This window comes from Scyliorhinus torazame, chromosome 4, assembly GCF_047496885.1.
Source record: "Scyliorhinus torazame isolate Kashiwa2021f chromosome 4, sScyTor2.1, whole genome shotgun sequence".
NCBI classification, from domain to species: domain Eukaryota; kingdom Metazoa; phylum Chordata; class Chondrichthyes; order Carcharhiniformes; family Scyliorhinidae; genus Scyliorhinus; species Scyliorhinus torazame.
The window spans coordinates 38,982,747-39,054,835 of record NC_092710.1 but is presented as its reverse complement, the minus strand read 5'-3'; the positions used below and the strand labels follow the sequence as shown (position 1 = coordinate 39,054,835).

General features: G+C 42.7%; 1 protein-coding gene across 1 annotated transcript; it reads left to right on the top strand.

Moving 5' to 3' along the window:
* The first annotated feature begins 15,225 nt into the window (after positions 1-15,225).
* On the top strand, positions 15,226-53,309 carry LOC140411310 (probable G-protein coupled receptor 139). The gene is made up of 2 exons (XM_072500432.1): positions 15,226-15,292; positions 52,408-53,309. The coding sequence occupies exons 1-2, from the start codon at positions 15,226-15,228 to the stop codon at positions 53,307-53,309; spliced, it is 969 nt and encodes a 322-aa protein (XP_072356533.1).
* Positions 53,310-72,089: the final 18,780 nt, after the last annotated feature.

The window sequence follows — 72,089 nt, the reverse complement described above, 5'->3', positions numbered from 1 at the left end:
GTAGATTGTGTATTTGCTACGGAGTGGGTGGGTCAGGAGGTGAGTTTCTGGTTGTAGGATTCCTAGTCTTTGACCTGCCCTGGTTTCCACAGTATGAATTTGTCTAGCACAGTTCAGTTTTTGACGAATGGCAACCCCATCAGAATGTTCATTGTGGATGATACACCGATGGTAATGCCATTGAATGTCAAGTGCCGGTGGCGGCACCCTCTCTTGTAGGAGATGGTCATTGCCTGGCGCTTGTGTGGTGCGAATTTAACTGGCCACTTGACAGCCCAAGCCTGGATATTATCCAGCTCTTTCTGAATTAGCACATCAATTCCTTCATACCTGAGGAGTCACGAATGGTGGTGAACTTTGTGTGGTCATCTGAAAATATGCCCGCTTCTCACCTAATTATGGAAGAGTGGTCATTGATGAAGCAACCGAAGATGTTTGGGACTAGGACAAGCCCCTGAGGAACAGGTACAGTGATGTCGTGAAGTTGCGATGATTGACTTCCTACCACCATAATCATCTTGCTTTGAGTCAAGTTTGATACCAAGCAGCGGAGACCCTCCCCCCCCCTCACCACTCCCGATTTTCATTGCCTGTAGTTTGCTACGGTGGGGAATATACTCTTGCCCACCACCTTGTCCAATTCTCCTTTGAAATGGTCTAAAGAGCGATGATGTGGTTGTTTGTTGTTGTATTTCATCACGAGCAGTTTCTTGAAACACGCCTCTGAACTCTATGGATCGTTCCCAGGCGATGAACATCACCGAAGCAACAACAACATAGAACATAGAACATAGAACGATACAGCGCAGTACAGGCCCTTCGGCCCACGATGTTGCACCGAAACAAAAGCCATCTAACCTACACTATACCATTATCATCCATATGCTTATCCAATAAACTTTTAAATGCCCTCAATGTTGGCGAGCTCACTACTGTAGCAGGTAGGGCATTCCACGGCCTCACTACTCTTTGCGTAAAGAACCTACCTCTGACCTCTGTCCTATATCTATTACCCCTCAGTTTAAAGCTATGTCCCCTCGTGCCAGCCATTTCCACCCGCGGGAGAAGGCTCTCACTGTCCACCCTATCTAACCCCCTGATCATTTTGTATGCCTCTATTAAGTCTCCTCTTAACCTTCTTCTCTCCAACGAAAACAACCTCAAGTCCATCAGCCTTTCCTCATAAGATTTTCCCTCCATACCAGGCAACATCCTGGTAAATCTCCTCTGCACCCGCTCCAAAGCCTCCACGTCCTTCCTATAATGCGGTGACCAGAACTGTACGCAATACTCCAAATGTGGCCTTACCAGAGTTCTGTACAGCTGCAACATGACCTCCTGACTCCGGAACTCAATCCCTCTACCAATAAAGGCCAACACTCCATAGGCCTTCTTCACAACCGTATCAACCTGGTTGGCAACTTTCAGGGATCTATGTACATGGACACCTAGATCCCTCTGCTCGTCCACACTTCCAATAACTTTACCATTAGCCAAATATTCCGCATTCCTGTTATTCCTTCCAAAGTGAATCACCTCACACTTCTCTACATTAAACTCAATTTGCCACCTCTCAGCCCAGCTCTGCAGCTTATCTATATCCTTCTGTAACCTGCTACATCCTTCCACACTATCGACAACACCACCGACTTTAATATCGTCTGCAAATTTACTCACCCACCCTTCTGCGCCTTCCTCTAGGTCATTGATAAAAATGACAAACAGCAACGGCCCCAGAACAGATCCTTGTGGTACTCCACTTGTAACTGAACTCCATTCTGAACATTTCCCATCAACCACCACCCTCTGTCTTCTTTCAGCTAGCCAATTTCTGATCCACATCTCTAAATCACCCTCAATCCCCAGCCTCCGTATTTTCTGCAATAGCCTACCGTGGGGAACCTTATCAAACGCTTTGCTGAAATCCATATACACCACATCAACTGCTCTACCCTCGTCTACCTGTTCGGTCACCTTCTCAAAGAACTCGATAAGGTTTGCGAGGCATGACCTACCCTTCACAAAGCCATGCTGACTATCCCTGATCATATTATTCCTATCTAGATGATTATAAATCTTGTCTCTTATAATCCCCTCCAAGACTTTACCCACTACAGACGTGAGGCTCACCGGCCTATAGTTGCCGGGGTTGTCTCTGCTCCCCTTTTTGAACAAAGGGACCACATTCGCTATCCTCCAGTCCTCTGGCACTATTTCTGTATCCAATGGTGACATAAAAATCAAAGCCAAACGTCCAGCAATCTCTTCCCTGGCCTCCCAGAGAATCCTAGGATAAATCCCATCAGGACCCGGGACATATCTATTTTCAGCCTGTCCAGAATTGCCAACACCTCTTCCCTCCGTACCTCAATGCCATCTATCCTATTAGCCTAGGTCTCAGCATTCTCCTCCACAACATTATCTTTTTCCTGAGTGAATACTGACGAAAAATATTCATTTAGTATCTCGCCTATCTCTTCAGACTCCACACACAACTTCCCATCCCTGTCCTTGACTGGTCCTACTCTTTCCCTAGTCATTCGCTTATTCCTGACATACCTATAGAAAGCTTTTGGGTTTTCCTTCATCCTACCTGCCAAATACTTCTCATGTCCCCTCCTTGCTCGTCTTAGCTCTCTCTTTAACAGCGACGGGAGGGTGGTCAGCCCGATGTAGGACCAGCTTGATCGGTCGAAAGTTATTGGCCATCCAGAGCAAAAGGATCGCTCCTGGCCAAGTGTTGCGGACTCCCACATTCCAAGGTTCAGGTCCTGTTGCTGAGGGATGGACAAAATCTTGGGGTAGCATAGGTGCAATGGGAACATGTCGCTGCCGAAGAGCTTTCAGCAAAAGTGCACTGAGGGCGTATTTTTGTGGGGGCCGGGTGTTGTTGTACAACACCCCTCGGACTCTATGATTAACGTTAATACACACAGTGATTATTACATGCAGCACAATCGTATTATGCTACCTCAGAATGTTATATGGCTATGCAGACAACTTCAATACCATTACGCCATTTGTGATAACCATTTTGAAATTTCTGTATTTTATTACTGTATTGAAACACCTGAAAGGGCAGCACTACATCTGTAGATAACTAAATATTATTGCCCCTTGTGCGATAGACATTTGGAAATTTTCTAACGTTTCTTCCAGATATTTTGCAAATAAGTACAGTGTTCCGAAAAATGTGGTTCAAATAAACTTACTATGAGAACAACATTAATGTGATAATATTTTCTATATAATTTAAACTTCACAGAATAAGAAATCACTCAATAAAATAGGCGAAAATTCTCGAATTAGTCCAGTGTGATTTGGTTCTTGTCCTGATTAATTTGCTTTGTTTTCCAGATACTTCAGTGTACCTGGCTTTATTTTACGCATTCCATCGCCTTCTTTTCCCCTCTTTTCCCCTTCCGTTCTCACTCTGTCTCTGGCACTCTCTGTATCTCTATCTGACTAACATTTACGTACAATGTCCGATTCCGGGGGTGTCAGCTTCACTGGACAGGAATAGATGGGGGAGGGGGCCTGGCTTAGCCGATGTTAACTAGGTTGACCACAAACATGGAGTTTGTGTAATGTCAGTAAGGAGTGAGATATAGCACTTGGGGCTAAAGGCATCAAGGGATATGGCGCAAGGCAGGATCAGAGTGTTGAATTTCATAATTAGCCATCATCATAATGAATGGCAGGCCAGGTTCGAAGAGTTCAATCCCTCCTCTTGCTTCTAATTTATATGTGCACAGCAGCGAAAGACATTGACACAACGAAAAGCTTGCACAATCTGGAAAAAAATTCTGTAAACGCTATATCTCTGATTATTATTCAAATCCGTTTTTTTTTCTTTCTTTCACCATGTGTGTGTCTATCCTGGGATCTGGGCGAGGCCCGGCTGAGCTCAGTTGTCTAATCAGCTGGTTCATGATGTAGAGCGAAGCCAGCTTAGATTTAATTCCCGTACCGACTGAATTGATCTCAACCCTGCCATACGCCTGAGATGTGGTGACCCTCAGGTCAAATCACCGCCAGTTTTCTCTCCCACTCCAAGGCCGTAAGATGGTTAGGTACTTCTGGGCCTTTGGCGATTTTGCCTTTTCTCCATGTCTGGAAAGCTGAGGATACAGCGCCCAGTGGGTTTCCAGGCGATTACCTGGGCCCAGCGAGCAGATACGTCGTGGCATCCGCGGGCGAGTGGGGCTTGGCATACTTAGTCGCGGCCAGGAATATGAGAGCTGTGACCAGAAGCGAGGCCCACCGGTATTCTAATATGCAATCAATGGAACTTCTCTGAGATAGAATATATGTGGGAAAGAGAGCTTGAGGCGGGACATAGTGTGTGAGGCAGTGGGAGTTTGTGTGGGAGTGAGCATGTGGAGAAGAGATTAAGATATACTGGAGCAGAGAGTGGGGGTATAGAGTGGCCGGGGGTATAAAGTGGGGGGAGTAGAGATTTTATGAAGGTGTAGATACTGTAGGGAGATTGGGAGAGTTGCGTCTTGAAGAGCCTGAGGGCCGAGAATGAAAGAACGGGCAGCGGGAGAATGAGAGAGCTTGATACGAAGGAGGGAGATTCAGATGGTGGAGGACCAGATCTGCACACAATACTCCATTTTTGGCCTCACTAATGTTCTATGTACCTCCAACATGACTACCTTGTTTATGTCATCTATGCCACGATTCATAAATTCAAGTGATCCATATGCCTTTTTCACCACTCTATCAACCTGGCCTCCTGCCTTCAGAGATCTATTTACACACACGCCAAGGTCTATTTGTTCCTCAGGACGCCCTAGTATGGTGCCGTTCATTAAATAATTCCTTGTCAAATTGCTCGTTCCGAAGTGTAATTCTTCAAATTCTTCAGGATTAAATTTCATCTGCCAGTTTTCTTCCAATTTGACCATCCCGTCTATGTCTTTGTGCAGCCCAAGGCACTCAGTCTCACTGTGAACTACCCGGTCTATCTTTGTGTCATCCGCAAACTTGCTGATGTATCCCCCATGGCTTCTCCCAGAATGTTCTTTTCTCAGATCCTCTAAATGATGTTCCCCTTGTTTGTCACTGGAGGCGTTCTTCGGCAAGAATCATAGAATGCCTACAGTGCAGTGGGAGACTATTCGGTCCATCGAGTCTGCACCGACCCTCCGAAAGAGCACCTATCAGGACACGCTTCCCCACACTATCCCCGTAGCCCACGTAACCTTTCTACTGCAAGGGGCAATATATCATGGCCAATCCACTTCACCTGTACATATTTGGACTGTGGGAGCAAATCAGAGCACCCGGAGGAAACCCAACCAGGCACTGGGAGAATGTACAAACTCCACACAGTCGCCCTGAGCTGGAATTGAACCCTGGTCTCTGGCCGGGTGAGGCAGCAGTGCTGACCACTATAACACGCTGCCGCCTTTAGTACCGTCGACGTGACGGAGTTGGTTTCTTCCAGAACATTTTCCTGCAGCCACTGCCTCCAATTACCAAAGAGCACTTCACCAGGATAAAACAAATCTGGCGTAAAGCCGGAAAAATGAGAGTCAGAGCGGGACATGAAGGCAGAAAACACCATATCAACTCCATTCAGTCGCTACTAATCCCTGCAGTGGATGGAGGAGCATAGCCCTCGAGGTGATTGTATTTCTTTCATTTACGGGTTGTGGGCGTCGCTGCTTAGGCCCTCATTGAACTCTTACCCCTAGTTCCCCTTCAGGAATTGGTGGCGCATTGCCTTCTTGAGATGCTGCAGTCCTTGAGGTACAGGTATACGCCGGTGCTGTTAGTAATGGACTTCCAAGATGTTGCCGCAGCGACAGTGAGGGAACAGCGGTGTATTTCCAAGTCAGGGTGCTGAGTGACTTAGAGGGGAACCTCTCGGTGAGGGGGTTCCCTGGTATCTGCTGCTCTTTGGTAGTGGGTGTGGGTTTAGAACGTATTATCTTAGGAACCTCTGTGAGTTACAGCAGTGCATCTTGTAGATGGTATATGTGCTTCGGTGGTGAAGGGTTTCAATGTTTGTGGAAAGGGGAGAAGTCAAGCGGACTGCATTGTCGTTGTTGGTGTCTAGCTGCTTGAGTTTCATTGGAGTTGTACTCATCTAGGCAACTGGAGGGTATTCCATTATACTCCTGACTTGGACCTTGTAGATGTACATGCTTTGGGGGATCGGGGGGTGAGTTACTGGTCGTACGATTCCTAGTATTTGTCCTGCCCTGGTAGCCACAGTTTTAATTTGGCGAGTCCAGTTCAGTTCATGATCATTGGTAACCCCTCAGAATGTTGATTGTGAGGGATTCAGCGATTGTAATGCCATCGAATGGCAAGTGGCGGGGGCGATATTCTCTCTTGTATCAGATAATCATTCTCTGGCGCTTGTCTGGTGGGAATGTAACTGGCCACTTGTCAGCCAATGCCTGGATATTTTCCAGTTCTTGCTGCTTTAGGACATCAACTGGTTCATTATCTAAGGAGTCATGAATGGTGCTGAACTTTGTGCAGCCATCTGCTCATATCCCCGCTTCTGACCTCTTAATGGTAGAGAGGTCATTGATGAAGCAGCTGGAGATGATTGGGTCTAGGACACGCCCCTGCGGACCTGCGGCAGTGATGTCCTGGAATTGAGATGATTGACCTCCCACCACCATAACGATCTTCCTTTGTGCCAAGTATGATACCAAGCGGAGACTTTTCACCCTGATTCCCACTGACTCCAGTTTGCTCTGGTGAGGAACATACCCTTGTCCACCACCTTGTCGAATTTTCCTTTGCAATGGTCTCAAGAGCGATGCTGAGGTTTCTTTTTCATATTTCATTGAGCAGCTTATTGACGCAGTTCTCTGTTCTCCATGGACTGTTCCCAGACGATGAACATCACGGAGGCAACAAGATCTGTGGCGGGAGGATGACCAGCCCGGTGTAGGACGCCGTTTGATCGGTCCGAAAGTGATTCGCCATCCAGAGCAAAAGGATTGCTCCTGACCGAGTGCTGCGGACTCCAATATTCCAAGGTTCAGGAATAGGTACTGAGCAATGCGCAAATGCTTGGGGTAGAGAGGTGCAATGGGAAGATGTCGCTACCTATGAGCTTTCAGCAAATGTAAACTTTGGGTGGGGTTTTTTTTTTTTGGGGGGGGGGGGGGACTGGTTTATAGCTCCTCGTCGGACTCTATGACTCAGGTTGAATGCATACGGTGATAATCACTTGCATCATAATCGTAATGAGTACCTCAGGATTTTATATGACTGGAAAGACAACATCAAGACCATTGCACCATTTGTTATAACCATTTTGAAATTTCTATTTTATGAATGCGTTTGAGCACCTGAGAGGGCAGCACTACATCTGGCTAAATATCATTGCAGTTTGTGCGATGGACATTTGGAAATGTTGTTACGTTTCTTTCAGATATTTTGCAAATGAAGTATAGTTTGCCGAAAAAAGTGACTTATAATCAACTTAATAAAAGAACAACATTTTTGTGAGAATATTTTGTATATAATTTAAACTTCGTATAATAGTACATCAGTCAATAAAATAGATGAAAATGCTCGAATTAATCTAGTGTAAATTGTCTCTTGTTCATTTTCTTTGGGGTGTGGTTTAGCTCACTGGGCTAAATCGCTGGCTTTTAAAGCAGACCAAGGCAGGCCAGCAGCACGGTTCAATTCCAGTACCAGCCTCCCCGAACAGGCGCCGGAATGTGGCGACTAGAGGCTTTTCACAGAAACTTCATTGAAGCCTAGTCGTGAAAATAAGCGATTTTCATTTCATTTTGCTTTGTTTTCCAGACACTTTAGTCTGTCTGGCTTTATTTTCCGCATTCCACCGCCTTCCTTTCCCCTCTTTTTCCCGTCCTTTCTCACTCTGCCTCTAGTACTCTCTCTGCTTCTCTCTCTGACGAACATTTAAGTACAATGTCCGATTCCGTGGTCTCAGCTTTACTGGATAAGGATAGATGGGGAGGGGCCCTGATTTTCCCCGATCTGAATCTGATTTACCACAAATATGGAGGTTGTTTAATGCCAATTACGAGTTAGATATAGCACTTGAGGCGAAAGGGGTCAAGGGATTTGGCGCAAGGCAGGATCAGAGTGTTGAAATTGATAATCAGCCTGGATCATAAAAATGGCAGGGCAGGCTCGAAGAGCCAATGGCCTCCTCCTGCTTCTAATTTATATGTGCACAGTAGCGAAAGACATTGAAATAACAAAAAGCTTGCACAATCTAGAACAAAATTGTGTAACCACTATATCTCTGATTATTACTCAGATTCGTTCTTTGTCTTTCTTTCACCATGTGTGTGCCTATTCTGGGATCTGGGCGAGGCCCGGCTTAGCTCAGTTAGAACAAAGAACAAAGCAAGGTACAGCAGAGGAACAGGCACTTCGGCCCGCCAACCCTGCAGCGAACATGCTGCCCATCTAAACTACAATCTTCTGCACTTCCAGGGTCCGTATCCCTCTATTCCCATCCTATTCATGTATTTGTCTAGATGCCCCCTAAACGTCACTATCGTCGCGGCTTCCACCACTTCCTCCGGCAGCGAGTTCCAGGCACCCACTACCCTCTGTGTAAAAAACTTACCTCGTACAACTCCTCCAAACCTTGTCCCTCGCACCTTAAACATATGCCCCCTAGTAATTGACCCCTAAACCCTGGGAAACAGTCTCTCACTATCAAATCTTACTCTGATCCTAATAACTTTGTAGACCTCGATCAGGTCTCCTCTCAAACTCCTTCGTTCTAGTGAAAACAAACCAGGTTTATTTAATCTCTCCTCATGGCTAATGCCATCCACACCAGGCAACATCCCGGTAAATCTCTTCTTCACCCTCTCGAAAGCCTCCACATTCTTCTGGTAGTGTGGCGACCAGAACTGAACATGATACTCCAAGTGTAGCCTAACTAAGGTTCTATAAAGCTGCAACATGACTTGCCAATTTTTATACTCAATGCCCCGGCCAATGAAGCCAAGTATGCTTTTGTCTGGTCAGCTGGTCCATGATGCAGAGCGACGCCTGCTTGGATTTAATTCCCATACCTACTGATTTGTTCTCAACCTTGCCACTCGCCAGAGGTGTGGTGATCCTCAGGTCAGATCACCACCTAACTGCTCTCCCACTCCTAGGTCGCAAAACGCTGAGGGACTTCTGGGACTTTTGTGAATTTGCCTTTTTCCGGGTCTGGGAAGCTGAGGGCACAGCGCACAGTGAGTTTCCAGGGAATTCCCCGGGCCCAGCAAGCAGATACGTCGTGCCATGCGCCGGCGAGCGGAGCTTGGCATTCTGAGTCGGGGCCAGGAACTCCAGAGATCTGACCAGGAGCGACGCCCACTGGCTTTCTAATGTGTAAACCAATGGAGCCTCTCTGCGATAGAATATATGTAGGAAGGAGAACTTGAGGGGGGGAGATAGTGTGTGAGGCAGTGGAAGTTTGTGTGAGAGTGAGCATGTGGAGAAAAGAATAAGAGATGCTGGGGTAGAGAGTGGGGAGATGGAGTGGCCGGGGGTATAAAGTGGGGAGAGTAGAGAGTTCATGAATGTGTAGATACTGTGGGGAGATTGGGAGAGTTGCGTCTTGACGAGTTTGAGGACCGAGAATGAAAGAACGGGCAGCGGGAGAATGAGAGAGCTTGATACGAAGGAGGAAGATTCAGAGGGTGGAGGACCAGATCTGCACACAGTACTCCATTTTTGGCCTCACCAATGTTCTATATAACTCTGACATGACGTCCTTGCTTACGAAATCAATGCCACGATTCATAAATTCAAGTGTTCCATATGCCTTTTCCACCTCTCTGCAAACCTGGGGCCTGTCTTCAGAGATCTGGTTACCCACACGCCAAGGTCACTTTGTCCCTTAGGACTCCCTAGTGTGGTGTCATTAAATAATTCCGTGTCAAATTATTGGTTCCGAAGTGCAATTCTTCACATTTTTTACGATTAAATTTCATCTGCCAGTTTTCATCCCATCTGACCATCCCGTCTGTGTCTTCGTGCAACCGAAGGCATTCAGTCTCACTGTGAACCATCCGGTCAATCTGTGTATCATCCGCAAACTTGCTGATGTATCCCCCTTGGCTTGGCCCAGAATGCTCTTTTGTCACTTCCTCTGGATGGTGTTCCCCTTGTCTGTCACTAGAGGCGTTCTTCGGCAAGAATCATAGCATGCCTACAGTGCAGACGAGGCAATTCGGCCCATCGAATCTGTACCGACCCTCGAAAGAGCACCTATCACGACACACTTCCCCACACTATCCCCGTAGCCCGCCTAACCTTTTTACTGCAAGGGGCAATATATCACGGCGGCAATATATCACGGCCAAGCCACTTAACCTGTGGGAGCACACCAGAGTACCCGGAGGAAACCCAGCCAGTCACTGGGAGAGTGTACGCACTCCACGCAGTCGTGCAAAGCTGGAATTAAACCCTGGTCTCTGGGGTGTTGAGGCAGCAGTGCTGACGACTGTACCACCCTGCCGCCTACAGTACAGTTGACGCGAGTGAGTTGTTTTCTACCAGAACCCTTTTCTGCAGCCTCTGCCTTCAAGTATCAAAGAGAACTGGGCCAGGAGAAAAGAAACCTGGGGTAAAGCCGAGAGGATGAGAGTCAGAGCGGGACGTGAATGCAGAAAACAGCATATCAACTCCATCCATTCATTACTAATCTCTGCAGAGTGGACGGACAATCATCCCATTCACATAACTCTCGAGGTGATTGATTTTTTTTTAAATTACGGGTTGTGGGCGTCGCTGTTTCGGCCATCATTGAACTCTTACCCCTAGTTCCCCATCAGAAGGTGGCGTTGAGTTGCCTCCATAAACCGCTGCAGTCCTGAGGTATTGGTTCACCCACTGTGCTGTTAGGAATAGACTTCCAGGGTGTTTCCCCAGCGACAGTGAGGGAAAGGCGATATTTTTCCAAGTGAGGGTGGTGAGTACCTTGGAGGGTTACCTCTCAGTGATGGGCACCCCAGCTATCTGTTGCTGTTTGGGACTTCTCGTGGGTTTACAACATATTGTCTAAGGAACCTTGGTGAGTTACTGCAGTGCATCTTGTAGATGGTAGATGTACTTCGGTGGCAGAGTGTTGCATTGTTTGTGGAAAGGGGAGCAGCCAGGTGAACTGCTTTGTCCTAGATGGTGTCGTGCTGCTTGAGCTTTCTGGAGTTGCATTCATCTAGGCAACTGGAGCGTATTCCATTTCACACCTGACTTGAGCCTTGCAGATTATGTACAAGCTATGGGGGACCGGGGGGGGCGCTCGGTGATGGGGTTCCCAGGTATCTTCTGCTCTTTGGTAGTGGGCGTGGGTTTAGAATGTGTTATCTTCTGAATCTTTGTGAGTTACAGCAGTGCATCTCGTAGATGGTATATGTACATCGGTGGTGGATGGTTTCAATGTTTGTGGAAAAGGGAGCAGTCAAGCGGACTGCATTGTCGTTGTTGGTGTCTAGCTGCTTGAGTTTCGTTGGAGTTATACTCATCTAGGCAACTGGAGGGTATTCCATTACTCTCCTGTCTTGGGCCTTGGAGAAAGTGTACATGCGTTGGGGGGTCAGGAAGTGAGTTACTGGGCGTAGGATTCCTAGTCTTCGACCTGCCCTGGTAGCCACAGTTTTAATTTGGCTAGTCTAGTTCAGTTTATGATCATTGGTAACCCCTCAGGATGTTGATTGTGAGGGATTCAGCGATTGCAATGCCATCGAATGTCAAGTGGCATTCTCCACTCCACTCTCTTGTAGCAGAGTGTCATCGCCTGGCGATTGTATGGTGGGAATGTAACTGGCCACATGTCAGCACTTGCCTGGATATTTTCCAGTTCGTGCTGCTTTAGGACATCAAATGCTTCATTATCTAAGGGGTCACGAATGGTGCAACACCTTGTGCAGTCATCTGCATATATCCCCGCTTCTGATATTTTAATTGTAGAGAGGTCATTGATGAAGCAGCTGAAGATGATTTGGTCTAGGACACGCCATGCTGAACTGCTACAGTGATGTCCTGGAGTTGAGATGATTGACCTCCCACCACCATAACGATCTTCCTTTGTGCCAAATTTAATACCAACCGGCCGAGACTTTTCCCCCTGATTCCCATTGACTCCAGTTTGCTGTGGTGGGGACAATCCCTTGTCCACCAGAGTGTCGAATTTGCCTTTGCAATGGTCTCAAGAGCGATGATGAGTTTTTTTTTCATATTTCACCACGAGCAGATTCTTGACGCAGGACTCTGTGCTCCATGGACTGTTACCAGGCGATGAACATCATAGAGGCACAACATTTGCGGCGGGAGGATGGCCAGCCCGGTGCAGGAGGCCATTTGATCGGTCCGAAAGTGATTGGCCATCCAGAGCCAAAGGTTTGCTCCTGACCGAGTGCTGCGGACTCCCATATTCCAAAGTTCAGGAATAGGTGCTCAGGGATGCACAAATGCTTGGGGTAGAGAGGTTCATTGGGAAGATGTCGCTGCCTAAGAGCTTTCAGCAAATCTGAACTTTGGTGGGGTTTTTTGTTGGGGGGGGGGGGGGGCGGGATGTTTTATAGCACCTCCTCGCGGCTATGATTCACATTGAATGCATACAGTGATAATTATATGCATCACAATCGTCTTGAGGTACCTGACAATTTTATGTGACTAAATAGACAACAGCAATACCATTGCACCATTTGTTGTAACCATTTTGAAATTTCTATTTTACTACTGTATTTGAACACCTGAGAGGGCAGCACTACATCTGTCGATAACTAAATATCATTGTCGTTTCTGCGATGGACATTTGGAAATATTGTAACGTTCCTTTCAGATATTGTGCAAATGAAGTACAGTTTGCCGAAAAAAGTGGCTCATAATAAACTTAATAAAAGAACATTAATATGATAAAATGTTGTATATAATTTAAACTTCACATAATAAGACATCACTCAATAAAATGCTCGAATTAATCTAGTGTGAATTGTTTCTTGGTCCCTTTCATTTGCTTTGTTTTCCAGACACTTTCGTCTGTCTGGATTTATTTTTCGCATTCTATCGCCTTCCTTTCCCTTCTTTTTCCCGTCCTTTCTCACTTTGCCTCTACCACTCTCTCTGCTTCTCTCTCTGAATAACATTTAAATACAATGTCCGATTCCGCAGGTCTCAGCTTTACTGGATAAGGATAGATGGGGAGGGGCCCTGACTTACCCCCGATGCGAATCAGGTTTACCACAAATATGGTGGTTGTTTAATGCCAATTACGAGTTAGATATAGCACTTGGGGCTAAAGGGATCAAGGGATTTGGCGCAAGGCAGGATCAGAGTGTTGAACTTGATAATCAGCCTGGATCATAATGAACGGCAGGGCAGGCTCGAAGAGCCAATGGCCTCCTCCTGCTTCTAATTTATACGTGCACAGCAGCGAAAGACATTGAAATAAAGAAAAGCTTGCACAACCTAGAACAAAATTGTGTAATCGCTATATCTCTGATTATTACTCAGATTCGTTCTTTGTCTTTCTTTCACCAGGTGTGTGCCTATTCTGGGATCTGGGCGAGGCCCGGCTTAGCTCAGTTAGAACAAAGAACAAAGCAAAGTACAGCACAGGAACAGGCACTTCGGCCCGCCAACCCTGCAGCGACCAAGTTGCCCATCTAAACTAAAATCTTCTCCACTTCCGGGATCCATATCCATATTTTCTGCCAAGATGCCCCTTAAACGTCAGTATCGTCCCGGCTTCCACCACCTCCTCCGGCAGTGGGTTCCAGGCACCCACTACCCTCTGTGTAAAAATCGTACCTTGTGCATCTCCTCCAAACCTGCCCCTCGCAGCTTAAACCTATGCCCCCTAGTAATTGATCCCTCTACCCTGGGAAACAGTCTCTGACAATGAATTATTTCTATGCTCCTAATGCCTTTGTAGGCCTCTATCAGGTCGTCCCTCAACCTCCAGTGAAAACAAACCAAGTTTATTTGGCCACTCCTCATAGCTAATGCCCTCCACACCAGGCAACATCCTGGTAAATCTCTTCTTCACCCTCACGAAAGCCTCCGCATCCTTCTGGTAGTGTGGGGACCAGAATTGAACACTATGCCCCAAGTGTGGCCTAACTAAGGTTCTATACAGCTGCAACATGACTTGCCAATTTTTATACTCAATGCCCCGGCCAATGAAGCCGAGTCTGCTGTAGTCTAGTCAGCTGGTTCATGATGCAGATCGACGCCAGCTTGGATTTTATTACCGTACTTACTGAAATGTTCTCAACGTTGCCACTTGCCTGAGGTGTGGCGATCCTTAGGTCAGATCACCACCTAACTGCTCTCCCACTCCAAGGTCGTAAGACGTTTAGGGACCTCTGTGACTTTGGTGATTGTGCTTTTTATCCGGGTCTGGGAAGTTGAGGGCACAGCGCACTGTAGGTTTCTAGGTGATTCTCCGGGCCCAGCGAGCAGATACGTCGTGCCATGCGCCGGCGAGTTACAGGAGTAGAGAGTGGGGATATGGAGTGGCCAGGGGTATGAAGTGGGGGAAGTAGACAGTTTATGAAGGTGTAGATCCTGCACGGAGATTGGGTGCGTTGTGCCTAACCTTTTTAATGCAAAGTTCAATATATCATGGCCAATCCACTTAACCTGTACATATTTGGGCTGTGGGGGCAAACCAGAGCACCCGGAGGAAAACACAGACACAGACATAAAAAGAGAAAGAGAAACCCAGTGAGAGGGTGAGAGAGTGTAAAGAGCGAGAGACACATAAAGAGGGAGATTGGAACTAACACACAGAGAAAGAGTGAGGGACAGCGATAGAAACAGAGCGAGAGAGAGAGACAGAGAGAGAGGGACACACCCGCACACACACACAAACACAGGGACTTGGAGTGACAGAGAGAGGCAGAGAGAGGCAGATACACATGCATTTAGAGAGGGACACTGACACAAACACAAAGAAACAGAGACGACCCAAGCAGACGCATACACACACATACGATATGCATGTTATCTTTCTGGCATTCTGGGCGAAAAAACTTTAATTGTATGTCCCCTAATTGATGTGATCAGAATTGCCCAATTGAATCGCAGGGCGAAATATATTCAGCCCCAACAGGGAACTGACTGCACCCATAATGAGCTGTCAGTTCAAATTCCCCGAGGTGCCCTCGGAGGGAATAAATATACATGGATTTTTAATACAGTTTAATACAGAGAGGCGCTGTACTGCTTGGAGGGACAGCCAAACTCACAGCGAAAATGCTTCAAGCATTTAACAGTGTGAAGGAAAAATATTATTTGATCCTGGCGATCATTGGTGTACCCGGTAAGTGAACATAAACATTGAGCGTGCGTAAAGCTGTGTGTGAGCTTGTCTGTGATTACACTCTGCTGGGCACAATGTGACGAATGGCAGAGTTACACTGATACCTGATCAGTGCCAGCATTTCTGCAGCGATTATTTCTGCAGTAATTATTTATAAGCCAGACCGAATCTCGTTCGGCGCACGCCGCACACACACCACCTCCAGCGTAAGACCCACACCTCCCCAACTCCGACCAGAGCTGCACCTACACGTCCGAACGTCGTCGTCGTACCTCCACACCCCAGTCAGACATGATTCCTTCACTTCCCGGTATGACGCTCACTACCCTGTCCGAGCATTCTTTCGTCCTCCGCATTGATCACCCCTCCACACCCCAACACTCCAAGCCGGTCAGAAAGTGCGTCCCACTGCGCTCAACATGTCACCCCACTCTCGGCAGACTCCAGCTGTTTTGCCGAGGTGACACAGGAGTTCCAGTCGCGATCTGAGTAACGTTTATAAGAATATAGATTGTAAACTTCTGTATGACATTTATGGAGTTCCAGAGTCTGTGTGACGTCAATAGATTTACATAATCCGTGTGACATTGATGGATTTAAAGAGTCTGTGTGGCATTGATGGATTTAAAGAGTCTGTGTGACATTGATGGGTTTAAACAGTCAGTGTAACATTGATGGATTAAAAGAGTCTGTGTGACATTGATGGATTTAAAGAGTCTGTGTAACATTGATGGATTTAAAGAGTCTGTGTGACATTGATGGGTTTAAAGAGTCTGTGTAACATTGATGGATTAAAAGAGTCTTTGTGACATTGATGGATTTAAATAGTCTGTGTGGCATTGATGGATTTAAAGAGTCTGTGTGACATTGATGGATTTAAAGAGTCTGTGTAACATTGGTGGATTTAAAGAGTCTGTGTGACATTGATGGATTTAAAGAGTCTGTGTAACATTGATGGATTTAATGAGTCTGTGTGACATTGATGGATTTAAAGAGTGTGTGTGACATTGATGTGTTTAAAGAGTCTGTGTGACATTGATGGATTTGAAGAGTCTGTGTCACATTGATGGATTATAGAGTCTGTGTGACATTGATTGTTTTAAAGAGTCTGCGTGACATTGATAGGTTTAAAGAGTCTGTGTAACATTGATGGATTTAAAGAGTCTGTGTAACATTGATGGATTTAAAGAGTCTGTGTGACTTTGATTGTTTTAAAGAGTCGGTGTAACATTGATGGATTTAAAGAGTCTATGTGACATTGATGGATTTAAAGAGTCTGTGTGACATTGAGGGTTTGAAGAGTCTGTGTAACATTAATGGATTAAAAGAGTCTGTGTGACATTGATGTGTTTAAAGAGTCTGTGTAACATTGATGGATTTAAAGTGTCTGTGTGACATTGATGGATTTAAAGAGTCTGTGTGACATTGATGGATTTAAAGAGTCTGTGTGACATTGATGGATTTAAAAAGTCTGTGTGACATTGATTGTTTTAAAGAGTCTGTGTGACATTGATAGGTTTAAAGAATCTGTGTGACATTGATGGATTTAAAGAGTCTGTGTGTCATTGAATGTTTTAAAGAGTCGGTGTGACATTGATGGATTGAAAGAGTCTGTGTACCATTGATGGATTTAAAGTGTCTGTGTGACATTGATGGATTTAAAGAGTGTGTGGGACATTGATGGGTTTAAAGAGTCTGTGTGACATTGATGTGTTTAAAGAGTCAGTGTGACATTGATGGATTTAAAGAGTGTGTGGGACATTGATGGGTTTAAAGAGTCTGTGTGACATTGATAGGTTTAAAGAATCTGTGTGACATTGATGGATTTAAAGAGTCTGTGTGTCATTGAATGTTTTAAAGAGTCTGTGTGACATTGATGGATTGAAAGAGTCTGTGTACCATTGATGGATTTAAAGAGTCTTTGTGACATTGATGGATTTAAAGAGTCTGTGTGACATTGGTGGGTTTAAAGAGTCTGTGTGCCATTGATGGATTGAAATAGTCTGTGTACCATTGATGGATTTAAAGAGTCTTTGTGACATTGATGTGTTTAAAGAGTCTGTGTAACATTGATGGATTAAAAGAGTCTGTGTGACATTGATGGATTTAAAGAGTCAGTGTGACATTGATGGATTGAAAGAGTCTGTGTACCATTGATGGATTTAAAGAGTCTTTGTGACATTGATGTGTTTAAAGAGTCTGTGTAACATTGATGGATTAAAAGAGTCTGTGTGACATTGATGGATTTAAAGAGTCTGTGTGACATTGATGGATTAAAAGAGTCTTTGTGACATTGATGGATTTAAATAGTCTGTGTGGCATTGGTGGATTTAAAGAGTCTGTGTGACATTGATGGATTAAAAGAGTCTTTGTGACATTGATGGATTAAATGAGTCTGTGTGACATTGATGGATTTAAAGAGTCTGTGTGACATTGATTGTTTTAAAGCGTCTGTGTGACATTGATGTGTTTAAAGAGTCTGTGTGACATTGATGGATTTGAAGAGTCTGTGTAACATTAATGGATTAAAAGAGTCTGTGTGACATTGATGTGTTTAAAGAGTCTGTGTAACATTGATGGATTTAAAGTGTCTGTGTGACATAGATGGATTTAAAGAGTCTGTGTGACATTGATGGATTTAAAGAGTCTGTGTGACATTGATGGATTTAAAAAGTCGGTGTGACATTGATTGTTTTAAAGAGTCTGTGTGACATTGATAGGTTTAAATAATCTGTGTGACATTGATGGATTTAAAGAGTCTGTGTGTCATTGAATGTTTTAAAGAGTCTGTGTGACATTGATGGATTGAAAGTGTCTGTGTGACATTGATGGATTTAAAGAGTGTGTGGGACATTGATGGGTTTAAAGAGTCTGTGTGACATTGATGTGTTTAAAGAGTCAGTGTGACATTGATGGATTTAAAGAGTCTTTGTGACATTGATGGATTTAAAGAGTCTGTGTGACATTGATGGATTTAAAGAGTCTGTGTGACATTGGTGGGTTTAAAGAGTATGTGTAACATTGATGGATTAAAAGAGTCTGTGTGACATTGATGGATTTAAAGAGTCTGTGTGGCATTGATGGTTTTAAAGAGTCTGTGTGACATTGATGGATTTAAAGAGTCTGTGTGACATTGATGGATTTAAAGAGTCTGTGGGACATTGAGGGGTTTAAAGAGTCTGTGTGACATTGATGTGTTTAAAGAGTCTGTGTGACATTGATGGATTTAAAGAGACTGTGTGACATTGATGGATTTTAAGAGTCTGTGTGACATTGATGGGTTTAAAGAGTCTGTGTAACATTGATGGATTAAAAGAGTCTGTGTGACATTGATGGAATTAAATAGTCTGTGTGGCATTGATGGATTTAAAGAGTCTGTGTGGCATTGATGGATTAAAAGAGTCTGTGTGACATTGATTGTTTTAAAGAGTCTGTGTAACATTGATGGATTTAAAGAGTCAGTGTGACATTGATTGATTTAAAGAGTCTGTGTGATATTGATGGGTTGAAAGAGTCTTTGTGACATTGATGGGTTTAAAGAGTCTGTGTGACATTGATGGATTTAAAGAGATGTGCGACATTGATGGATTTAAAGCGTGTGTGTGACATTGATGGATTTAAAGAGTCTGTGTAACATTGATTGATTTAAACAGTCTGTGTGACATTGATGGGTTTAAAGAGTCTGTGTCACATTGATTGATTTAAAGAGTCTGTGTGACATTGATGGAGTTAAAGAGTCTGTGTGACATTGATAGGTTTAAAGAGTCTGTGTGACATTGATGGATTTAAAGAGTCTGTGCGTCATTGATGGATTTAAAGCGTCTGTGTGACATTGATGGGTTTAAAGAGTCTGTGTGACATTGATTGATTTAAAGAGTCTGTGTGACATTGATGGAGTTAAAGAGTCTGTGTGACATTGATGGGTTTAAAGAGTCTGTGTGACATTGATGGGTTTAAAGAGTCTGTGTCACAATGATTGATTTAAAGAGTCTGTGCGACATTGATGGGTTTAAAGAGTCTGTGTCACATTGGTGGATTTAAAGCGTCTGTGTGACATTGATGGATTTAAAGAGTCTGTGTGACATTGATTGTTTTAATGAGTCTGTGTGTCATTGATGGAATTCAAAATTGTGTGACATTGATGGGTTTAAAGAGTCTGTGTGACATTGATGGATTTAAAGTGTCTGTGTGACATTGATGGTTTTAAAGAGTCTGTGTGACATTGATGGGTTTAAAGAGTCTGTGTGACATAGATGTGTTTAAAGATTCTGTGTGACATTGATGGATTTAAACTGTCTGTGTGACATTGATGGATTTAAAGAGTCTGTGTGACATTGATGGATTTAAAGAGTCTGTGTGACACTGATGGATTTAAAGAGTCTGTGTGGCACTGATGGGTTTAAAGAGTCTGTGTGACTTGATGTGTTTAAAGAGTCTGTGTGACATTGATGGATTTAAAGAGTCTGTGTGACATTGATGGATTTAAAGAGTCTGTGTGACATTGATGGATTTAAAGAGGCAATGTGATATTGGTGGATTTAAAGAGTCTGTGTGGCATTGATTGTTTTAATGTGTCTGTGTGGCATTGATGGATTTAAAGAGGCTGTGTGACATTGATGGATTTAAAGAGTCTGTGTGATATTTTCCGTTTTAAAGAGTCTGTGTGACATTGATGGATTTAAAGAGTCTGTGTAACATTGATGGATTTAAAGAGTCTGTGTGGCATTGATGGATTTAAAGAGTCTGTGTAACATTGATGGATTTAAAGAGTCTGTGTAACATTGGTGGATTTAAAGAGTCTGTGTGACATTGATGGATTTAAAGAGTCTGTGTAACATTGATGGATTTAATGAGTCTGTGTGACATTGATGGATTTAAAGAGTCTGTGTGACATTGATGGATTTGAAGAGTCTGTGTCACATTGATGGATTATAGAGTCTGTGTCACATTGATTGTTTTAAAGAGTCTGCGTGACATTGATGGATTTAAAGAGTCTGTGTAACATTGATGGATTTAAAGAGTCTGTGTGACTTTGATTGTTTTAAAGAGTCGGTGTAACATTGATGGATTTAAAGAGTCTATGTGACATTGATGGATTTAAAGAGTCTGTGTGACATTGAGGGTTTGAAGAGTCTGTGTAACATTGATGGATTTAAAGAGTCTGTGTGACATTGATGTGTTTAAAGCGTCTGTGTGACATTGATGGATTTAAAGAGTCTGTGTGACACTGATGGATTTAAAGAGTCTGTGTGGCATTGATGGATTTAAAGAGTCTGTGTAACATTGATGGATTTAAAGAGTCTGTGTAACATTGGTGGATTTAAAGAGTCTGTGTGACATTGATGGATTTAAAGAGTCTGTGTAACATTGATGGATTTAATGAGTCTGTGTGACATTGATGGATTTAAAGAGTCTGTGTGACATTGATGGATTTGAAGAGTCTGTGTCACATTGATGGATTATAGAGTCTGTGTGACATTGATTGTTTTAAAGAGTCTGCGTGACATTCATAGGTTTAAAGAGTCTGTGTGACATTGATGGATTTAAAGAGTCTGTGTAACATTGATGGATTTAAAGAGTCTGTGTGACTTTGATTGTTTTAAAGAGTCGGTGTAACATTGATGGATTAAAAGAGTCTATGTGACATTGATGGATTTAAAGAGTCTGTGTGACATTGAGGGTTTGAAGAGTCTGTGTAACATTAATGGATTAAAAAAGTCTGTGTGACATTGATTGTTTTAAAGAGTCTGTGTGACATTGATAGGTTTAAAGAATCTGTGTGACATTGATGGATTTAAAGAGTCTGTGTGTCATTGAATGTTTTAAACAGTCTGTGTGACATTGATGGATTGAAAGAGTCTGTGTACCATTGATGGATTTAAAGTGTCTGTGTGACATTGATGGATTTAAAGAGTGTGTGGGACATTGATGGGTTTAAAAAGTGTGTGACATTGATGTGTTTAAAGAGTCAGTGTGACATTGATGGATTTAAAGAGTCTTTGTGACATTGATGGATTTAAAGAGTCTGTGTGACATTGGTGGGTTTAAAGAGTATGTGTAACATTGATGGATTAAAAGAGTCTGTGTGACATTGATGGATTTAAAGAGTCTCTGTGGCATTGATGGTTTTAAAGAGTCTGTGTAACATTGATGGATTTAAAGAGTCTGTGTGACATTGATGGATTAAAAGAGTCTTTGTGACATTGATGGATTTAAATAGTCTGTGTGGCATTGGTGGATTTAAAGAGTCTGTGTGACATTGATGGATTAAAAGAGTCTTTGTGACATTGATGGATTTAATGAGTCTGTGTGACATTGATGGATTTAAAGAGTCTGTGTAACATTGATGGATTTAAAGAGTCTGTGTAACATTGATGGATTTAAAGAGTCTGTGTGACAATGATTGTTTTAAAGAGTCGGTGTAACATTGATGGATTTAAAGAGTCTATGTGACATTGATGGATTTAAAGAGTCTGTGTGACATTGAGGGTTTGAAGAGTCTGTGTGACATTGATGGATTTAAAGAGTCTGTGTGACATTGAGGGTTTGAAGAGTCTGTGTAACATTAATGGATTAAAAGAGTCTGTGTGACATTGATGTGTTTAAAGAGTCTGTGTAACATTGATGTATTTAAAGTGTCTGTGTGACATAGATGGATTTAAAGAGTCTGTGTGACATTGATGGATTTAAAGAGTCTGTGTGACATTGATGGATTTAAAAAGTCTGTGTGACATTGATTGTTTTAAAGAGTCTGTGTGACATTGATAGGTTTAAAGAATCTGTGTGACATTGATGGATTTAAAGAGTCTGTGTGTCATTGAATGTTTTAAAGAGTCTGTGTGACATTGATGGATTGAAAGAGTCTGTGTACCATTGATGGATTTAAAGTGTCTGTGTGACATTGATGGATTTAAAGAGTGTGTGGGACATTGATGGGTTTAAAGAGTCTGTGTGACATTGATGTGTTTAAAGAGTCAGTGTGACATTGATGGATTTAAAGAGTCTTTGTGACATTGATGGATTTAAAGAGTCTGTGTGACATTGGTGGGTTTAAAGAGTATGTGTAACATTGATGGATTAAAAGAGTCTGTGTGACATTGATGGATTTAAAGAGTCTCTGTGGCATTGATGGTTTTAAAGAGTCTGTGTAACATTGATGGATTTAAAGAGTCTGTGTGACATTGATGGATTAAAAGAGTCTTTGTGACATTGATGGATTTAAAGAGTCTGTGTGACATTGATTGTTTTAAAGAGTCGGTGTAACATTGATGGATTTAAAGAGTCTATGTGACATTGATGGATTTAAAGAGTCTGTGTGGCATTGGTGGATTTAAAGAGTCTGTGTGACATTGATGGATTAAAAGAGTCTTTGTGACATTGATGGATTTAATGAGTCTGTGTGATATTGATGGATTTAAAGAGTCTGTGTAACATTGATGGATTTAAAGAGTCTGTGTAACATTGATGGATTTAAAGAGTCTGTGTGACATTGATTGTTTTAAAGAGTCGGTGTAACATTGATGGATTTAAAGAGTCTATGTGACATTGATGGATTTAAAGAGTCTGTGTGACATTGAGGGTTTGAAGAGTCTGTGTAACATTAATGGATTAAAAGAGTCTGTGTGACATTGATGTGTTTAAAGAGTCGGTGTAACATTGATGGATTTAAAGTGTCTGTGTGACATAGATGGATTTAAAGAGTCTGTGTGACATTGATGGATTTAAAGAGTCTGTGTGACATTGATGGATTTAAAGAGTCTGTGTGACATTGATGGATTTAAAAAGTCTGTGTGACATTGATTGTTTTAAAGAGTCTGTGTGACATTGATAGGTTTAAATAATCTGTGTGACATTGATGGATTTAAAGAGTCTGTGTGTCATTGAATGTTTTAAAGAGTCTGTGTGACATTGATGGATTGAAAGTGTCTGTGTGACATTGATGGATTTAAAGAGTGTGTGGGACATTGATGGGTTTAAAGAGTCTGTGTGACATTGATGTGTTTAAAGAGTCAGTGTGACATTGATGGATTTAAAGAGTCTTTGTGACATTGATGGATTTAAAGAGTCTGTGTGACATTGGTGGGTTTAAAGAGTATGTGTAACATTGATGGATTAAAAGAGTCTGTGTGACATTGATGGATTTAAAGTGTCTGTGTGGCATTGATGGTTTTAAAGAGTCTGTGTGACATTGATGGATTTAAAGAGTCTGTGTAACATAGATGGATTTAAAGAGTCTGTGTGACATTGATGGATTTAAAGAGTCTGTGGGACATTGAGGGGTTTAAAGAGTCTGTGTGACATTGATGTGTTTAAAGAGTCTGTGTGACATTGATGGATTTAAAGAGACTGTGTGACATTGATGGATTTTAAGAGTCTGTGTGACATTGATGGGTTTAAAGAGTCTGTGTAACATTGATGGATTAAAAGAGTCTGTGAGACATTGATGGAATTAAATTGTCTGTGTGGCATTGATGGATTTAAAGAGTCTGTGTGGCATTGATGGATTAAAAGAGTCTGTGTGACATTGATTGTTTTAAAGAGTCTGTGTGACATTGATGAGTTGAAAGAGTCTTTGTGACATTGATGGGTTTAAAGAGTCTGTGTGACATTGATGGATTGAAAGAGATGTGCGACATTGATGGATTTAAAGCGTCTGTGTGACATTGATGGATTTAATGAGTCTGTGTAACATTGATTGATTTAAAGAGTCTGTGTGACATTGATGGAGTTAAAAAGTCTGTGTGACATTGATGGGTTTAAAGAGTCTGTGTGACATTGATAGGTTTAAATAATCTGTGTGACATTGATGGATTTAAAGAGTCTGTGTGTCATTGAATGTTTTAAAGAGTCTGTGTGACATTGATGGATTTAAAGAGTCTGTGTGTCATTGAATGTTTTAAAGAGTCTGTGTGACATTGATGGATTTAAAGAGTCTGTGTGACATTGATGGATTTAAAGAGTCAGTGTAACATTGATGGATTTAAAGAGTCTGTGTGACATTGATGGATTTAAAGAGTCTGTGTAACATTGATTGATTTAAAGAGTCTGTGTGACATTGATGGAGTTAAAGAGTCTGTGTGACATTGATGGGTTTAAAGAGTCTGTGTGACATTGATGGGTTTAAAGAGTCTGTGTGACATTGATGGGTTTAAAGAGTCTGTGTGACATTGATGGAGTTAAAGAGTCTGTGTGACATTGATGGGTTTAAAGAGTCTGTGTGACATTGATGGATTTAAAGAGTCTGTGCGACATTGATGGATTTAAAGCGTCTGTGTGACATTGATGGGTTTAAAGAGTCTGTGTGACATTGATTGATTTAAAGAGTCTGTGTGACATTGATGGAGTTAAAGAGTCTGTGTGACATTGATGGGTTTAAAGAGTCTGTGTGACATTGATGGGTTTAAAGAGTCTGTGTCACATTGATTGATTGAAAGAGTCTGTGCGACATTGATGGGTTTAAAGAGTCTGTGTGACATTGATGGGTTTAAAGAGTCTGTGTGACATTGATGGGTTTAAAGAGTCTGTGTCACATTGGTGGATTTAAAGCGTCTGTGTGACATTGATGGATTTAAAGAGTCTGTGTGACATTGATTGTTTTAATGAGTCTGTGTGTCATTGATGGAATTCAAAAGTGTGTGACATTGATGGGTTTAAAGAGTCTGTGTGACATTGATGGATTTAAAGTGTCTGTGTGACATTGATGGTTTTAAAGAGTCTGTGTGACATTGATGGGTTTAAAGAGTCTGTGTGACATAGATGTGTTTAAAGATTCTGTGTGACATTGATGGATTTAAACTGTCTGTGTGACATTGATGGATTTAAAGAGTCTGTGTGACATTGATGGATTTAAAGAGTCTGTGTGACACTGATGGATTTAAAGAGTCTGTGTGGCACTGATGGGTTTAAAGAGTCTGTGTAACATTGATGGATTAAAAGAGTCTGTGTGACATTGATGGAATTAAATAGTCTGTGTGACATTGATTGTTTTAAAGAGTCTGTGTAACATTGATGGATTTAAAGAGTCAGTGTGACATTGATTGATTTAAAGAGTCTGTGTGACATTGATGGGTTGAAAGAGTCTTTGTGACATTGATGGGTTTAAAGAGTCTGTGTGACATTGATGGATTTAAAGAGATGTGCGACATTGATGGATTTAAAGCGTCTGTGTGACATTGATGGATTTAAAGAGTCTGTGTAACATTGATTGATTTAAAGAGTCTGTGTGACATTGATGGAGTTAAAGAGTCTGTGTGACATTGATGGGTTTAAAGAGTCTGTGTGACATTGATAGGTTTAAATAATCTGTGTGACATTGATGGATTTAAAGAGTCTGTGTGTCATTGAATGTTTTAAAGAGTCTGTGTGACATTGATGGATTTAAAGAGTCTGTGTGTCATTGAATGTTTTAAAGAGTCTGTGTGACATTGATGGATTTAAAGAGTCTGTGTGACATTGATGGATTTAAAGAGTCAGTGTAACATTGATGGATTTAAAGAGTCTGTGTGACATTGATGGATTTAAAGAGTCTGTGTAACATTGATTGATTTAAAGAGTCTGTGTGACATTGATGGATTTAAAGAGTCTGTGTGACACTGATGGATTTAAAGAGTCTGTGTGGCACTGATGGGTTTAAAGAGTCTGTGTGACTTGATGTGTTTAAAGAGTCTGTGTGACATTGATGGATTTAAAGAGTCTGTGTGACATTGATGGATTTAAAGAGTCTGTGTGACATTGATGGATTTAAAGAGGCAATGTGATATTGGTGGATTTAAAGAGTCTGTGTGGCATTGATTGTTTTAATGTGTCTGTGTGGCATTGATGGATTTAAAGAGGCTGTGTGACATTGATGGATTTAAAGAGTCTGTGTGATATTTTCCGTTTTAAAGAGTCTGTGTGACCTTGATGGATTTAAAGAGTCTGTGTGACATTGATGTGTTTAAAGCGTCTGTGTGACATTGATGGATTTAAAGAGTCTGTGTGACACTGATGGATTTAAAGAGTCTGTGTGGCATTGATGGATTTAAAGAGTCTGTGTAACATTGATGGATTTAAAGAGTCTGTGTAACATTGATGGATTTAATGAGTCTGTGTGACATTGATGGATTTAAAGAGTCTGTGTGACATTGATGGATTTGAAGAGTCTGTGTCACATTGATGGATTATAGAGTCTGTGTGACATTGATTGTTTTAAAGAGTCTGCGTGACATTGATGGATTTAAAGAGTCTGTGTAACATTGATGGATTTAAAGAGTCTGTGTGACTTTGATTGTTTTAAAGAGTCGGTGTAACATTGATGGATTTAAAGAGTCTATGTGACATTGATGGATTTAAAGAGTCTGTGTGACATTGAGGGTTTGAAGAGTCTGTGTAACATTGATGGATTTAAAGAGTCTGTGTGACATTGATGTGTTTAAAGCGTCTGTGTGACATTGATGGATTTAAAGAGTCTGTGTGACACTGATGGATTTAAAGAGTCTGTGTGGCATTGATGGATTTAAAGAGTCTGTGTAACATTGATGGATTTAATGAGTCTGTGTGACATTGATGGATTTAAAGAGTCTATGTGACATTGATGGATTTGAAGAGTCTGTGTCACATTGATGGATTATAGAGTCTGTGTGACATTGATTGTTTTAAAGAGTCTGCGTGACATTGATAGGTTTAAAGAGTCTGTGTAACATTGATGTGCTTAAAGCGTCTGTGTCACATTGATGGATTATAGAGTCTGTGTGACATTGATTGTTTTAAAGAGTCTGCGTGACATTGATAGGTTTAAAGAGTCTGTGTAACATTGATGTGTTTAAAGCGTCTGTGTGACATTGATTGTTTTAAAGAGTCTGCGTGACATTGATAGGTTTAAAGAGTCTGTGTGACATTGATGTGTTTAAAGCGTCTGTGTGACATTGATGGATTTAAAGAGTCTGTGTGACATTGATGGATTTAAAGAGTCTGTGTAACATTGATGGATTTAAAGAGTCTGTGTGACTTTGATTGTTTTAAAGAGTCGGTGTAACATTGATGGATTTAAAGAGTCTATGTGACATTGATGGATTTAAAGAGTCTGTGTGACATTGAGGGTTTGAAGAGTCTGTGTAACATTAATGGATTAAAAGAGTCTGTGTGACATTGATGTGTTTAAAGTGTCTGTGTAACATTGATGTATTTAAAGTGTCTGTGTGACATAGATGGATTTAAAGAGTCTGTGTGACATTGATGGATTTAAAGAGTCTGTGTGACATTGATGGATTTAAAAAGTCTGTGTGACATTGATTGTTTTAAAGAGTCTGTGTGACATTGATAGGTTTAAAGAATCTGTGTGACATTGATGGATTTAAAGAGTCTGTGTGTCATTGAATGTTTTAAAGAGTCTGTGTGACATTGATGGATTGAAAGAGTCTGTGTACCATTGATGGATTTAAAGTGTCTGTGTGACATTGATGGATTTAAAGAGTGTGTGGGACATTGATGGGTTTAAAGAGTCTGTGTGACATTGATGTGTTTAAAGAGTCAGTGTGACATTGATGGATTTAAAGAGTCTTTGTGACATTGATGGATTTAAAGAGTCTGTGTGACATTGGTGGGTTTAAAGAGTATGTGTAACATTGATGGATTAAAAGAGTCTGTGTGACATTGATGGATTTAAAGAGTCTGTGTGGCATTGATGGTTTTAAAGAGTCTGTGTGACATTGATGGATTTAAAGAGTCTGTGTAACATTGATGAATTTAAAGAGTCTGTGTGACATTGATGGATTAAAAGAGTCTTTGTGACATTGATGGATTTAAATAGTCTGTGTGGCATTGGTGGATTTAAAGAGTCTGTGTGACATTGATGGATTAAAAGAGTCTTTGTGACATTGATGGATTTAATGAGTCTGTGTGACATTGATGGATTTAAAGAGTCTGTGTAACATTGATGGATTTAAAGAGTCTGTGTAACATTGATGGATTTAAAGAGTCTGTGTGACATTGATTGTTTTAAAGAGTCGGTGTAACATTGATGGATTTAAAGAGTCTATGTGACATTGATGGATTTAAAGAGTCTGTGTGACATTGAGGGTTTGAAGAGTCTGTGTAACATTAATGGATTAAAAGAGTCTGTGTGACATTGATGTGTTTAAAGAGTCTGTGTAACATTGATGGATTTAAAGTGTCTGTGTGACATAGATGGATTTAAAGAGTCTGTGTGACATTGATGGATTTAAAGAGTCTGTGTGACATTGATGGATTTAAAAAGTCTGTGTGACATTGATTGTTTTAAAGAGTCTGTGTGACATTGATAGGTTTAAATAATCTGTGTGACATTGATGGATTTAAAGAGTCTGTGTGTCATTGAATGTTTTAAAAAGTCTGTGTGACATTGATGGATTTAAAGAGTCTGTGTGACATAGATGGATTTAAAGAGTCTGTGTGACATTGATGGATTTAAAGAGTCTGTGTGACATTGATGGATTTAAAAAGTCTGTGTGACATTGATTGTTTTAAAGAGTCTGTGTGACATTGATAGGTTTAAATAATCTGTGTGACATTGATGGATTTAAAGAGTCTGTGTGTCATTGAATGTTTTAAAGAGCCTGTGTGACATTGATGGATTTAAAGAGTCTGTGTGACATAGATGGATTTAAAGAGTCTGTGTGACATTGATGGATTTAAAAAGTCTGTGTGACATTGATTGTTTTAAAGAGTCTGTGTGACATTGATAGGTTTAAATAATCTGTGTGACATTGATGGATTTAAAGAGTCTGTGTGTCATTGAATGTTTTAAAGAGTCTGTGTGACATTGATGGATTTAAAGAGTCTGTGTGACATAGATGGATTTAAAGAGTCTGTGTGACATTGATGGATTTAAAGAGTCTGTGTGACATTGATGGATTTAAAAAGTCTGTGTGACATTGATTGTTTTAAAGAGTCTGTGTGACATTGATAGGTTTAAATAATCTGTGTGACATTGATGGATTTAAAGAGTCTGTGTGTCATTGAATGTTTTAAAGAGTCTGTGTGACATTGATGGATTTAAAGAGTCTGTGTGACATTGATGGATTTAAAAAGTCTGTGTGACATTGATTGTTTTAAAGAGTCTGTGTGACATTGATAGGTTTAAATAATCTGTGTGACATTGATGGATTTAAAGAGTCTGTGTGTCATTGAATGTTTTAAAGAGTCTGTGTGACATTGATGGATTGAAAGTGTCTGTGTGACATTGATGGATTTAAAGAGTGTGTGGGACTTTGATGGGTTTAAAGAGTCTGTGTGACATTGATGTGTTTAAAGAGTCAGTGTGACATTGATGGATTTAAAGAGTCTTTGTGACATTGATGGATTTAAAGAGTCTGTGTGACATTGGTGGGTTTAAAGAGTATGTGTAACATTGATGGATTAAAAGAGTCTGTGTGACATTGATGGATTTAAAGAGTCTGTGTGGCATTGATGGTTTTAAAGAGTCTGTGTGACATTGATGGATTTAAAGAGTCTGTGTAACATTGATGGATTTAAAGAGTCTGTGTGACATTGATGGATTTAAAGAGTCTGTGGGACATTGAGGGGTTTAAAGAGTCTGTGTGACATTGATGTGTTTAAAGAGTCTGTGTGACATTGATGGATTTAAAGAGACTGTGTGACATTGATGGATTTTAAGAGTCTGTGTGACATTGATGGGTTTAAAGAGTCTGTGTAACATTGATGGATTAAAAGAGTCTGTGTGAGATTGATGGAATTAAATAGTCTGTGTGGCATTGATGGATTTAAAGAGTCTGTGTGGCATTGATGGATTAAAAGAGTCTGTGTGACATTGATTGTTTTAAAGAGTCTGTGTAACATTGATGGATTTAAAGAGTCAGTGTGACATTGATGGATTTAAAGAGTCTGTGTGACATTGATGGGTTGAAAGAGTCTTTGTGACATTGATGGGTTTAAAGAGTCTGTGTGACATTGATGGATTTAAAGCGTCTGTGTGACATTGATGGATTTAAAGAGTCAGTGTGACATTGATTGATTTAAAGAGTCTGTGTGACACTGATGGATTTAAAGAGTCTGTGTGACATTGATGGGTTTAAAGAGTCTGTGTGACATTGATGGGTTTAAAGAGTCTGTGTGACATTGATGGAGTTAAAGAGTCTGTGTGACATTGATGGGTTTAAAGAGTCTGTGTGACATTGATGGGTTTAAAGAGTCTGTGTCACATTGATTGATTTAAAGAGTCTGTGTGACATTGATGGATTTAAAGCGTCTGTGTGACATTGATGGATTTAAAGAGTCTGTGTGACATTGATGGGTTTAAAGAGTCTGTGTGACATTGATGGATTTAAAGCGTCTGTGTGACATTGATTGTTTTAATGAGTCTGTGTGTCATTGATGGATTTAAAGAGTCTGTGTGACATTGATTGTTTTAATGAGTCTGTGTGTCATTGATGGAATTCAAAAGTGTGTGACATTGATGGGTTTAAAGAGTCTGTGTGACATTGATGGATTTAAAGTGTCTGTGTGACATTGATGGATTTAAAGAGTCTGTGTGACATTGATGGTTTTAAAGAGTCTGTGTGACATTGATGGGTTTAAAGAGTCTGTGTGACATAGATGTGTTTAAAGATTCTGTGTGACATTGATGGATTTAAACTGTCTGTGTGACACTGATGGATTTAAAGAGTCTGTGTGATATTGATGGATTTAAAGAGTCTGTGTGGCACTGATGGGTTTAAAGAGTCTGTGTGACTTGATGTGTTTAAAGAGTCTGTGTGACATTGATGGATTTAAAGAGGCTGTGTGACATAGATGTGTTTAAAGATTCTGTGTGACATTGATGGATTTAAACTGTCTGTGTGACATTGATGGATTTAAAGAGTCTGTGTGACATTGATGGATTTAAAGAGGCTGTGTGACAAAGATGTGTTTAAAGATTCTGTGTGACATTGATGGATTTAAACTGTCTGTGTGACACTGATGGATTTAAAGAGTCTGTGTGACATTGATGGATTTAAAGAGTCTGTGTGGCACTGATGGGTTTAAAGAGTCTGTGTGACATAGATGTGTTTAAAGAGTCTGTGTGACATTGATGTGTTTAAAGAGTCTGTGTGACATAGATGTGTTTAAAGATTCTGTGTGACATTGATGGATTTAAACTGTCTGTGTGACATTGATGGATTTAAAGAGTCTGTGTGACATTGATGTGTTTAAAGAGTCTGTGTGGCACTGATGGGTTTAAAGAGTCTGTGTGACTTGATGTGTTTAAAGAGTCTGTGTGACATTGATGGATTTAAAGAGTCTGTGTGACATTGATGTGTTTAAAGAGTCTGTGTGACATAGATGTGTTTAAAGATTCTGTGTGACATTGATGGATTTAAACTGTCTGTGTGACATTGATGGATTTAAAGAGTCTGTGTGGCATTGATTGTTTTAATGTGTCTGTGTGGCATTGATGGGTTTAAAGAGTCTGTGTGGCACTGATGGGTTTAAAGAGTCTGTGTGGCATTGATGGATTTAAAGAGACTGTGTGACATTGACGGATTTAAAGAGTCTGTGTGACATTGATGGATTTAAAGAGTCTGTGTGACATTGATGTGTTTAAAGAGTCTGTGTGACATTGATGGATTTAAAGAGTCTGTGTGACATTGATGTGTTTAAAGCGTCTGTGTGACATTGATGGATTTAAAGAGTCTGTGTGACACTGATGGATTTAAAGAGTCTGTGTGGCATTGATGGATTTAAAGAGACTGTGTGACATTGATGTGTTTAAAGAGTCTGTGTGACATTGATGGATTTAAAGAGTCTGTGTGACATTGATGTGTTTAAAGCGTCTGTGTGACATTGATGGATTTAAAGAGTCTGTGTGACACTGATGGATTTAAAGAGTCTGTGTGGCATTGATGGATTTAAAGAGACTGGGTAACATTGACGGATTTAAATAATCTGTGTGACATTGATGGATTTAAAGAGTCTGTGTGATATTTTCCGTTTTAAAGAGTCTGTGTGACATTGATGGATTTAAAGAGTCTGTGTGACATTGATGTGTTTAAAGAGTCTGTGTGACATTGATGGATTTAAAGAGTCTGTGTGACATTGATGGATTTAAAAAGTCTGTGTGACATTGATTGTTTTAAAGAGTCTGTGTGACATTGATAGGTTTAAAGAATCTGTGTGACATTGATGGATTTAAAGAGTCTGTGTGTCATTGATTGTTTTAAAGAGTCTGTGTGACATTGATGGATTGAAAGAGTCTGTGTACCATTGATGGATTTAAAGTGTCTGTGTGACATTGATGGATTTAAAGAGTGTGTGGGACATTGATGGGTTTAAAGAGTCTGTGTGACATTGATGTGTTTAAAGAGTCAGTGTGACATTGATGGATTTAAAGAGTCTTTGTGACATTGATGGATTTAAAGAGTCTGTGTGACATTGGTGGGTTTAAAGAGTATGTGTAACATTGATGGATTAAAAGAGTCTGTGTGACATTGATGGATTTAAAGAGTCTGTGTGGCATTGATGGTTTTAAAGAGTCTGTGTGACATTGATGGATTTAAAGAGTCTGTGTAACATTGATGAATTTAAAGAGTCTGTGTGACATTGATGGATTAAAAGAGTCTTTGTGACATTGATGGATTTAAATAGTCTGTGTGGCATTGGTGGATTTAAAGAGTCTGTGTGACATTGATGGATTAAAAGAGTCTTTGTGACATTGATGGATTTAATGAGTCTGTGTGACATTGATGGATTTAAAGAGTCTGTGTAACATTGATGGATTTAAAGAGTCTGTGTAACATTGATGGATTTAAAGAGTCTGTGTGACATTGATTGTTTTAAAGAGTCGGTGTAACATTGATGGATTTAAAGAGTCTATGTGACATTGATGGATTTAAAGAGTCTGTGTGACATTGAGGGTTTGAAGAGTCTGTGTAACATTAATGGATTAAAAGAGTCTGTGTGACATTGATGTGTTTAAAGAGTCTGTGTAACATTGATGGATTTAAAGTGTCTGTGTGACATAGATGGATTTAAAGAGTCTGTGTGACATTGATGGATTTAAAGAGTCTGTGTGACATTGATGGATTTAAAAAGTCTGTGTGACATTGATTGTTTTAAAGAGTCTGTGTGACATTGATAGGTTTAAATAATCTGTGTGACATTGATGGATTTAAAGAGTCTGTGTGTCATTGAATGTTTTAAAAAGTCTGTGTGACATTGATGGATTTAAAGAGTCTGTGTGACATAGATGGATTTAAAGAGTCTGTGTGACATTGATGGATTTAAAGAGTCTGTGTGACATTGATGGATTTAAAAAGTCTGTGTGACATTGATTGTTTTAAAGAGTCTGTGTGACATTGATAGGTTTAAATAATCTGTGTGACATTGATGGATTTAAAGAGTCTGTGTGTCATTGAATGTTTTAAAGAGCCTGTGTGACATTGATGGATTTAAAGAGTCTGTGTGACATAGATGGATTTAAAGAGTCTGTGTGACATTGATGGATTTAAAAAGTCTGTGTGACATTGATTGTTTTAAAGAGTCTGTGTGACATTGATAGGTTTAAATAATCTGTGTGACATTGATGGATTTAAAGAGTCTGTGTGTCATTGAATGTTTTAAAGAGTCTGTGTGACATTGATGGATTTAAAGAGTCTGTGTGACATAGATGGATTTAAAGAGTCTGTGTGACATTGATGGATTTAAAGAGTCTGTGTGACATTGATGGATTTAAAAAGTCTGTGTGACATTGATTGTTTTAAAGAGTCTGTGTGACATTGATAGGTTTAAATAATCTGTGTGACATTGATGGATTTAAAGAGTCTGTGTGTCATTGAATGTTTTAAAGAGTCTGTGTGACATTGATGGATTTAAAGAGTCTGTGTGACATTGATGGATTTAAAAAGTCTGTGTGACATTGATTGTTTTAAAGAGTCTGTGTGACATTGATAGGTTTAAATAATCTGTGTGACATTGATGGATTTAAAGAGTCTGTGTGTCATTGAATGTTTTAAAGAGTCTGTGTGACATTGATGGATTGAAAGTGTCTGTGTGACATTGATGGATTTAAAGAGTGTGTGGGACTTTGATGGGTTTAAAGAGTCTGTGTGACATTGATGTGTTTAAAGAGTCAGTGTGACATTGATGGATTTAAAGAGTCTTTGTGACATTGATGGATTTAAAGAGTCTGTGTGACATTGGTAGGTTTAAAGAGTATGTGTAACATTGATGGATTAAAAGAGTCTGTGTGACATTGATGGATTTAAAGAGTCTGTGTGGCATTGATGGTTTTAAAGAGTCTGTGTGACATTGATGGATTTAAAGAGTCTGTGTAACATTGATGGATTTAAAGAGTCTGTGTGACATTGATGGATTTAAAGAGTCTGTGGGACATTGAGGGGTTTAAAGAGTCTGTGTGACATTGATGTGTTTAAAGAGTCTGTGTGACATTGATGGATTTAAAGAGACTGTGTGACATTGATGGATTTTAAGAGTCTGTGTGACATTGATGGGTTTAAAGAGTCTGTGTAACATTGATGGATTAAAAGAGTCTGTGTGAGATTGATGGAATTAAATAGTCTGTGTGGCATTGATGGATTTAAAGAGTCTGTGTGGCATTGATGGATTAAAAGAGTCTGTGTGACATTGATTGTTTTAAAGAGTCTGTGTAACATTGATGGATTTAAAGAGTCAGTGTGACATTGATGGATTTAAAGAGTCTGTGTTACATTGATGGGTTGAAAGAGTCTTTGTGACATTGATGGGTTTAAAGAGTCTGTGTGACATTGATGGATTTAAAGCGTCTGTGTGACATTGATGGATTTAAAGAGTCAGTGTGACATTGATTGATTTAAAGAGTCTGTGTGACACTGATGGATTTAAAGAGTCTGTGTGACATTGATGGGTTTAAAGAGTCTGTGTGACATTGATGGGTTTAAAGAGTCTGTGTGACATTGATGGAGTTAAAGAGTCTGTGTGACATTGATGGGTTTAAAGAGTCTGTGTGACATTGATGGGTTTAAAGAGTCTGTGTCACATTGATTGATTTAAAGAGTCTGTGTGACATTGATGGATTTAAAGCGTCTGTGTGACATTGATGGATTTAAAGAGTCTGTGTGACATTGATGGGTTTAAAGAGTCTGTGTGACATTGATGGATTTAAAGCGTCTGTGTGACATTGATTGTTTTAATGAGTCTGTGTGTCATTGATGGATTTAAAGAGTCTGTGTGACATTGATTGTTTTAATGAGTCTGTGTGTCATTGATGGAATTCAAAAGTGTGTGACATTGATGGGTTTAAAGAGTCTGTGTGACATTGATGGATTTAAAGTGTCTGTGTGACATTGATGGATTTAAAGAGTCTGTGTGACATTGATGGTTTTAAAGAGTCTGTGTGACATTGATGGGTTTAAAGAGTCTGTGTGACATAGATGTGTTTAAAGATTCTGTGTGACATTGATGGATTTAAACTGTCTGTGTGACACTGATGGATTTAAAGAGTCTGTGTGATATTGATGGATTTAAAGAGTCTGTGTGGCACTGATGGGTTTAAAGAGTCTGTGTGACTTGATGTGTTTAAAGAGTCTGTGTGACATTGATGGATTTAAAGAGGCTGTGTGACATAGATGTGTTTAAAGATTCTGTGTGACATTGATGGATTTAAACTGTCTGTGTGACATTGATGGATTTAAAGAGTCTGTGTGACATTGATGGATTTAAAGAGGCTGTGTGACAAAGATGTGTTTAAAGATTCTGTGTGACATTGATGGATTTAAACTGTCTGTGTGACACTGATGGATTTAAAGAGTCTGTGTGACATTGATGGATTTAAAGAGTCTGTGTGGCACTGATGGGTTTAAAGAGTCTGTGTGACATAGATGTGTTTAAAGAGTCTGTGTGACATTGATGTGTTTAAAGAGTCTGTGTGACATAGATGTGTTTAAAGATTCTGTGTGACATTGATGGATTTAAACTGTCTGTGTGACATTGATGGATTTAAAGAGTCTGTGTGACATTGATGGATTTAAAGAGTCTGTGTGGCACTGATGGGTTTAAAGAGTCTGTGTGACTTGATGTGTTTAAAGAGTCTGTGTGACATTGATGGATTTAAAGAGTCTGTGTGACATTGATGTGTTTAAAGAGTCTGTGTGACATAGATGTGTTTAAAGATTCTGTGTGACATTGATGGATTTAAACTGTCTGTGTGACATTGATGGATTTAAAGAGTCTGTGTGGCATTGATTGTTTTAATGTGTCTGTGTGGCATTGATGGGTTTAAAGAGTCTGTGTGGCACTGATGGGTTTAAAGAGTCTGTGTGGCATTGATGGATTTAAAGAGACTGTGTGACATTGACGGATTTAAAGAGTCTGTGTGACATTGATGGATTTAAAGAGTCTGTGTGACATTGATGTGTTTAAAGAGTCTGTGTGACATTGATGGATTTAAAGAGTCTGTGTGACATTGATGTGTTTAAAGCGTCTGTGTGACATTGATGGATTTAAAGAGTCTGTGTGACACTGATGGATTTAAAGAGTCTGTGTGGCATTGATGGATTTAAAGAGACTGTGTGACATTGATGTGTTTAAAGAGTCTGTGTGACATTGATGGATTTAAAGAGTCTGTGTGACATTGATGTGTTTAAAGCGTCTGTGTGACATTGATGGATTTAAAGAGTCTGTGTGACACTGATGGATTTAAAGAGTCTGTGTGGCATTGATGGATTTAAAGAGACTGGGTAACATTGGCGGATTTAAATAATCTGTGTGACATTGATGGATTTAAAGAGTCTGTGTGATATTTTCCGTTTTAAAGAGTCTGTGTGACATTGATGGATTTAAAGAGTCTGTGTGACATTGATGTGTTTAAAGCGTCTGTGTGACATTGATGGGTTTAAAGAGTCTGTGTGACATTAATGGATTTAAAGAGTCAGTTTGACATTGATTGTTTTAAAGAGTCTGTGTGTCATTGATGGAATTCAAAAGTGTGTGACATTGATGGGTTTAAAGAGTCTGTGTGATATTGATGGATTTAAAGAGTCTGTGTGACATTGATGGATTTAAAGAGTCTCTGTGACATTGATGGATTGAAAGAGCCTGTTTGACATTGATGGATTTAAAGAGTCTGTGTGAGATTGATGGATTTAAAGAGTCTGTGTGACATTGATGGAGTTAAAGAGTCTGTGTGATATTGATGGAGTTAAAGAGTCTGTGTGACATTCATGGATTTAAAGAGTCTGTGTGACATTGATGGATTTAAAGAGTCTGTGTGACATTGATGGATTTAAAGAGTCTCTGTGACATTGATGGATTGAAAGAGCCTGTTTGACATTGATGGATTTAAAGAGTCTGTGTGAGATTGATGGATTTAAAGAGTCTGTGTGACATTGATGAATTTAAAGAGTCTGTGTGACATTGATGGATTTAAAGAGTCTGTGTGACATTGATAGGTTTAAAGAGTCTGTGTGACATTGATGGATTTAAAGAGTCGGTGTGACATTGATAGGTTTAAAGAGTCTGTGGGATATTGATGGATTTAAAGAGTCTGTGTAACATTGATTGTTTTAAAGAGTCTGTGTGACATTGATGGATTTAAAGAGTCTGTGTAACATTGATGGATTTAAAGAGTCTGTGTGACATTGATTGTTTTAAAGAGTCTGTGTGACATTGATGGATTTAAAGAGTCTGTGTAACATTGATGGATTTAAAGAGTCTGTGTGACATTGATTGTTTTAAAGAGTCTGTGTGACATTGATAGGTTTAAAGAATCTGTGTGACATTGATGGATTTAAAGAGTCTGTGTGACATTGATAGGTTTAAAGAGTCTGTGGGATATTGATGGATTTAAAGAGTCTGTGTAACATTGATTGTTTTAAAGAGTCTGTGTGTCATTGATGGTGTTAATTAGTCTTTGTGACATTGATGGATTTAAAGAGACTGTGTGACATTGATGGATTTAAAGAGTCTGTGTGACATTGATGGATTTAAAGAGTCTGTGTGACATTGATGGAGTTAATTAGTCTTTGTGACATTGATGGATTTAAAGAGACTGTGTGACATTGATGGATTTAAAGAGTCTGTGTGACACTGATGGATTTATAGAGTCTGTGTGACATTGATGGAGTTAATTAGTCTGTGTGACATTGATGGATTTATAGAGTCTGTGTGACATTGATGGATTTAAAGAGACTGTGTGACATAGATGGATTTAAAGAGTCTGTGTGACATTGATGGATTTAAAGAGTCTGTGTGACATTGATGGATTTAAAAAGTCTGTGTGACATTGATTGTTTTAAAGAGTCTGTGTGACATTGATAGGTTTAAATAATCTCTGTGACATTGATGGATTTAAAGAGTCTGTGTGTCATTGAATGTTTTAAAGAGTCTGTGTGACATTGATGGATTTAAAGAGTCTGTGTGACATTGATGGATTTAAAAAGTCTGTGTGACATTGATTGTTTTAAAGAGTCTGTGTGACATTGATAGGTTTAAATAATCTGTGTGACATTGATGGATTTAAAGAGTCTGTGTGTCATTGAATGTTTTAAAGAGTCTGTGTGACATTGATGGATTGAAAGTGTCTGTGTGACATTGATGGATTTAAAGAGTGTGTGGGACATTGATGGGTTTAAAGAGTCTGTGTGACATTGATGTGTTTAAAGAGTCAGTGTGACATTGATGGATTTAAAGAGTCTTTGTGACATTGATGGATTTAAAGAGTCTGTGTGACATTGGTGGGTTTAAAGAGTATGTGTAACATTGATGGATTAAAAGAGTCTGTGTGACATTGATGGATTTAAAGAGTCTGTGTGGCATTGATGGTTTTAAAGAGTCTGTGTGACATTGATGGATTTAAAGAGTCTGTGTAACATTGATGGATTTAAAGAGTCTGTGTGACATTGATGGATTTAAAGAGTCTGTGGGACATTGAGGGGTTTAAAGAGTCTGTGTGACATTGATGTGTTTAAAGAGTCTGTGTGACATTGATGGATTTAAAGAGACTGTGTGACATTGATGGATTTTAAGAGTCTGTGTGACATTGATGGGTTTAAAGAGTCTGTGTAACATTGATGGATTAAAAGAGTCTGTGTGAGATTGATGGAATTAAATAGTCTGTGTGGCATTGATGGATTTAAAGAGTCTGTGTGGCATTGATGGATTAAAAGAGTCTGTGTGACATTGATTGTTTTAAAGAGTCTGTGTAACATTGATGGATTTAAAGAGTCAGTGTGACATTGATGGATTTAAAGAGTCTGTGTGACATTGATGGGTTGAAAGAGTCTTTGTGACATTGATGGGTTTAAAGAGTCTGTGTGACATTGATGGATTTAAAGCGTCTGTGTGACATTGATGGATTTAAAGAGTCAGTGTGACATTGATTGATTTAAAGAGTCTGTGTGACACTGATGGATTTAAAGAGTCTGTGTGACATTGATGGGTTTAAAGAGTCTGTGTGACATTGATGGGTTTAAAGAGTCTGTGTGACATTGATGGAGTTAAAGAGTCTGTGTGACATTGATGGGTTTAAAGAGTCTGTGTGACATTGATGGGTTTAAAGAGTCTGTGTCACATTGATTGATTTAAAGAGTCTGTGTGACATTGATGGATTTAAAGCGTCTGTGTGACATTGATGGATTTAAAGAGTCTGTGTGACATTGATGGGTTTAAAGAGTCTGTGTGACATTGATGGATTTAAAGCGTCTGTGTGACATTGATTGTTTTAATGAGTCTGTGTGTCATTGATGGATTTAAAGAGTCTGTGTGACATTGATTGTTTTAATGAGTCTGTGTGTCATTGATGGAATTCAAAAGTGTGTGACATTGATGGGTTTAAAGAGTCTGTGTGACATTGATGGATTTAAAGTGTCTGTGTGACATTGATGGATTTAAAGAGTCTGTGTGACATTGATGGTTTTAAAGAGTCTGTGTGACATTGATGGGTTTAAAGAGTCTGTGTGACATAGATGTGTTTAAAGATTCTGTGTGACATTGATGGATTTAAACTGTCTGTGTGACACTGATGGATTTAAAGAGTCTGTGTGATATTGATGGATTTAAAGAGTCTGTGTGGCACTGATGGGTTTAAAGAGTCTGTGTGACTTGATGTGTTTAAAGAGTCTGTGTGACATTGATGGATTTAAAGAGGCTGTGTGACATAGATGTGTTTAACGATTCTGTGTGACATTGATGGATTTAAACTGTCTGTGTGACATTGATGGATTTAAAGAGTCTGTGTGACATTGATGGATTTAAAGAGGCTGTGTGACAAAGATGTGTTTAAAGATTCTGTGTGACATTGATGGATTTAAACTGTCTGTGTGACACTGATGGATTTAAAGAGTCTGTGTGACATTGATGGATTTAAAGAGTCTGTGTGGCACTGATGGGTTTAAAGAGTCTGTGTGACATAGATGTGTTTAAAGAGTCTGTGTGACATTGATGTGTTTAAAGAGTCTGTGTGACATAGATGTGTTTAAAGATTCTGTGTGACATTGATGGATTTAAACTGTCTGTGTGACATTGATGGATTTAAAGAGTCTGTGTGACATTGATGGATTTAAAGAGTCTGTGTGGCACTGATGGGTTTAAAGAGTCTGTGTGACTTGATGTGTTTAAAGAGTCTGTGTGACATTGATGGATTTAAAGAGTCTGTGTGACATTGATGTGTTTAAAGAGTCTGTGTGACATAGATGTGTTTAAAGATTCTGTGTGACATTGATGGATTTAAACTGTCTGTGTGACATTGATGGATTTAAAGAGTCTGTGTGGCATTGATTGTTTTAATGTGTCTGTGTGGCATTGATGGGTTTAAAGAGTCTGTGTGGCACTGATGGGTTTAAAGAGTCTGTGTGGCATTGATGGATTTAAAGAGACTGTGTGACATTGACGGATTTAAAGAGTCTGTGTGACATTGATGGATTTAAAGAGTCTGTGTGACATTGATGTGTTTAAAGAGTCTGTGTGACATTGATGGATTTAAAGAGTCTGTGTGACATTGATGTGTTTAAAGCGTCTGTGTGACATTGATGGATTTAAAGAGTCTGTGTGACACTGATGGATTTAAAGAGTCTGTGTGGCATTGATGGATTTAAAGAGACTGTGTGACATTGATGTGTTTAAAGAGTCTGTGTGACATTGATGGATTTAAAGAGTCTGTGTGACATTGATGTGTTTAAAGCGTCTGTGTGACATTGATGGATTTAAAGAGTCTGTGTGACACTGATGGATTTAAAGAGTCTGTGTGGCATTGATGGATTTAAAGAGACTGGGTAACATTGACGGATTTAAATAATCTGTGTGACATTGATGGATTTAAAGAGTCTGTGTGATATTTTCCGTTTTAAAGAGTCTGTGTGACATTGATGGATTTAAAGAGTCTGTGTGACATTGATGTGTTTAAAGCGTCTGTGTGACATTGATGGGTTTAAAGAGTCTGTGTGACATTAATGGATTTAAAGAGTCAGTTTGACATTGATTGTTTTAAAGAGTCTGTGTGTCATTGATGGAATTCAAAAGTGTGTGACATTGATGGGTTTAAAGAGTCTGTGTGATATTGATGGATTTAAAGAGTCTGTGTGACATTGATGGATTTAAAGAGTCTCTGTGACATTGATGGATTGAAAGAGCCTGTTTGACATTGATGGATTTAAAGAGTCTGTGTGAGATTGATGGATTTAAAGAGTCTGTGTGACATTGATGGAGTTAAAGAGTCTGTGTGATATTGATGGAGTTAAAGAGTCTGTGTGACATTCATGGATTTAAAGAGTCTGTGTGACATTGATGGATTTAAAGAGTCTGTGTGACATTGATGGATTTAAAGAGTCTCTGTGACATTGATGGATTGAAAGAGCCTGTTTGACATTGATGGATTTAAAGAGTCTGTGTGAGATTGATGGATTTAAAGAGTCTGTGTGACATTGATGAATTTAAAGAGTCTGTGTGACATTGATGGATTTAAAGAGTCTGTGTGACATTGATAGGTTTAAAGAGTCTGTGTGACATTGATGGATTTAAAGAGTCGGTGTGACATTGATAGGTTTAAAGAGTCTGTGGGATATTGATGGATTTAAAGAGTCTGTGTAACATTGATTGTTTTAAAGAGTCTGTGTGACATTGATGGATTTAAAGAGTCTGTGTAACATTGATGGATTTAAAGAGTCTGTGTGACATTGATTGTTTTAAAGAGTCTGTGTGACATTGATGGATTTAAAGAGTCTGTGTAACATTGATGGATTTAAAGAGTCTGTGTGACATTGATTGTTTTAAAGAGTCTGTGTGACATTGATAGGTTTAAAGAATCTGTGTGACATTGATGGATTTAAAGAGTCTGTGTGACATTGATAGGTTTAAAGAGTCTGTGGGATATTGATGGATTTAAAGAGTCTGTGTAACATTGATTGTTTTAAAGAGTCTGTGTGTCATTGATGGAGTTAATTAGTCTTTGTGACATTGATGGATTTAAAGAGACTGTGTGACATTGATGGATTTAAAGAGTCTGTGTGACATTGATGGATTTAAAGAGTCTGTGTGACATTGATGGAGTTAATTAGTCTTTGTGACATTGATGGATTTAAAGAGACTGTGTGACATTGATGGATTTAAAGAGTCTGTGTGACACTGATGGATTGATAGAGTCTGTGTGACATTGATGGAGTTAATTAGTCTGTGTGACATTGATGGATTTATAGAGTCTGTGTGACATTGATGGATTTAAAGAGACTGTGTGACATTGATGGATTTAAAGAGTCTGTGTGACATTGATGGATTTAAAGAGTCTGTGTGACATTGATGGATTTAAAGAGTCTGCGTGACATTGATGGATTTAAAGAGTATATGTGGCATTGATAGGTTTAAAGAGTCTGTGTGACATTGATGGATTTAAAGAGTCTGTGTGACATTGATGGATTTAAAGTGTCTGTGTAACTTTGATGGATTTAAAGAGTCTGTGTGACATTGATGGATTTAAAGGGTTTGTGTGACATTCATGAATTTAGAGATGTGTGACAAAACAGTGTGAGAATTGCATCGAGTTTAAAGTCTATACGAACTATTCGTGCAAACAAATAGTCTTGAAGTGAATAAAGTCGGTCTTGTTTATTTTGGGTGAAGTGTTACTTGTGTGCCTTCAAGGACGATAGGGGGCAAGTCCCGTACTGCTAGTGCCCGATCCTCGCAGACTACCATCCAGTGCATTGTGGGATCCGACTGCGTGCAATGGAGTCAGATCAGGTTTGGAAACTCATATCTGACCACCGTTAACTGCCACGGCGCCACAACACAATCATGTTCGCCAACGTTTGCAGCTTCAAGAGCAGTTATACTCCAAACTATCATTACCTTCCAGCCAATTGTTCATCTCTGCATTAGAAAGATCACCGTGCTTGAGTGAATGGCACGGGCCTACCGCAGAATGATGGGGCTCCCTGGTAGCGTTATAAAATGGATCTCCATGCAGACTGACAATGGAAGCAGAATTCTACACAACATGTGAAGCAATCCGGCAACCAATGTAACAACTTGAAGTTTTGTAGTTCTGCGACATCTAGAACTGAGTTTATGGGAACATTATTTCTCGGTAAAAGTCTGAAAGGATCATCTCCCATTTGAAGATACATCTACATCTGCCATGTCTGGGAGCACCAATATGTGTTAGGCAGACTTCGTGGCTGTAGTACATTGCCAACTTGATCAGATCTTAGACCTCAGCCTGGTGACTTGCAAAGGCAATGCAGAATGGGGAAAATTAGCACAACAAACATGACCCAAATCAACCAGGAGAAAGGTAGATGATTTTAATATCCCACCTTGCTTGATGTGTGATCAGTCACTTTAAATGAGTTCGTTTACGACGGAGCTTATTTTTGTTCCAGGACTGACAACGTCATAATGAAAGCCAATATCGCCTATGTACGTGCATGGGAATGGAAACTTAAATGACCATGAAAACAAGGTAAACTATACACTACCCGTATTGAGGTCTGAGAATTTATGAGTTCCCGTAACTGGACTCGGGACTCATGCCATGTTTTGACAAAGGCAGTTATCGCGCCACAAGTAGACAATAATCTGTTGGACATTCTCGGCAACAGCAAAGCCTCAATTAACCACAGCTGAATTCCAGCTCCTTGTTCTCTTTCTGGTGAAGTGTGTGTAGAACTGCAGGGTGGGGTGGGGGGGGGGGGAGGGGTTGGAAAATCCAGCTGACGATCAATTCGAAGTTGTGCCCAGCTCGTCCACTGGGAAAGTCTTATTCGAGGAGAGTATAGATGTTACTAATTTAACTGGCCTCTCACTTGGCTCCCTCATACACCCCTGATGTTGAATGATGCCAGTCTGGTTTTTCAAATCAAGAGCCTGTTGATGAATAATCCATGCTTGAATTGTTTAAGCACAGACGTTGAACCCGCTGGCCCTCTTGCTGTAGAGATTGATTTTGGGATATCTGTGCCCCTCCTCCGTGCCAGTTGCAGAAGGTGCCTACGTAGAAGGCAACTAGTGCGACAGCTTGTTTGCTGATTGAAACCCCCACCCTCTCCTCCAACATACCTCATGAAACCAGATCAAAGTGATACAATCTAAGGATAAGAATGCGCCTTTCGGAGCTGAGATGAAGATACATTTCTTCACTAAGTGGCATGTAAATCTTTAGAAATCAAATCCTCTCTGATCTGTGAATGCACAGTGGCTCAATATTACGAAGTAGAAAGAATCCATAGATTGTTGGAAACATGCAAGTGTGAGGCGTAGAAATAGGGTTGGCAAGGGCATTTGCCGTAGAAACCCTGGCTTGAACATATATTGGTTGGTTTGATGGTTGGATAAATATTTGTTTAATTTGCTTCGCCACGCAACATATTTGTGTCCAGTGCTGAGCTCCATCCCTTAATATGTGTGTCAGATAGGATGTACATTACAAAGAACAAGGGACAAGGAACAATACAGCACAAGTACAAGCCCTTCGGCCCTCCAAGCCTGTAGCAGTCCAGCTACCACTCTTGGCTCAAACCCTGAGAACTTCCTAGTGCCGTATCTCGATGTACACATCATATCCATGTATTTCTCGAGATGCCTTTTGAACACGGTTAATTTATCTGCCTCCACAACCTCCCGCGGCAACGCGTTCCAGGCACTCGTCACCCTCTGTGTAAAAAACCTGCCCCGTTCATCTTCGCTACACATTGCCCCACGGGCCTGAAACCCTGTTCCCTGGGTACTGACACTCCACCCTGGGAAATAAAGGCTTTCCATCCTCTCTATTCATGCCCCGCAATATCTTATAGTCCCCTATCCGTTAGCCATCATCCTCTGTCGTTCTAATGAAAACAGTCCGTGTCTATTCAGCCTGTCAGAACAGTCAACATCCTCCAAGCCAGGCAACATTATGGTAAACCTCCCCTGCACCCTCTCCAAAGCCTCCAAATCCTTCTGCTCGTGTGGCGGCCAGAATTGTGCGCAAGACTCCAAGCGCAGCCTTACCAAGTTCTATACAACAATAGCATGACTTGCTGGTTTTTATCATCGCTGTCCCTTCCAATGTAGGTAAGCATTCCGTATGCTTTCTTGATTGTCTTGCCCACTTGTGTTGCCACTTTCTACGATCTGTGGACATGCACACCCAGATCTCTATGACTGTCTATATTCCGAAGAGTTTTGCCATTTACGGTATATTTACAGTAGATTTCCCTTCTATGTTAGACCTACCAAATTGCATTACCTCACATTTGTCTGGATTAAACTTCAGTTGCCATTTCTCTACCCAAATCTCCATCCTATCTGTTCCGCTGTATCCTCTGACTGTTTACCACTCCACCAACCTTGGTGTCATCCGTGAACCTATTCACCAGACCAGCTACATTTTCCTCCTAATCGTTTATACATTCTACAAACAACGAGAGGCCACGGATTCCTGTGGAACACCAGTAGTCGCAACTTTCCAGTCAGAAAAAAACACTCTTCTGCTGCTGCCGTTTGCCTTCCGTGACTCAGTCAGTTCTGTATCCATCTTGCACCCCACTTCTGATCCCGTGTCATTTCCGGTTTTCTACCAGTCTGCCATGAGGCACCTTGTTAATGGCTTTACTGAAGTCCATGTAAACAGCCCTCCCCTCATCAATCATCTTTGTCTCATCCTCAAAAATCTCGATCACGTAGGTGAGGCTTGACCTACACTTTACAAAACCATGCTGTCTACCGCAAATTAGCCATGTGTTTCCAAATGGGTTTAAATCCTGTCCCTGACAATTCTCTCCAGCAATTTACCCACTACCAATGTGAGGCTCACCAGGTTGTAGTTTCCTCGATTATCCCCGCTACCTTTCTTAAACAGCGGTACCACATTAGCTAGTCTCCATTTCTCTGTGATTCTAACTGTAACCAGTGAGGATACAAATATATTATTTAAAGCTTCAGACATTTCCTCTCTTGCTTCCATCAGTATTTTGGGGTAAATGCAATCTGGTCCGAAGAATTATATACCTTAATATATTTTAAAAGACCCAATAACCCTTCTTACCGATGTCAACATGGTCCAGACTGTCCACACACCCTACCAAAAATCATGTTCCACGAAGTATTTTTCTTATGTGAACACTGATGCAGTATTCACTTAGTACCTTGCCCACTTCTACTGACTCAATACATAGATTCCCCCACTGTGCTTTAGCGGTCCAATCCATAACCTCGTGCTTTATACATATGAATAAAAAGCATCGGCATTCACCTTAATCCGATTTGCCAAACAATTTTCATGACTTCTCCTAACCCACCTAATTTCCCGCTGTTGTATCTTCCTACTTTCTTTATACTCCTCAAGGGTTTCGTCTGTCCCAATTCTTCTTGGCCATTCAAAAGCCTGCTTTTTCCTTTTGGCGAGGTTCACAATATCCCTCGCTATCCACGGCTCCCTAAAGTTTCCATATTTACCCTTCGTTTACTCAGGTTCGCCACTTCCCTGAAAGCTAATCAACTTTCGCTTGAAAGACTCCCTCTAAAAGCAGCACCCAATCGAAATTGTTTAATTCCTGTCTAACGTTATTGTAATCTGCCTTCCCCAGTTTAGCACCTTAAAGTGAGGGTTACCAGCATCCCTGTCCAAAGGTACGCTAAAACTTACGGAATTGTCGTCACTACACCTAAAAGGAATCCCCTATTGTAACCTCAACCGACTGTCCAGGCTCACTCCCCAATACCAGACCCAGTCATGCCCTTTCCCGAGATGGACTCTCTGCATTTGTCCATCGAGAAGCCTTCCTGGATACACCTTGCAATCTCTGTCCCATACAAGTTCCTAGCATTAAGTGAATCCTAGTCAATAGAATCAGAGAGTCATAGATGTTTACAGCATGGAAACAGGCCCTTTGGCCCAGATTGTCCATGCTGACCAGTTTCTCAACTACTCCCACTTGCCCGCATTTGGCCCATATACCTCTATACACAACCTGCCCATGCAACTGTCTAACCTTTTTTATCCAAGGAACAAAATTGTCCCCACCTCTGCCACTGCCTCTGGAAGCTCATTCTAGATGCTCACCACCCTCTGTGTGAAGAATTTCCCCCTCTGGTCTCTTTTGTAGCTCTCCCCTCTCACTTTAGCTCTTTGTCCTCTAGTTCTAGACTCCTATACCCTTCGGAAAAGATGTTGCCTATCGACTTTATCTATGCCCCTCATTATTTTATACGCCTCTAAACGATCACCCCTAATCCTGCTACGATCCAGGGAAAAAGTCGCAGCCAGTCCAGTCTCTCCTTATAGCTCAGACTATTAAGTCCTGGTAGCATCCTCGTAAATCTCTTCTGCACTCTTTCTAGTTTAACAATATCCTTCCTTTAATGGAGTGACCAGAACTGAACACGGTATTCCATGTGTTGTCTGGCTAATAACTTCTACAACTTCAACAAGACGTCCCAACTCCTGTACTCAATATTCTGACCAAGAAAGGTAGCACGCTGAATGCCTTCTTCAGCACTCTGTCCACCTGCGACTCCACCTTTAAGGAACTATGAACCTGTACCGCTAAATATCTTTGTTCTTTAACTCTCACAAACTCCCTGCCATTAACTGAGTAGGTCCTGCCCTGATTTCATCTGCCAAAATGTATCACCTCACATTTATCCAAATTAAACTCCATCTGCCATTCGTCAGCCCACTGGCGCAAATGATCAAGATCCTGTTGCAATCTTATATGACCTTCTTCACTATCCACTATACCACCAATATTGGTGTCATCTGCAAATTTATTAGCCATGCCTCCTGCATTCTCATCCAAATCATTAATATATATAACAAATAACAGTGGACCCAGCACCGATCCCTAAGGAACACTGCTGGTGACAGGCCTCCGGTTTGAAAAACAACCCTCCACAACCACCCTTTGGCCTCGGTCGCCAAGCTAATTTTGTATCCAATTGGCTACATCACCCTAGATTCCGTGAGATTTAACGTGTTGCAACAACCTACCATGAGGTACCTTGTCACATGCCTTGCTAACGTCCATGTAGCCAACGTCGACTGCACTGCCTTCTTCTACCTTCTTGGTTATCCCTTCAAAAAGTCTATCAAATTGGAGTGACAAGGCTTTCCCCTTACAAAGCCATGCTGACTTTCCCTATTCAGTCCTTGTCTGTCTAAATGCCTGTAGATCCTGTGATTCAGAATCCCTTCTAACAATTTGCCCACTGCAGAAGCAAGGCTATCTGGTCAGTAGAACATGGAACATAGAACGTTGAATGTACAGAAGGAGGCCATTCAGCCTATCGAGACTGCACCGGCCCTTGAAAAGAGCAGCTCACCTAAGCCCACACCTCCACCCTATCCCTGTAACACAGTATACCCACCTATCATGTTTGGACACTGAGGGCAATTTCGGATAGCCAATCCACCTCACCTGCACATCTTTGGACTGTGGGATGAAACCAGAGCACCCGGAGGAAACCCCCGCAGACACGGGGAGAAAGTGCAAACTCCACACAGACAGTGTCCCAAGCCGGGCATCAAACCTAGGACGCTGGAGCTGGGAAGCAACTGAGTTAACCACTGTACTACCGTGACCCCTAGTTCCCAGGTTTATACCTACAGACCTTTTTAAACACGGGAACAACATCTGTTGCCCTCCAATCTTCAGCCACATGATGAAATGTATCCCATCGCTGTCAATGATTCAAAGATCTCAGCTAGGGGGCGGCAATTTTCTCCCTAGCCTCCCGCAACGTCCTGGGATACATTTCATCAGGTCCCGGTGATTGATCTAACTTGATGCGTTTTAATACCTCCAGTGCCTCCTCCTCCGTAACATGTACACTCCTCAATATTCCCCATTTCCCTTAACATTCGTGCCTTTCTCAACAGTAAATACTGACGAAAAATATCCATTTAGGACCTCTCCCATCCTTTATGGGTCTGCACATAGACGACCTTGTTTATCCTTCAGAGTCTCTACCTTCTCGCTAGTCACCTTTTTACCCTTTATGTATCCTGTAAAAGCTCTTTGGATTTTCCTTTGCCTTATCTGCCAAGACAATCGTATCCCCTTTTTGCACTCCTGATTTCTCTCTTAACTCTACTCCGACAAGCCCTATACTTTTCGAGGGATCCATTTGATACCAGCTGCCTATTCATGTCGTATGCCTCCTTCTTCCTTTTGACCATGGCCTCAATACCCCGAGTTATCCAAGCTTCCCTCCTTCTACGAACCTTACCCTTCACTACACGAGGAGTGTGCGCACCTTGAGCCCTAGTTAATACCTTTTTGAAAGATTCCCACTTACCGGCCGTCCCCTTGGCTGCAAATAGGCATCCCCAATTAACCTTTGAATGTACCCGCCTAATACCCTCGAAATTGGCCTTGCTCCAATTTAAAATTATAACTTTGGGGCCAGAACTATCATTCTCCTTAGCTGTCTTAAAACAAATGGAATTATGGTCACTGGTCCCAAAGTGATCCCTCACGAACACTTCCGTCACCTGCCCTTCCTAATTCCCCAAGAGGAGGTCAGGTTTCGCCCACTGCCTGGTCGGTCAATTGACATATTGAACGAGGACTGCTTCCTGAATGCACTCCGCAGATCCAGAATCCAATATAGGGGTAACTAAAATCCCCGACCACAACAATCCTGTTACCTTTGCACCAATCTAAGATATTGCAGCAGTAATTTCCATTTTCATAATGATAATTTTAGAATAATCTTAATTATTACCCATATGCATACATTAACACTGCAAATGCAGTTACTGTGAATATTACCTGGTCGCCACACACCAGCGCCTGAGGGTGAATTCAGAATATCCAATTCACCTCACCGCATGACGTGTGGGAAGAAACCAGAGCACCCGGAGGAAACCCACACAAACACGGGGAGAACGTGCCGATTCCGCAGACAGTGACCCAAGCTGGGAATCGAATCTGGGACTCTAACGCTCTGAACCAATAGTGCTAACCACTGTGCTACCATGTCGCGCTGCTTTGTGGGTTTAATTCATTAACGGCGACTGGGATCATGTCCAGACGTGCCGGGCAATAACTGGTCTTTGCCCATGATCAACGAATCATACTGAAGTGAATGATTTGTCTTTACTTCCCAGTTTGATTCTGTTACTTCGCTCTTGTCTGTAGTGTTCTCCTGGTCACTTTACCGTTTGATCGATTTGTTGCCATTTGTTTATACAATCTGAAAAGAAAACTTTGCAACAACAAAACTGTGTCTCTGCCTCTCGAAACGGAGAACCTTTTCTGCTTCGCTCTGTAGCATCCTTATGTCCTCCTCACAAGTTGCTTTCCTCTATGTGTTTGTGTCATCAGAACATTTTGCGACCGCACCTTTGTCCAAGACAATGGTACCATTTATATATATTGCAAAATGGTTGAGATCCCTGTGGCACAAACCTCTTTCCATCCTTCCAACAAAACATGACACATTTATGCCTGTTCAATGGTCCAGTTAGTTAGCAATTTATCTGTCCATGACTTTCTAAAAACAAAATTAGAATGCACAATTTTCTTTTCCAATTTAGCGTGGTTAATGCACTTACTCTGCACATTATTGGATTGAGGGTATGAGACCCAAGCAGACACGGGGAGAATGTGCAAACTCCACAGCGACAGTGGTCCACATCCGGGAGAGCATCCGGGCCCTCCGCGCCATGAGACAGCAGTGCTAACACATATATACATGATAATAGGTTACCCTCTCCATCGTGAATTTTAATTTTTCACGATATACTTCGACGTGGCACTTTATGGAACCCTTTTAGGCAGTCTAAGTCCTGTATATAAACCGAATCAACTTCAGTGACAGGTATTCTGATTGAATAAACCCAAGCACCTTATTTAAACATCATTCCCCTTCCTCAAAACCATATTGGCTCTGCATCATTGCTTTTATTCCTTCGAATTTTCCTACTATACGATTTCAGTACAGTTTCTAAAATGCCAAAGCTAAGCTAACTGGCCTACTTTTTAAATCGTTCTATTGCCTTCCATTTTTTTTAGTAAAGGAGCTGCATTGAATATTGTCGCACCTCGTGTAATATCCAGAATCTAGAGAGTATAAAAAAAATAAAACCGACACATCGGATATCTCACTACCTGCAACTTTCAAGACCTTACGGTGAAGTTGATCATGACCGTTTGGTTTGTCAATTCGCCGCTCCAACAATTTTCTCAATACCACTCAATACCACTCAATACAATCATTGTAATTTTCCTGCATTCCTCCTTTCCTTCCAGTTGATGATAAACAGCTATTTCTGGGTTACTTGTATTCTCTATAGAGAAGATACATTCAAAGTACCCGTTAACGTCACCTAGCATCGCCTTAGTTTCCATGATTAATTCCACAGACACAGTTTCTATGGGTCCAATGGGTAATTTGTGATCTCGCTTCTTATTTAGTTTTATAGATAGATTCTGACTCATCATCTTTATATTTTGAGCTAGCACACTCTTTCTTTACTTCTTTCTCTGATTGGTCCATCCTAACTAATCTGTATGTTATGATGTTGCTCATAATATTCTCTAAAAACTACAATCCATGTTAGCGCAATTATCTGTTTGTTTACTTTAGGTTTGATACAGTTTTTAACTCTTTTCGTTAACCATGGATGGTGGATCGTCCCCTTAGTATTTCTGTTAATCTTTGGATTGTATTTATTCTGTGTATTCCTTCCGTTACAGTTAATTTACTGGCGATTGTGATCTTGATCCGGGGAAAGTGTGGCCTCTCCACCTGCACCACTCGCTACCTCGTTGCCATGGCGACGGCTGATCTTCTGGTTATTATAACTGAGGTCATCGTGGCGAGGGTAAGATATTATTATTGCCCACGCTCTTTCCTGGACATCACCTATGCTTGCAGTGTTAACACCTTCCTACGCCGTGCAGCCACAGACTGCTCTGTCTGGTTCACCGTCGCTTTCTCCTTTGATCGCTTTGTTGCCATTTGCTGCCAGAAGCTGAGCAGAAAGTATTGCACTGGGAAAATTGCGGCTGTGGTTCTTGCAACAACCGGCACTCTGCTTTCTTTCAAAAATATTGCGCACTACTTTTCGCAAGAACCTGTGGAGGTAATCAACAATGTACCGTGGGGGTGCTCGATACAACCAAGCTATTTTACTAATCCCATATGGGTAGGATTTGACTGGTTTGACACCGCTTTAACCCCATTTGTCCCATTCGCTTTAATCCTGTTGCTTAATGCTTTGACAGTGAGGCACATTTTAGTGGCCAGTCGAGTCCGTAAGGGACTTCGGGGTCAGAGTAAGGGAGAGAATCAGAGTGACCCAGAGATGGAGAGCAGAAGGAAATCTGTAATTCTACTTCTCACCATATCCGGTAGCTTCATACTCCTGTGGTTGGTGTATGTTATACATTTCTTTTATTATAGCATTACAGGATCAAACGTCGTGGAATACCATGATTCTTTATATATCTTCAGTCAAGTTGGATATATGCTGCTCAATTTAAGTTGCTGCACAAACACGTTTATTTATGGGGTGACTCAGTCACTGTTTAGAGATCAGATTAAGAAGGCGTTGAAATATCCGGTTACATCAATTTCTCAATTAATGAATAAGTAAATACACTGGGAACAACCCAGAGGCGTCATCCACTGCTTCGAGACTCTAAATATAATATTGAATCTCCCAATCAACACAACACAAAGGCAGTGCATCATAGGCCCTGCGTTGTTGCAGCAGAACCAAAACATTATCTCTACTGGCTCGATTTGAATCCAGTGTGGGAGGTCCAGCAGCTGCCTCGGCTACCAGTCAGCTCACGCTGTGAATGACGCTGTGAATCAGTGAACTTTGTCCCGTGATTAATGGTTGTTTCAGTCAATAATGAAATGCCCCCCCCCTCCCCCAGCTCGTCAATAATCAGGAAACTCAATTATCTCACTGACAGCCACCTCAGCCAATATGCAAGCTAGCTCCGCAGAGAGAAATTGACTTCAACCAATCAGAGTCTTCGTCATGGTCCGCCCTTCGTCATTGGTCAGGTGAAGTATACCATCTTCATCTGTCAAACAGGGGTTGAGAGGTGTGCAAAGGTCACTCATAACTCCTGCACAACAAGGTTGAGTGCAATTGGGACAGGGCGGTAAGGTTGTAACATAGTTTGGGGCACTTTTTTCAAGGTTCCTATGCGCCGTGCTCATGTTTGCACTGGCATTATCCCTTGTTCCTCCTACGCTGGTGCGTCGCTGGCATCCATCTGCAGTCTGAACCGTCTCCCATGATTCAGTGTCAATTTTGTACTTCTTGAGGGTTGCTTTCGGGTTATCCTTGAAACGTTTCTTCTGGGCGCCCCGGGATTGTGCTCCAGAGCTTCCATGTCTCTGCAGCAGATTCGCTGAGGGAATAAGTTGTCAGTCATTCTGGCCACGCGTCCAGGTCATCGCAGCACCTTTTTGTCGTGACAATGCTGATCATTCTGGTTTCTCAGTGGACCTCTGTCGCTGGAACCTCGTCTTGCCACATTGTGTTGAAGAACTTGCGGAGGCGGCAAAGGTGGAAGATGTTAATTTTCTTTGGGTTGCTGCGAGACAGTCCAAGTCTCACTGGTGTAGAGAAGAGAGGAGGACCCCTGCTTGGTAGGCCTTGAGCTTCCGTTTCAGTTTCAACCCCTCCATGTTCCCAGACTGAATAGCGAGGACTTCCGAAGGACAGATTGGCCTTTGCAATTATGGCACCAGTTTCGTCAACAGTACGAACGCAATGTGAGAGAGTGGTTCTTAGGATGATAAACTTCTCGACAGCGGTCAGCTTCTGGTCGTTTATTCTCAATGTCGGCTCCTCATCGAGCTTTCCTGTGACATGTTGCAACCTGACTATGCCTTCTTTATGCTGATGGTGAGACCGAAGTTATCATTGGATGTGGGAAACAGGTCCATAATGTACTGCATGTTTCTATCAATTCCAGCGTTTAGAGCGCAGTCAGCAGCAAGTAGAAACTCACATATCTACCAATGAAAAAAAGTGCGGCCTCAACCGGGACCTGGGATTCATGTCGCATTGCATTTATCCCCCACCATCTGACCTGGGTTACCCCATCTCTGGATCTGTAAAGATTTAATCACCTGCCAATGCTCGCATTCCAAGCATTGCCTGGCATCTTTGAATCTGTCTATATATGTGTTTCTGGAACATACCTCTTCATTCACCTGAGGAAGGAGCAGCGCTCCGAAAGCTAGTGACATCGAAACAAACATGTTGGACTTTAACCTGGTGTTGTAAGACTTCGTACTGTGCTCACCCCAGTCCAACGCCGGCATCTCCGCACAATGAAAATCTTGGCCTTGGTCTGGCGTCGTCGCAGGTTAGAAATATTGTTGTCAGTTTAGTCATTGATGTCTATACCTGGATCTTCATCTTGGAAGGCGTCAGAAAGCATGGCTGAGAAGATTATCCTGAATAGGGTCAGCGTCAATACAAAGCCCAGTTTCACTATATTAGTGCCAGGATAGTGGGCCGGAGTCTCATTGTCACGGAGGATATGCCCCGGACTGCCATCGTGGTTCAATAAATTCATCGCAGTGAATTGACTTGGGCACTCTACCTTGCTCGGTTTCTTTCACAGCCCTTGATGGTGAAAGGCTGTGGTTAGATCAACAGAGTTGGTGCAGAGGTCAGCATTTAATTCTTGGCATTTGTCCTGCAGTTTTCCAACAGCAATGGCCGTGTCCCAACTCCCCTCCGTTTTCTCAAGCCACCCGCACTGTGCGGAAGAAAATCCTGCTCCAGATAAAACGTGAGCAAGTTCAGCAATCGGCAGGAGATATTTTTGTGATTGTCACCGGCCTGGCGGTTGCCTCTGCGTTGTAGATGTGGACAACAAAGGCTTTTTGAAGACCCTGTGGAGCGACCACTGCCTCCCACCTGATCGGGAAGCGCTGGGTGACTTTCCGGGCAGCTGCCACCCACCGTATCTCAATGTCTCGGCTGGAGTTTAATCGGTTCAAGGAGCTTTGCCGCTTCATAATTGTGCTCCAGCTTTCCCTGCTTCCGGCAGTGGGGGTGGGCTGCCGAGAGCAGGGTTATACTGCGCAACCCATTTGTAGCTTTCCCTTGGCTCGGGGGTGGGTTGGTTGACGAGGACACCACAAATGAGCGCCACCATGCGGTGCGGCATGGAGGCCAATCGGAACGACCCAGCTGCTTCGTAGAGTTGATGGACCAGTGGGAAGAGTGAGCAACATCAATGTGTTCAGGTTGTAGTTCACAGCTTCCTGAACCAACCAGGGAGCTCTGAGCGCGCTGCAATGTCCTGGAACAATGGCAAGGATGCAGCACTTTCAGACCAGCAGCGGAACACTTTTATCGACTCAGCAACTCCTACCCCTGCCCAATATTGTGATGGACAGTCTGCCCAGCTGAGTGCTGCCGCAGCTGATGGAGCAAATGGAAAAACACATCCCTGCTGTCACTTGAAGAGGCGATTGGACAGCGAGGAGAAGAGAGCGACTTCTGGAACAGCAGCGAGGAAATGGATTCCTAAATTTACAGAATTGTTACAGTTCAGGAGGAGCTCAATCAGCCCATCGTGTCTGAAGCGATTCTCCGAATAATGAGGAACCTTCGTCCCTTCGGATAACAGTTTTAATCCCCTTTGCAATTCATCATTTGTACTTGGCTCATCCACACACTCAGACAGTGATTTCCAATCCTTAACCAATTGCTGCGTGAATCCTTATAAACACTTTTGCGTCCGTTGCTGATATGTTAAATCTGTGCCCTCTGTTTCTCGACCATCTCACGAGTGGGAACTCTCTGTAATGGAATATTCCCCACTTCCATCGATGAAGTGTAGCTGAAACAAGACACAAGAAGCTCGACACCATTCAAGATACATTACACCGCTTGATTGGCACACTATCCCCTAATCCCCAAATCCGTTCCCTCTCACAACAGCGCACAGTGGCATTCGTGTGTCGTACCGACAGGATGCACTGCACCAACTCACCACGGCTCCGTCGACAGCACCTTCCAAATCTGAGATCTCTGCCACTTCGAAAGACAAAGGCAAAACTCAATAAAGGAAGACGAGCGTTCCCCTCCAAAGCACAGATTTGTAACTTTATTTGGAAATATATCGCCGTACCTTCATTCATGCTGACTCAAAATCCCGGTCCTCCCAGCAAACAAAACTCTGAATGCACAATGCACCACATGGGCTGAAGTGGCTGAAGGAACCGGCTCAAGTGCACGTTGGAATGGGAACTAGTAATTCTGACCTAGTGATGCTCGGCCCCATGAAAGAGCAAAACATGACCTAGTGCCTGATGCAAGTTCAGTATAAACGGCCTGTTCCTGTCCTGAAGGCACCAATTAAGGAAGCCCATTTACTTACTTCACGGTCTCAAAGTGTCCTGTCATTATCACCGATTTTTTTGAAAATATAACACATTGGCTCTCTGACCTTGCAATCCCTTTGGAAATGTAGAGTATATTTTCCGGTGACTGTCCTTTACTATCAGAATGGATCCCCTCCCATATACTTTTGTTGATCTTCATCTGCCACCTGCGATTAGCACCGACTCCCCGGTGTATTTTTGAAGTTCCAAACTATCATCAGTTCTGAATGCTTTCAAGTGGGGCAGCACGGTAGCACACGTGGATAGCACTGTGGCTTGTCAGGGTCCCAAGTTCGATTCCCCGCTTGATCACTGTCTGTGCGGAGTTGGCACGTTCTCTCCGTGTCTGTGTGGGTTTCCTCCGGTTTCCTCCGAAGACGTACAGGTCAGATGGATTGGCCATGATAAATCGCCTTTAGTGACCAAAAAAGATAGGAGGGATTATTGGGTTAAGGGGACAGGGTGGACCTGAGGGCTTAAATGGATCGGTGCAGACTCGATGGGCCGAATGTTTTCTATGTTCTATTGTACTTGCCAATCAGCAGGATTACGTCGACACCAGTGTTGTTGCGTTCGATATATTTTTTCATACCAATTTTTAAAAGTTAGCTGTACATTAGGAATCCAGTCCAATAAAACAAAGACAGCATTAGTGTTCCCCGATCGTGGTTATAGAACTCATTATTATCAAACAATGCCAGTGTTTTTCCCCTTGTACGTACTTTTCCTTGTATGTTGGTGTCAGCGAGTGATGGCGAGAGTCCTATGCCGAGCGAGATTGATGAATATCTTGTCTGTATACCTATGTGCGTGTCTTTCTGGGTGTGTGAGGGTATGAGTATGTCTGAGATTATGTGTGTGTGAGGGTTAGTGTTTATGTGCCTGTGCCTGCGTTTGACTGAGTGTGTGAGTGTGCGTACGTCAGGGGGTGTACATGTGTGAGATGGATGTATGGTTTTGGCTGCGTGTCGCAGTATTTGTGTGAGTGCACTCATGTGTTGGCGGGGTGTTTCTTTTCTGTCTGTGTTTGAATGCATGTGTATGTGCTGTTCCCTGTGTGTATGTTATATGTGTATGTGCCTGTCCGTGTGTGCGTGTTTGCATGTGTTTATGTGTTGTACTGTCTGTTTATTTTTTGTGTTTTTCTGTGTGTCTCTTTGCACGTGTGTATCCCTGTATTTGAGTGCACGCGTGTGTGGGCGTTTTGGTAAATAGAGGGGCATTGTGTGGATGCACAAATGTATGTCCGTGCACATTTGTCATACAGACACTATCCACCAGGTCAACATTTCAAAAGGTGTGCTTTCTCTGCTTCATGTGTGAGATTGTGTTTGGGATTCAGAGAGCACCAGCGATAGGAGTATGCTGGAGGTGAGGATGCGTGTACGGGCATTTCGTGAGCTTTTGTGCTTGTTTATGATGCAGATTGGTTAATGGTGAGCGTGGTTGGGACTCTGTCGTGTGATGCATGTTTTGATATAGACAGATTTCAGCAGTGGCATAGTGCGATATATGCAGATACCTAGAGAAGTGTGTCTTTGTGTGTGTGTGCGAGAGTGTTTTTAAAACAGTAAGATTTTAGCAGTGAAATAGTGTGGAAGATGCAGATACCGACAGAAGTGTGTCTTTGAGTGTGTCTGTCAGCCTGTCTGTGATTCAGTGCACACGTGTTTCAGTGCGTGACGCACGCAGCAACATACAGGAAAGCTAAGACAGAGACAAAAACTTAGACTAACGCCTTAACATAGAACATAGAAAATACAGCACAGAACTGGCCCTTCGGCCCACGATGTTGTGCCGAACGTTTGTCCTAGATTAATCATAGATTATCATTGAATTTACAGTGCAGAAGGAGGCCATTCGGCCCCCTGAGTCTGCACCAGCTCTTGGAAAGAGCACCCTACCCAAACTCAACACCTCCAACCAACACCAAGGGCAATTTTGGACACAAAGGGCAATTTATCATGGCCAATCCACCTACCCTGCACATCTTTGGACTGTGGGAGGAAACCGGAGCACCCGGACGAAACCCACGCAGACACGGGGAGGACGTGCAGACTCCGCACAGACAGTGACCCAAGCCGGAATCGAACCTGGGACCCTGGAGCTGTGAAGCAATTGTGCTATCCACAATGCTACCGTGCTGCCCTTAAGAACAAATAAATCTACACTATATCATTTTACCGTAATCCATTTACCTATCCAATAGCTGCTTGAAGGTCCCTAATGTTTCCGACTCAACTACTTCCACAGGCAGTGCATTCCATGCCCTCACTACTCTCTGGGTAAAGAACCTACCTCTGATATCCCTCCTATATCTTCCACCTTTCACCTTAAATTTATGTCCCCTTGTAATGGTTTGTTCCACCCGGGGAAAAAGTCTCTGACTGTCTACTCTATCTATTCCCCTGATCATCTTATAAACCTCTATCAAGTCGCCCCTCATCCTTCTCCATTCTAATGAGAAAAGGCCTAGCACCCTCAACCTTTCCTCGTAAGACCTACGCTCCATTCCGGGTAACATCTTGTTAAATCTTCTTTGCACCTTTTCCAAAGCTTCCACATCCTTCCTAAAATGAGGTGACCAGAACTGTACACAGTACTCCAAATGCGGCCTTCCCAAAGTTTTGTACAGCTGCATCATCACCTCACAGCTCTTAAATTCAATCCCTCTGTTAATGAACGCGAGCACACCATAGGCCTTCTTCACAGCTCTATCCACTTGAGTGGCAACTTTCAAAGATGTATGAACATAGACCCCAAGATCTCTCTGCTCCTCCACATTGCCAAGAACTCTACCGTTAACCCTGTATTCCGCATTCATATTTGTCCTTCCAAAATGGACAACCTCACACTTTTCAGGGTTAAACTCCATCTGCCACTTCTCAGCCCAGCTCTGCATCCTATCTATGTCTCTTTGCAGCCGACAACAGCCCTCCTTACTATCCACAACTCCACCAATCTTCGTATCGTCTGCAAATTAACTGACCCACCCTTCAACTCCCTCATCCAAGTCATTAATAAAAATCACGAACAGCAGAGGACCCAGAAATGATCCCCGCGGTACGCCACTGGTAACTGGGATCCAGGCTGAATATTTGCCACCCACCACCACTCTCTGACTTCTATCGGTTAGCCAGTTCGTTATCCAACTGGCCAAATTTCCCACTATCCCATGCTTTCTTACTTTCTGCAGAAGCCTACCATGGGGAACCTTATCAAATGCCTTACTAAAATCCATGTACACTACGTCCACTGCTTTACCTTCATCCACATGCTTGGTCACCTCCTCAAAGAATTCAATAAGATTTGTAAGGCAAGACCTACCCCTCCCAAATCCGTGCTGACTATCCCTAATCAAGCAGTGTCTTTCCAGATGCTCAGAAATCCTATCCTTCAGTACCTTTTCCATTACTTTGCCGACCACCGAAGTAAGACTAACTGGCCTGTAATTCCCAGGGTTATCCCTCGTCCCTATTTTGAGCAGGGGCACTACATTCTCCACTCTCCAATCCCCTGGTACCACCCCTGTTGACAGTGAGGACGAAAAGATCATTGCCAGCGGCTCTGCAATTTCATCTCTTGCTTCCCATAGAATCCTTGGATATATCCCGTCAGGCCCGGGGGACTTGTCTATCCTCAAGTTTTTCAAAATGCCCATCACATCTTCCTTCCTAACAAGTATTTCCTCGAGCTTACCAGTCTGTTTCACACTGTCCTCTCCAACAATATCGCCCCTCTCATTTGTAAATACAGAAGAAAAGTACTCGTTCAAGACCTCTCCTATCTCTTCAGACTCAATACACAATCTCCCGCTCCTGTCCTTGATCGGACCTACCCTCGCTCTAGTCATTCTCATATTTCTCCCATACGTGTAAATGGCCTTGGGGTTTTCCTTGATCCTACCCGCCAAAGATTGTTCATGCCCTCTCTTAGCTCTCCTAATCCCTTTCTTCAGTTCTCTCCTGGCTATCTTGCATCCCTCCAATGCCCTGCCTGAACCTTGTTTCCTCAGCCTTACATACCTTACATAAGTCTCCTTTTGCCTCTTAACAAGACATTCAACCTCTCTTGTCAACCATGGTTCCCTCACTCGACCATCTCGTCCCTGCCTGACAGGGACATACATATCAAGGACACGTAGTACCTGTTCCTTGAACAAGTTCCACATTTCACTTGTGTCCTTCCCTGACAGCCTATGTTCCCAACTTATGCACTTCAATTCTTGTCTGACAACATCGTATTTACCCTTCCCCCAACTGTAAACCTTGCCCTGTTGCCCGCACCTATCCCTCTCCATTACTAAAGTGAAAGCCACAGAATTGTGGTCACTATCTCCAAAATGCTCCCCCACTAACAAATCTATCACTTGCCCTGGTTCATTACCAAGTACTAAATCCAATATTGCCCCTCCTCTGGTCGGACAATCTACATACTGTGTTAGAAAAGCTTCCTGGACACACTGCACAAACACCACCCCATCCAAACACACTTCAACCCATCTCCCTGCCTGCAAGTACTCTCCTTTGTCAGTGTTCCCTTCCCCGCTGCCTCATTACACGCTTTGGCATCCTGAATATCGGCTACCTTAGTTGCTGGACTACAAATCCGGTTCCCATTCCCCTGCCAAATTAGTTGAAACCCTCCCGAAGAGTACTAGAAAACCTCCCTCCCAGGATATTGGTGCCCCTCTGGTTCAGATGCAACCCGTCCTGCTTGTACAGGTCCCACCTTCCCCAGAATGCGCTCCAATTATCCAAATACCTGAAGCCCTCCCTCCTACACCATTCCTGCAGCCACGTGTTCAACTGCACTCTCTCCCTATTCCTAGCCTCGCTATCACGTGGCACCGGCAACAAACCAGAGATGACAACTCTGTCTGTCCTGGCTTTTAACTTCCAGCCTAACTCCCTAAACTTGTTTATTACCTCCACACCCCTTTTCCTACCTATGTCGTTGGTACCAATGTGCACCACGACTTCTGGCTGCTCCCCCTCCCCCTTAAGGATCCTGAAGACACGATCCGAGACATCCCTGACCCTGGCACCCGGGAGGCAACATACCTTCCGGGAGTCTCGCTCGCGACCACAGAATCGCCTATCTATTCCCCTAACCATTGAATCTCCTACAACTATTGCTTTTCTATTCTCCCCCTTCCCTTCTGATCCCCAAAGCCAGACTCAGTGCCAGAGACCTGGCCGCTAGGGCCTTCCCCCGGTAGGTCTCCCCCCCCCCCCCCCGCAACAGCATCCAAAACGGTATACTTGATTTGAAGGGGAACGACCACGAGGGATCCCTGCACTGTCTGCCTGTTTGTTTGTTTTCCCCTGACTGTAACCCAGCTATTCTTGTCCTGTACCTTGGGTGTGGTTACCTCCCTGTAACCCTTCTCAATCACCTCCTCTGCCTCCCGGATGATCCGAAGTTCATCCATCTTCAGCTCCAGTTCCCTAACACGGTCTTTGAGGAGCTGAAATTGATTGCACGTCCCGCAGGTATAGTCAGCGGGGACACCGGAGGTATCCCTCACCACCCACATCCTACAGGAGGAGCATGCAACTGGCCTAGCCTCCATCCCCTCTTACCTGACAGAATATAGCTGCCCTGTGGACTAACTAGATGTCCGCCCTCCGACTCTGCTCCCAGTCAGCTACACTTTCTGTAAACCCCTGGCTCTCTTCTCACTCTTTGCGGAAATGTCGGAAACAAAATGAAAGGAGCACCTTACTCCCTCCTCACTTAACTCCCTCGGTCACCAAACTCTTACTATAGCACTCAAAATGCACCAAATTCAGCACTCAGTGCAAACAAAGTCTGCACTGTAGGGGATCACTTCTATACTGTGAATCTAGCCTCTGAAAACTGACCTAATCCAATTAATTAATTAACAAGCTCCAGCTGCAAGTGCCTACAAGTAGAAGCTTGTTTAAAGCTGATTGAAAATTCACCTTCTTCTAAACCAAACAGCAACTTTTAAGTTAATTAACTAAATAAAAGAAAGACTAAACTTGAGATAAAAATGAAGCCTTATACTCCCTCGGTCACCAAACTCTTACTATAGCACTCAAAATGCACCAAATTCAGCACTCAGTGCACAACGCCTTGACACACAACGGTGTAAACATATGCACACAGACACATACACCCAGACACATACGCACACACATACACACAAACGCATTGGCATTTTAAATGGGATGGGAGGAGTGTGCTGGTCCAATCGCCCCAATGCACCATTGTGCCCAGCATGAGGAGAACGTTTTGATGTTTGAACCAAAAATTACCAATTGCTTATTCGTGTTTAACCAGGTTTCTTCCAACAAACTCGCAATGATTGAATTATTATGAAATTATATTATTTTAAAAAACAAGTTGCAATAAAACTGGGAAGCATACAAATTGTAATCCCTTTTCTAACTCTAAAGTCTCCGACCCAACAAACACAGCTCCAGAAACACAAACCTACACACATGTAAGAACAGGCACACACACGCGCGCATACTCACGAGATGCAAACACACAATCACAGATTCAAGCCACAAATACTCAGACACACACACATACAGCCACTCACACACACTCACTTTACACAACCACACACAAGACACAAACACACAAGCACTCAGAGAGACACACTCTAACTAAGCACAACTCGACATTCAAACGTATACCAGGCACACACAAACACACATACTCACTGGACCCTCCCGCACACTAGATTCAAACACACACACTCACTTGACACAACACACACTAGACAGAAACACACGCACTCATATACACTAGTCATAATCACACACATGCACACTTCAGAAAACACACTCAGGACACAAGCACATACACAGTCACAACAACTCACTCGACGCAAACACACACTCAGACACACGAAACACGTTTGCACACTAGACACAAACCCGTGCACACTCACAAGAGGCAAAGCCCCCTAGACACGAACACACACGCACTCGACACAAACACACAGGAACAAATGTAGAGACACACATACACACGCAGCGGACAGAACCACATACACACGAACAAACAATAGACACACACATACACTGGACACAAACACACAACCTCAGAACACAAATATATAACAGGCTCAGACACACAAACAATAGACACAAGTACACACTAGACACAATCGCGCACACGCACTCCACACAGGTACACACACAGGTACACAGGGGCTGGTTTAGCGCAGGTCTAAATCGCTGGCTTTGAAAGCAGACCAAGGCGGGCCAGCAGCACGGTTCAATTTCCGTACCAGCCTCCCCGAACAGGCGCCGGAATGTGGCGACTAGGGGCTTTTTGTAGTAACTTCATTGAAGCCGACTTGTGACAATAAACGATTTTCATTTCATTTTTTCATTTCATTAGACACAAGTACACAGAGACACAATCACTGGACACAATCCAGCAGCCGCGAGCAGCAACACACAGGGAAGCACAAAGAGACACATCAAAATACACACACTCAAATACACACGCAAAGGCAGGTACACAAGCACGCAAAATGAAATGTTGATGCTTAGAATCCGAAACGCATGCATATTGGTATAGAGACATGCATCGGTACAGGAACACGTAGAATGCCTGCAAGAGACAAGCACACATCTGCACAGAATGAAATACACAGATATATCTAATAAATACGGAGACAGAAGGAAGGACTCACAGAGGTACAAACAGATACACACACACACACATACACACAAGCACACATATACACACAAGCACACACAACTGCATTTACTGATGCAACTTGGCTGTGCCGAGTGTGCAGATTATCTAGGCCCAATGCTTATGGTGGAATTTAAAATACAGATGGAGGGTGAGAAGGTAAAATCAAGCACGAGTGTTTTGTGCTTAAACAAAGGAGATTACAATGGGATGAGAGAACAACTAGCTAAGGTAGATTGGGAGCAAATACTTTATGGTGAAACAGTTGAGGAACAGTGGAGAACCTTCCAAGCGATTTTTCACAGTGCTCAGCAAGATTTATACCAACAAAAAGGAAGGACGGTAGAAAGAGGGGAAATCGACCGTGGATATCTAAGGAGATAAGGGAGAGTATCAAATTGAAGGAAAAAGCATACAAAGTATTATTCGGAGACTAGAGGACTGGGAAATCTTTAGGGGGCAACAGAAAGCTACTAAAAAAGCTATAAAGAAGAGTAAGATAGATTATGAGAGTAAACTTGCTCAGAATATAAAAACAGATAGTAAAAGTTTCTACAAATATATAAAACAAAAAACAGTGGCTAAGATAAATATTGGTCCTTTAGAGGATGAGAAGGGAGATTCAATAATGGGAGATGAGGAAATGGCTGAGGAACTGAACAGGTTTTTTGGGTCGGTCTTCACAGTGGAAGACACAAATAACATGCCAGTGACTGATGGAAATGAGGCTATGACAGGTGAGGACCTTGAGAGGATTGTTATCACCAAGGAGGTAGTGATGGGCAAGCTAATGGGGCTAACGGTAGACAAGTCTCCTGGCCCTGATGGAATGCACCACAGAGTGCTAAAAGAGATGGCTGGGGAAATTGCAAATGCACTAGTGATAATTTACCAAAATTCACTAGACTCTGGGGTGGTCCCGGTGTATTGGAAATTAGCAAACATGACACCACTGTTTAAAAAAGGAGGTAGGCAGAAAGCGGGTAATTATAGGACAGTGAGCTTAACTTTGGTAGTAGGGAAGATGCTGGAATCTATCATCGAGGAAGAAATAGCGAGGCATCTGGATAGAAATTGTCCCATTGGGCAGACACAGCATGGGTTCATAAAGGGCAGGTCGTGCCTAGCTAATTTAGTGGAATGTTTTGAGGACATTACCAGTGCGGTAGATAACGGGGAGCCAATGGATGTGGTATATCTGGATTTCCAGAAAGTCTTTGACAAGGTGCCACACAAAAGGTTGCTGCATTAGATAAAGCTGCATGGCATTAAGGGGAAAGTAGTAGCATGGATAGAGGATTGGTTAATTAATAGAAAGCAAAGAGTGGGGATTAATGGGTGTTTCTCTGGTTGGCAATCAATAGCTAGTGGTGTCCCTCAGGGATCAGTGTTGGGCCCACAACTGTTCACAATTTACATAGATGATTTGGAGTTGGGACCAAGGGCAATGTGTCCAAGTTTGCAGACGACACTAAGATAAGTGGTAAAGCAAAAAGTGCAGAGGTTACTGGAAGTCTGCAGAGGGATTTGGATAGGCTAAGTGAATGGGCTAGGGTCTGGCAGATGGAATACAATGTTGACAAATGTGAGGTTATCCATTTTGGTAGGAATGACAGCAAAAGGGATTATTATTTAAATGATAAAATATTAAAACATGCTGCTGTGCAGAGAGACCTGGGTGTGCTAGTGCAGGAGTCGCAAAAAGTTGGTTTACATGTAGAACAGGTGATTAAGAAGGCAAATGGAATTTTGCCTTTCATTGCTAGAGGGATGGAGGTTAAGACTAGGGAGGTTATGCTGCAATTGTATAAGGTGTTAGTGAGGCCACACCTGGAGTATTGTGTTCAGTTTTGGTCTCCTTACTTGAGAAAGGACGTACTGGCACTGGAGGTTGTGCAGAGGAGATTCACTAGGTTAATCCCAGAGCTAAAGGGGTTGAATTACGAGGAGAGGTTGAGTAGACTGGGACTGTACTCGTTGGAATTTAGAAGGATGAGGGGGGGGGATCTTATAGAAACATATAAAATTATGAAGGGAATAGATGGGATAGATGTGGGCAGGTTGTTTCCACTGGCGGGTGAAAGCAGAACGAGGGGGCATCGCCTCACAATAAGGGGAAGTAGATTTAGGACTGAGTTTAGGAGGGACTTCTTCAACCAAAGGGTTGTGAATCTATGAAATTCCTTGCCCAGTGAAGCAGTAGAGGCTCTTTCATTAAATGTTTTTAAGATAAAGATAGATAGTTTTTTGAAGAATAAAGGGATTAAGGGTTATGGTGTTCGGGCTGGAAAGTGGAGCTGAGTCCACAAAAGATGAGCCATGATCTCAATGAATGGTGGAGCAGGCTCGAGGGGCCAGATGGCCTACTCCTGCTCCTAGTTCTTATGTTATTATTTTCTTAACAGGACACACAACAAATGCAAATTTTTTATTCATGAAATAAAATGGCCACTTAATTTTTCACCTTTGCTAGGGCTGGAAGCTATCATGTTTAGAATTAGAGCCGCGCAGAGACGGACTTCCCCTGGCGGCGATGTGCTGAGCGGCGGCACATCAGGTTCTCCTCCCAAACGACCGCAACAGGGGCAATTTATCGGGAATTTCAGTTTAAAAAGTCCCCAATGCCCAGCCAAAGGCGAAAGGCAGATAAAAGAAGTATGCCTGGAAATAATAATAAATCGAGAGGACGGCGAGATGTAAGGAGCAGCAGCGCAGGAAAAGGGCAGGAGCTGCGGGCGCGCAGGCAGGCGGAGGTTCCGGCAAACAAGGAAGGGGAAAAGCTGAATGGAGAGGCGTGGTGAAAAGGGAGCTAAACACTATCAAGGTGTCGATTAGGACTGGGCTCCACATGATGTTGAACAAGTTGATGGCGGAGCGACAGACAAAATTCGGTGAACCATCGAAGGCCTGGGCAGGAAAGTGGAGGTGCCGGAGAAAACCATCCTGGAGTTGGAGAAGGCCGCCAAGGACCAGAGCTACAGGATTGTCGCTCTTGAAAGTGACGTGAGAAGGTCGGTGACGACCCAGGGGAGCCAAAGAGGGAAAGTGGAGGTCCAGGAAAACAGGTCCAGATGGCAGATCGTCAGAATAGTGGGTCTGTCAAAGTGGATAGAGGGCAGAGGCCCAACGAGCTCCATCGCCCAAATGCTGGGCAAGCTAGTGGGGAGGGATGGCTTTCCAAACCTCCCAGAAATGGACAGGGCGCCCAGGTCGCTTCGACCCAGGCCCAAAAACCGTGGAGCAGCCCAAAGCGATGATGAAAAACGAAATGAAAATCGCTTATTGTCACAAGTAGGCTTCAAATGAAGTCACTGTGAAAAGCCCCTAGTCGCCACATTCCGGCGCCTGCTCGGGGAGGCTGGTACGGGAATTGAACCGTGCTGCTGGCCTGCCTCGGTCTGCTTTCAAAGCCAGCGATTTAGCCCTGTGCTAAACAGCCCCTGTTATCGTGATGCTGAACCGGTTCCAGGACCGGGAAAACATACAAAAGCGGGCCCATCAGACGAAATCGTGCACGTCGGAAGGGAAGAAGACAAGGGTGTACCAGGACATGGGGCGGACCTGGCAAAAAGCAGGGTCGAGTTCAACTGAGCAAAGTCAGTACTGGATAAAAATGGGGTGCCATATGGGATGTTATTCCCGGCCAGACTCAAGGGAAAGGTACTGATGTCAACACCTCAGCAGAGGCTGATGCGTTTGTTAAATCGAAAAAATTGGGGGAGGAACAGTCGCAACAACAATGAATGGGACAGGGCGGGAAGGGGGAATCGGAACAAAGAGTGGACGACAGACCGCAAACAGAGACAATATTATCATGAAATGAACGCATTTGTTTTGTGTTTTACGCGGGACTGTGCTGCTTCGTTTTCGGGCTCGTCTCTTCTCTCAATGCAATGGGGCGGGCCAGGGGAGCGAGAATGAGAAAAGCAGACAGGAGAACGAGATCAGGGGTGGCAGGAGGAAGGTGAAACAGGTTCAGAGCTGATCAGCCATGATTGAATGGCGGAGTGGACTCGATGGGCCGAATGGCCTTACTTCCGCTCCTATGTCTTATGGTCTTAAGTACTGGGAGGGAAGCCCCCGTACCAACTTGGAGGGCCAACACGAGAGAACAGAAAGAAAGGAGGGCCGTGGCGAGCCTCTCGGGGAGAGGAAGCGCCTGGCACAAAGAGGGGGTGGCGGGGCAGAAGGTGGCGAAGAAAACACTGAGGGACATTGGGACAGGGGCTGGGGTGAAGAGGTGTTGGGCGGTGGGAGCGCAGAAAAAAAAAGGAAAGAGAAGGTTGAGGTAGAGAAACAGAACAGACACCGGCCTCGGCAGGCACGGAGCAGGGCGAGGAACCAAGATGGCGCCGCAAACAGTCACTCTGAAGGCCTCAGGGCGATGGGAGACCCCGAGTGTAGGGGCGCATCCACTTAATATTCACACAGCTGGCGGCCATGTTGGGTGCCCCCCTGGACAAAGGGAAACCTCATGGTGAGAACGGCGACCGTGGCCATTTAGGATGGCGTCCCAATAAAGGCCAAGCTCGGGATGCAGGGGCACATCCACCAGAGAAGTATGGGTGATCCGGCAGGACCGGGGGAGAACCCCCCTCCCCTCCCCCTCCCCCCAGGATTGTTACCTGGAACGCATGTGAACTCAACGGCCAAGTGAAAAGATCCAGAGTCTACACCCACCTCCGAAGCCTAAAAGCATACATAATTTCTTACAAGAGATGCACCTGAGGGAGAAGGACCGACTGCTGGTAAGTAAATGCTGGGTGGGACAAATGGACCATTCATGTTATGGGAAGAGGGATAGGGGGCAGCAATACCAATTAACAAGAGGACGAGGTTTACTGAAACCAAGACAGTTGCAGACCCAGGGGAACGGTACGTCATGGTCAGCAGTGTCCTGGAAGGGGCACCGGTCGTACTGGTAAATGTGTACGCTCCCAACTGGGATGACACAGAATTCATAAAGAAGACCACGGGGGAAATCCCTCACATTGACACACACCAACTGATTATGGGGGGGGGCGACTTTAACTGCGTGCAGGACCCATTGACCGACCGATCAAATCCCAGGACAGGTAAAAAGACTGGCATGGCAACGGAGCTAGGAATTTTTATGGAGAAGATGGGGGCGGTGGACGTACGGACGTTCCTGCACCCAGGAGAAAAGGAATTCTTATACTTTTCTCAAATGCACAATGTGTACAACCATATCGACTTCTATGCAGTGGGAAAATCGGTGCTTTCAGGGATCGCGGGAGCGGAATAACCCGTGATCGTTATCTCCGACCACGCGCCACAGTACATGAATATGAGGATGTCGACAGGCAGTGCCCAGCGCCCCACATGGTGGCTGGACAGGGATCTCCTGCTGACAAGACCTTTTGCCCCAAAACATCATGGGCCATAGGCGATTACGTGAGCAACAACCAAAACGGGGAGGTCTCACCCTCCAGGTTTTGGGAGGCACTGAAGGCGGTGATTACAGGGGAGGGGGGGGGGGGGATCGTAGCCTACAAGGTAAGAATAGATAGGGAAGAGATGGTGGCCAGGCAACAATGGTGCACTCCATTCTGGAAGCCGACAGAAAATACTCTGAGGCCCCGACTGTAGAGCTGCTGGCGGAGAGGAAAATTCTGCAAATGGACTTTAATCTGCTATCCACTAGGAAAGCACTGTATCAGCTCTAGCAGACACGGGGGACATTCTACGAACACCAAGACAAAGCTGACCACCTATTGGCTCACCAGCTGAGAAGCAGGTAGCCACGAGGGAAATAGCGCAGGTAAAGGACAGCAGAGTCAGACTGAGAACCGAACCAATGGAGTTTAATCGGGAATTTGAGACCTTCTACCTCTGATCCCCCAACGGGGATGCAGAGATGAAACAGTTCCTAGACCGACTGGACCTGCCAGTTGTGGGGGAAGACAGACAGGGGCAGCTGGAAGCACCGATAGATTTGGGAGAAATCATGGGGAGCATGAGCCCCATGGAAGCGGGGATGCACTGATACCCAACGGGTTCCCGGCGGACTTCTACAAACAATTTGCACCAGTTCTGGCACCATACCTAAGGGACATGTTCGCTGACTCACTGGCAAGGGACACTCTGCTCCCCACGCTAGCGCAGGCCACAATCTCACTGATACCCAAAAAAGATTAGGACCCGACGTAATGTCGATTATACAGACCCATTTCAATGCTGAATGTGGACGTGAAAATACTCGCAAAGCTCCGGGCCAGAAGGCTGGAATGTTGCATAACGGAGGTGCTCGCCTAGGGCCAAACGGGCTTTGTCAACGGTAGGCAGCTTACAGCGAACATCAGGCGGCTGCTGAACGTAATAATGACCCCCTCTGGGGAGAAAACACCGGAGGTGATCGTCTCCGTGGATGCAGAAAAGGCCTTCGACAGAGTCGAATGGAATTAACTCCTCGAGGTACTGGAACGGTTTGGGCTAGGAGCGGGGTTCACCGCCTGGGTGAGACTCCTGTACAATGCCCCCAAAGTGAGCATTCGAACTAACACCACCAGGCCTGAATACTTCCAGCTACAGAGAGGAACAAGACAGGCTGCTCCCTGTCCCTACTCTTGTTCGCGCCAGTGATCGAACCTGCGCGAGGTGAAAAGTTGGAAGGGTATCCGGAGAGGAGACAGAGAGCACAGAGTCTCAGTCTATGCAGATGACCTGCTCCTCTATGTCTCGAAGCCACAGGAGGGACTGAAGGCAATACTGCAAATCCCGAAAGAGTCTGGAAACTTTTCGGGCTACAAACTTAACCTGGGCAAAAGTGAGGCATTCCCAGTTAACCCAAATCGGGTAGAGGCAGAGCTGGAGGGGCTCTCGTTTAAGATGCCCCAGAACAGATTCCGTTACCTGGGGATTCAGATAGCCAGTGACTGGACACAGATCTACAAGTGAAACCTGACCAGCCTGGTGGTGGAAGTAAAACAGGACCTTCAAAGGTCGGGCTCACTCCCACTCTCCCTGGCGGCGGGAGTGCAGACGACCAAGATGGACGTACGGCCGAAGTTCCTCTTCCTGTTTAGATCCATATTCATTCCCAAGGCCTTCTTCCAAAATGTAGACCGCCCAATCGTGGTGTGTGTGTGTGTGCGTGCGGGGGGGGGGGGGGGGGAGGGGCGGGTGACATGAGGGGAGATGTCATGAGGGGGGAGGTAAGAACTCGAAAATTCCCACGCCGCCACTACAAAGAAGGAAAATCAAAGGGGCTTGGCTTTGCCAAACCTACAATACTACCACATGGCAGCAACGGGGATGGGTAAAAGAACCCGGCACAGAATGGGTGCAGGTGGACGGG

Bases quoted from the DNA above. Each gene is read 5' to 3' on its own strand.
- LOC140411310 (XM_072500432.1), top strand. From the start codon at position 15,226: ATGCTTCAAGCATTTAACAGTGTGAAGGAAAAATATTATTTGATCCTG. The intron at 15,293-52,407 runs GTAAGTGAACAT...CTTCCGTTACAG, and splicing joins GGCGATCATTGGTGTACCCG to TTAATTTACTGGCGATTGTG.